At 42.2% G+C, this 72,089-nt stretch overlaps 2 protein-coding genes across 3 annotated transcripts in view; both read right to left on the bottom strand.

Annotated features, from left to right (window-relative positions):
• Nucleotides 1–13,694: 13,694 nt before the first annotated feature.
• On the bottom strand, nucleotides 13,695–47,552 carry LOC111979255 (myosin light chain kinase 2, skeletal/cardiac muscle). Of its 2 annotated transcripts, none has more exons than XM_024009667.3 (15): nucleotides 47,303–47,552; nucleotides 31,620–31,777; nucleotides 31,355–31,436; nucleotides 30,360–30,906; nucleotides 29,808–30,136; nucleotides 29,153–29,258; nucleotides 28,016–28,109; nucleotides 27,611–27,720; nucleotides 23,763–23,904; nucleotides 23,547–23,617; nucleotides 23,282–23,410; nucleotides 22,788–22,940; nucleotides 19,493–19,571; nucleotides 16,127–16,184; nucleotides 13,695–15,818 (listed from the first exon to the last, which is right to left on the bottom strand). In XM_024009667.3, the coding sequence occupies exons 1-14, from the start codon at nucleotides 47,394–47,396 to the stop codon at nucleotides 16,128–16,130; spliced, it is 2,151 nt and encodes a 716-aa protein (XP_023865435.1). In that variant the 5' UTR covers nucleotides 47,397–47,552; the 3' UTR covers nucleotides 13,695–15,818; nucleotide 16,127. The 2 variants fall into 2 exon arrangements, with proteins under 2 accessions (XP_023865435.1, XP_070304941.1); XM_070448840.1 differs by lacking the exon at nucleotides 47,303–47,552 and adding an exon at nucleotides 34,898–35,850.
• Nucleotides 47,553–68,844: 21,292 nt separating this feature from the next.
• The window catches only part of LOC111979605 (proproteinase E-like), a 4,792-nt gene continuing 1,547 nt past the window's right edge, over nucleotides 68,845–72,089 (bottom strand). The window contains 4 exon segments of the mRNA XM_070449026.1: nucleotides 68,845–70,793; nucleotides 70,795–70,820; nucleotides 71,353–71,495; nucleotides 71,695–71,820. Of these exon segments, the coding sequence (XP_070305127.1) occupies nucleotides 70,613–70,793; nucleotides 70,795–70,820; nucleotides 71,353–71,495; nucleotides 71,695–71,820 (476 nt within the window). The 3' untranslated portion in view covers nucleotides 68,845–70,612.

Below are 72,089 nucleotides of genomic sequence, written 5' to 3'. Positions count from 1 at the left end.
ACTGAGAAAGAGTCCCAATGGGGTCCATCTGTCTGTACAAGTGGACTGTATTCCCATTGTTGATACTCTCAGAATATTCAACATTCCATGCATGGCTCCCCCGATATCCTGAGATTCTAGACAGGAAGCTTCGAGTATACTTCTACTTGTTATTGTGGTTGTCCTCTACACAGCCTGGATGCTCTCACCCCGACTCTGACAAACTGGGGCGGGGGCATGACATTTAAAAAATCWGCTAAAAAATAAATCAGACACTTTCAGGGAAAGAAAAGCATTTGAGCCAAAGAGACAAGCCCAGCCAGTAACAAAACCTGGAACAGTGGGAAAAGGGGGGAATTGTGTGTCCTGACTCAGAAGTGTTTGTGCAGGGTATTCCAGGCTGACTGTGAGTGTGACAGCCACAGGATCAGGATGTGTGTGGGCTATTGTTCCTCACTTCTACCTCAGCGCTAAGGCTTCACTTACTTCCTCCTCTCCCACGGGCTGCGTGGTAGACGTCCTGGCCCACACACACACTCAAATTTGATGTGCAAACATAAATAGGATAGTTCGCTCTATTTCTGTTGCATCTGTAGATGTGAGGGGAGGCGATGTAGTGTACAAAATAGATTTTCAATCGCAAAAAAATGTATAATTGTTTTTGTGTTATGCAAAAACAACTTCTAGAACTGGTAAAGTGATGTATCTTATGTAACTCAATCTTGTGTGTGATTTGAGAGGACATACTGAATATTCAACACCCTCACAGCCTACTTTTATAAACTGAAAACAAAGTGATCATACATAGTGAAAGAACAGATTATTCAATCACTTAATCAAATGTAAAATGTAAAAATGTAATGCATTGTTTCATCCCAATCCCAAACCTATTGAGAATTATTTGATGAATGCAATTAACTATTGTCATATGTGTGATGCGACTTCATTGACATACCAATAATGAAGAACTTGTCATTTTGACATGGCGGAATGGCAATAAGTAATACATAATGGAAATAAGTAATACATAATGGAAATAAGTAATACATAATGGATATAAGTAATAGATAATGGAAATAAGTAATACATAATGGATATAAGTAATAGATAATGGAAATAAGTAATACATAATGGATATAAGTAATACATAATGGATATAAGTAATAGATAATGGAAATAAGTAATACATAATGGAAATAAGTAATAGATAATGGAAATAAGTAATACATAATGGAAATAAGTAATAGTTAATGGAAATAAGTAATAATGTCTCAATCTTTACAGTTTACTAATGTTGAACAAGCTGTATTTCATCATTATAATAAGCCGTTTAAGAGGACCCTCAATTCAGATACCACTAAATAGGCCTCGTTATATTATCATCTAATAAAGAAAATAAAGAACAGATATTTATGTTAAGGAACAAAGGTAATGCAGGTAGATAGTTTGATTACAACAGCTGCTCATGTGTAAGAACATGTAGTAATAAAAACAGCATTTCCCAACAATACCAAACCTCTCAACCCGTAAGTACCAATAACAGTAATATCATCTACAACGCCACAGAACCGACACACAGAACAGTACATCTTTATGTCTGTTCTGCCACACACAACACATAAATGTCTCTCTCACACAGGCTAACTTTGTGTGGTCAAGTATATATGGTCAAAAGAATGAACCACAGAACTGTGTTGCTCTTTTCCTGTTTTCCTTGTCTAAAAGGAGGTTGGACCCTGGTCTGACCAGAAATGCCAATCCAAGAAAAGACCAGCTATGAATCGTGAACCCGCTCTGCCTCTGACAGGAGAGCACAGCCAAAGATCAGTGATCCCACCCAAGACCATGAGGCCAGGACCCACACTAACCTATCTACCCACTATTTCTGTTTGTTTGCTTGTGTGTGTGTGTGTGTGTGTGTGTGTGTGTGTGTGTGTGTGTGTGTGTGTGTGTGTGTGTGTGTGTGTGTGTGTTGTGTGTGTGTGTGTGTGTGTGTGTGTGTGTGTGCTCAAAAAATTAGTTATTTGGCTGCCCAATAGAATTGCGGGTACAGTGCTTTAGTAAACAACACGCTGCAGACTGCGGTGCAAAAGTTGCATTCCAGTCAGATTTACGCTGGGCTTTTAATGCCGCGCACACCAACAATGGACAAATTGGACTGAGTGAAAACCAATTAAAACAGTGATCCCTTGACTGTTCACATCTCACTTTACTCAGCGCTTCCTCTCTGACCATGTCTCGACTTGTGTCGTCTGTACGTCTGATGTCCGTCTAGCTATTTGGAGAATCCTTCTCTCCTCTCCTGTCTGACTTTCTTTTGTGGGAAACCTTTTACACACAATAGCAGCGGCCGGCCGGTCGGTCAGCTTGGGCCTGCCATTGGTTCCCTTACAGGACATGGTGTTTGTGTTGGCAGGGGAGCTGTTTTTTGGGAGTCATACACAGAAAACAGGCTGGAGCTGGAGTTTTTTCCCCTGCGTCTTACGGTCCCGGCAGCAGAGGGACCGTCCAGGCTTCAGCTCATCAATCATCGCACTGGGAGGGAGGACAGTTCTGTGGGTGGGATGGGAGACATAGCAGAGATGATGGATGTGCATGTACTGTATGTATGCAGCTATGTACAATGTGGTGTGTGTGTGTGTGTGTGTGTGTGTGTGTGTGTGTTGTGTGGTGTGTGTGTGTGTTGTGTGTGTGTGTGTGTGTGTGTGTGTGTGTGTGTGTGTGTGTGTGTGTGTGGTGTGTGTGTGTGTGTGGTGTGTGTGTGTGGTGTGTGTTGTTGTGTGTGTGTGTGCGTGCGTGCGTGCGTGCGTGCGTTTGTGTGTTTGTGTGTGCTATTAAACATAACAGAGGGGTATGTTTGTGGGCAGGATAATTGGACATGTGCATGGGTAGGAGGTCAGAGAGATGAGAGATGACCACTTTATATGTCTGGTTCAGAAGTTCTGAGCTGACCAAACACACACACATACTCCTCTGCACTGCCTTGAGTGTGAGGACTGGCCTCCAGTAGCATCCTGCAGCCTGGGCAATTTTATTAAGCAACCATAAGAGAGCAGAACAGACCAGACCCATACCTGAACCTCAGCCCACATAACAGGCCCTGATGGATTGAACCAGCTCTCCCTGCAGTGGTGCTGCCCAGAGACCTCTCAGCAGGGCTGGCTGGCTTAACAGAGACCCTGTGCAGGCCCAGGGGTGAGCCAGGTTGATGGATAAACACAAGGCTGATGGAGAGGGCCCTATTGTGGGGAGCCCCGGACCAGCGGTAGGTCCTAGCCTGGAGATGATATGGAGCCACACCGCTGGGTGACCCAGCAGCAGGGACCCTCCCAGATCATTAAAGGGAACCTCYGCCTGGTCATTTGATCAGCGCTCTGAAAACACTGGACACAGCAAGCCGCTGTGTTTCCCCTACGACTGCAAATCAATCTGTGTGTGGGTGGGAGGGAGGAGGCGGGTGTTTTCATTTCATAAGTCATGTTTCAACCGTTCTTGAAAGGCGGCTTGCGCACTCATAAAGGTAACGCACATGTACTCACCACATGATTTAGAAAAAATCCAAATTGCTAATGATGGTTAAACAAATATAACCAAAAGCAATCATTGCAAGTTCGAAGGTTGGCCTAATTTTTTACTTCTGCTCTCATGCAAAATCGCAATTGACTGACTGGTGTAGTAGAATGTCATGACTCAAAAAGTTCTATCTTCATGAGAACACGGTGCTAAGACAGCAGACATTGTCACTGGGAGATATCCAGGTAAAAGGTGATAAATTAGGTTGTGATTGAAAGGGTTAATGAGACAGTTCCGTCTCATTGGTGGCGAACCTCAGCGGTGTTAAAAACAGATCAGTCACCAAGCGCTGGACGTTCCCAGCGCTGGACCTGACGACACATGTACTGCCATTAACTGAGCATAAACGCTGTTCGGTCTGTTCCTGTCCCCCCCTCCCCTCACGCCACGCAAATCAGAACCACCTGCCCTAGGGCCCTGAGAACCACAAGGCTCTCCTTTTCACCGGATCTCCACAGAGCAGAGAGAGAGAGAAAATAAGAGATCGGGAGAGAGAGAGAGACTACCTCCAGGGGGCCTACCTCCAGGGATATTCTTTGAACAGAACAGAGAATCTTCCCCTTGACATCCAACCCCCTCTTGGCCTCCCAGTCTCTACTCCCTTATGAAGAGTGCAAGATAGCCAATATATTTTATTACGTACAGGAAACTCCTGTTACAAAGGACACTTTGTTAGCCGATCCGTGGGGATCCCATGTGGGGTTGAGACTTGTCCTCTCTCTCTTTRGCTCTTATACTCCATCTTTTTCTCTCTCACGCGTTTTTTCTCTCTCTTCACTTTTTCCCTCCCTCTACTCCCTCTCTCTGCTCTCTATGTATGTGGGTGGGTGGTAGGCATATCGGCTGACAGACTGTGGAGTGTACCACGCAAGGGCCTCGGGTGCTTTCTCAGAGCCAAGATGGCACCTGGGTCTCCCAGCGCCTCCACCTCCAACCAGCTCCCATTGCCTGCCCTGCACCCTCACCACAACTATCCCCTGCCCTGACTTAACAAACCCCCTCCAGTCTCTGCAACCAGCAACCAGTCTACACACACACCCGCTACACGGCAGCAGTTCAGTTGAACAGCCACCAGGGGGCCAGAGGCCTGGACAAAATGAGCCACTCATATTATTCTCCATCCCTCACTCTGCTCCAGTGAATTATTTTAGACTAACTTATTCACAGGAATACATTTKTTGTTTAACAAGCAACGAGAAAGAGGCAGACATCATGTCAGTAAAGCTGCTTTTTTCACCTTTTGTGTCTTTGCTCCGGTGGTCTGTAACTGACAGGAACTCAGGCACTATTTGTTATCTTTAGGCCCAATAAGTACATCTGGTTCTGGTTTGGTTCCTCCACATCGCCCCTGGAGATGTGGATGGAGGGGACGCAGGGGTGGGGGAGGGTSGCGGGGAGGAGAGAGGGATTTCTGTGTGGGAGCGTTGGTCTTTCTTCTCCTCTTAAATTGAATTTCTCACCATCCCAAGCTGGGCCTTGGACCAGGGATCTAGGGCTTCTCAAGCCTGTCACACGAAACTCTCTGTTTAGCTAGCTCCCAGCCCTCAGGCTCTCAAATACAACGTGAAGAGAAAAAAAACCTGGAAAGAAATCAGTTTCACCTGTTTAGCCAAATGATTGCATGTTCAAAGGAATAAGACCTGTTAGCCAGATCACATAGGTCTGTGAGGTAAGAATGGCTCAACTCTTTTCGAACCATTTCTGTCTGTTGTTGGTGAAACACAGTGTCCGGTGGTGAAACAATAATGTTCAGCTCTCAGCTAGCCAGGATGCAAAGGAGAGATGTACTGATATTTTGTTGAATTACACTTTTGATCGCGTCTTTTATTTCAATCGGGAGGTAGGCCTACGTGTTTCCAAGCCATTATCACAGTTTGGTCATACTTTGAAAGAGAAAACTATGTAAATGTTCTCGTGTTCTGGAGAGAGAGCAGTCATATACTGGGAAGACCAACTTTACCTGAGGGCCTCACACTGTCTTGGTAGGAAGATTCACATTGGGAAAATGGTGAAGATGGCCTCTACTGGGGTTTAGCTGGCTAGCAGGTAGCTGTAGCAGAAGGTGGCTGGCAAGTCCAGTTAGCCAGGAGGTGATCTTGCGAGAAGTTACCCAGAAGGTCATCTGTCCCTGCTAATGTTTCACCGTTGGTACATGTTTATCATATGTTAAGTAGCTTGTTCTACCATAGAATATTGTTATAAAATGCAATGTTTCTACTTGTTATTACTTGTTTTTTTTAATGTATTCTTTATTCAGCATTTACTAACACTAACTGTTACTGTCTGAAATGTTAGGCTACCTGTTGAAGATGTTAAGAATAAAACCATTAGCTTAATTAGTAGTGAGCGCCATGAGGTCTTGGTGGGGCACTCTTATTTTTCGCTTGTTTCAATAATTGCAAGCTGAGGCTCATGAAAATGCCACTCCCATGCACAGTCACTACAAATGCCTAATTTGTTAAGTTTGACATTGTGTATCAGAACAGTAGGCCTATACATCCTACCAATTTTAGCTCAAGGCGCCCGCCAATAAAATACAAATGATTTATTGGCGCATCGAACCTTCGTTTACCTCCTCAGTGGATAGTGTTACACTTAACAATGGCGTCATCTGAATGCCGACATCGTTATAGAGCCTACCTGTGCCATTGCTTTAACTTGTTATGTTGACAATAAAGGCTCGCTGAGTAGTTTAAATCAGTTGGGGCATCTTGTGCCCATTACTACAATATTAAGGCACTAATATTCAGACACCGAAAAAGACGGCTTAGAATCCAGACTACATCCAGATGATAACAGTAAGTACTATATTACCAATAACAAAATCACTACCTTTTTAATTTCTTCCTTAGCTACCGGAGTATGACTAGTTGCCATTATCAGCATCTTTCCCACTGTCCAGACAGCAGCCAACCAAAGGAAGCCTCATACAGGAAGTAATAAACACAGACCAGACCAGACTAATCAATTCATAACAACCATTGGACACAGCCCCAGTTAACCAGTCACTAATGTTTCTCTCTCCTGGGCCATCCTCCTAATTCAATCATCTTTCTCATGACATCATCAGGACCGACGGGCCAATCAGAGCCTGCCGGGCTAGCAGGCTAAGTGTTGGAGCTGACAGGGTTGATTGTTGTCCTTTGATTAGCTCTCCTTGTGTGGTATGGTCCGGCCGAGACGAAGAGCATAACGCATAACATTGGGCTACATTAAGTGCCAAGTCCAGCCCAACACAGGCATGGTTGTTATAAGCTCAATTGAAATCCTGATGGTGGGAAAATGGAGAGAGAGATAGCAGAAGGGGGATAAGGAGGTGGTTGTGTGGATTAGATTAGATAGCAGCGATCAGGACGGGAGATCTGAGATACCCTAAAGAACCCCTTTGACCCTTTGACCTCTAATGCGCACATGCACACACACACACACACACACACACACACACACACATCTTATACACATCTAGTGTGTATAAGAGACAGGTACAGTGCTTTAGTAACAACAGCTGCAGACTGCGGTGCAAAAGGTTGCATTCCAGTCAGATTTCACGCTGGGCATTTTAATGCCGCAGCACCAACAAGGGACAAATTGGACTGAGTGAAAACCAATTAAAACCAGTGATCCCTGATGTCACATCTCTCCACTTTACCTCAGCCGCTTCTCTCTCTGACCATGTCTCGACTTGTGTCGTCTGTACGTCTGACTGTCCGTCCTAGCTATTTGGAGAATCCTTCTCTCCTCTCCTGTCTGACTTTCTTTGTGGGAAACCTTTTACACCACAATAGCAGCGGCCGGGCCGGTCGGTCAGCTTGGGCCTGCCATTGGTTGCCTTACAGGACATGGTGTTTGTGTTGGCAGGGGGAGCTGTTTTTTGGGAGTCATACAGACAGAAAACAGGCTGGAGCTGGAGTTTTTTCCCCTGCGTACTTACGGTCCCGGCAGCAGAGGGACCGTCCAGGCTTCAGCTCATCAATCACTCAGCACTGGGAGGGAGGACAGTCTCTGTGGGTGGGATGGGAGGACATAGCAGAGAGATGGATGTGCATGTACTGTATGTATGCAGCCTATGTACCAGTGTGTGTGTGTGTGTGTGTGTGTGTGTGTGTGTGTGTGNCACACACACACACACACACACACACACACACACACACTTGGTTTTCCTATTTCTTCTCTTTCTGACAAATTGTGTGTGTGTGTGACAGTAAATGACAGTAAAAACATGACCATACATATTTGAAAGGCTAGAGCTCACTGGAAATAAAACATCATAATAAGTGGAAATTAACAACACAAATTGCTTACCAGGTGCTTTCACACACATACACTCACACAGACACAAACGCGCTTACAGTGCCGTGAAAAAGTATTTGCCCCCTTTCTGATTTTCTCTATTTTTGCATATTTTGATACTGAATGTTATCAGATCTTCAACCAAAACCTAATATTAGATAAAGGGAACCTGAGTTCACAAATGACAAAGTTAACAAAAATATAAAATTGATACGTATTTTATTTATTTAATTAACAAAGTTATGCAACACCAAATTCCACTGTGTGAAAAAGCAATTGCCCCCTTACACTCAGTACCTGGTTGTGCCACCTTCAGCTGCAATGACTGCAACCAAATGCTTCCGGTTGATCAGTCTCTCACGTCACTGTGGAGGAATTTTGGCCCACTCTTGCATGCAGAACTGCTTTATCACAGCGACATTTGGGGGTTTTCATGCATGAACTGCTCATTTTAAGTCRTTCCACAACATCTCAATTGGGAGCTGAAGCGCAGCTGGGTCAAGACAATGATGCATGAAAACGGATAAAAAACAACAAATTTGACATTTTGGAAAGGCCGAGTCAAAGTCCAGACCTAATCCCAATTAAGATGTTGTGGCAGGACTTGAAACGAGAAGTTCTTGCTTGAAAACCCACAAATGTCGCTTAGTTGCAGCAGTTTTGCAAGGAAGAGTTGCCGAAAATTCCTCTACAGCGACATGAGAGACCGATCAACAACTGTAGGAAGCGTTTGGGTTGGAATCATTAAAGGTGGCACAACCAGTTATTGAGTCAAAGGGCGCAATTACTTTTTCACACAGGACCATTGGGTGTTGCATACATTTGTTTATGAAATAAATTAAATAAGTATGTAATTGTTGTGTTATTTGTTCACTAAGTTTCCCTTAGGTTTTGGTTGAAGGTCTGATAACAGTCGGTAAATATGCAAAAGTAGAGAAAATTAGAAAGGGGGCAAACACTTTTCAGGGCACTGTACACATACTGTACACATACTGTACACATACACATACACTCTTTCCCTCTCTTTCTGTTCATTCTGTGTTTCTAAGCCCTTCCTCTGACCCCTGTTAAAAATCCCTGATTCCCACTTTTTCCCAACATAGCTCAGCTAAACCCCATCCACCAGCAGCACCAGCACCCCACCCCACACACTGTAGTCCTCTGTTTATTTTTTCAGGTGAACAAACTGTATCCCACACACTGGCTCCCTCAGTTGCTTTTAATTAGGCTTCTGGAATCTTCTGTGCTTTCATCTATTCCACGGGTGTGTGTGTGGTGTGTGTGTGTGTGTGTATGTGTGGTGTGTGTGTGTGTGTGTGTGTGTGTGTGTGTGTGTGTGTGTGTGTGTGTGGTGTTGTGTGTGGTGTGTGTGTGTGTGTGTGTGTGTGTGTGTGTGTGTGTGTGTGTGTGTGTGTGCGTGCGTTCGTGCGTGCGTGCGTTCGTGCGTGCGCGTGTGCGTGTGCGTGCATGTGTGGTGACTCCTGGCAGAGGTAAATAAAAGTTAGAACAGAAATAGCTTGAGGCAAGATTGCGTCAGAGGCAGCAGGGTTAACAAGAGGTTGAACTGCCAAGCCAAGGAACATTTTGCTCACATCAGTGGATTCTAACAATAGTTATATTTAATTGATCAAATCCATTTACGTAATAGAGATGTGTATGTTGTCTGTCTGTGGGTGCGTTAGTCCTTCTGACACTTTTTCACCCCCTCAAATACAACCTTGTAAAGCCTGAAAACTCAACTCATCACAAACAACAGGGCTGTTTTCATTCCAACCCTAAATCGAAACAGATCTCACTCAAGGATTGCTTTCGCCTAAGCTTCTAATGTGAGAGACCATAGATGGACTTCACTTACTGGGGTCTGCCCTAGGGTATTATGGGGCAAAGGTGTTAGGCTAATCCACACCATCCAATATCATTCATCTATAAAGGGCCATGACCCTTGATTTTCTTGGCCAAAGCATTACTAGGCCTAAGGTTAGGTTGAGAGTTCAGGAGGACATGGTTTGACCATGGTGGCCAACCTGGTCTCAGAGCAATTCGTATTATTCTGTACGTAAATCAGAGTCACTCCATCTAGTATGATATATTGCGTTTCGTATTGTACAGTAGGTATTCATTTGTGGATGTCCATCACCCATTTCATATGATATGTTACGAATTACAATTCATATCATATGTTACAAATTAGCTAGCTGGCTAACGTTAGCTAGGCTAGGAGTTAGAGGTTAAGGTTAGGGTTAAGATTAAGATTAGAAGTTAGGTTAAAGGGTTAAGATTAGGGTCAGGGGAAGGGTTAGCTAACATGCTAWGTAGTAGCAAGTAAAAGAGTGCCTTTGATATTTTAAGTAGAAAACTTGCTAATTAACTCAATTCTAAAGTTGTCCGTGATGAGATTCGAACTCGCATCCTTTGGGTTGCTAGATGTTCTCGTTATACACCCACCAATACACCCACCCATCCTACTTACGGTTTTGCTTGAAGTAACCATCTGCCTAATGTAACCGTAACAAATGTAACATATCATACTAATTAGAGTGTCCCATATTTACATGTATTATGTTAAGTTTAGTCTATAAGACCAGGCTGTGGTTGCATTCTCTGTGTGTAGCTATCACTTCCAAACCTAAGAGAAGTCAACAAAATGGCATCAAAACAACGAGTTATACTTTACAACAACTTTCATTGGGCCATTCATTATTCATTCTTAAACATGTTTTCAAATAATTAAATACCTATTCATATTTAAAAAATAATTTGTGAATGCTTATTCATGAAAGTTATTATTAAGCGTTACCCAATAGCAATCCTAGTCATATAATCAGAACTCAGGAATCCAAACCATCAATTTATTAATTTAAAATTTGTTCAGAGATTTTATCTAACACCCAAGAAACGTTTTATAATGAAATTGGCCCCAACTTCCAAATGCTCATTGTGTCCCCTAAATCAGGTAGGCACATTCCTTCATATGATGTGGGAGTGCCCTGCAGTTAAATGCTTTTGGGACAAAGTTACAAAATTCATTTCAAAGAGAATGAATGTAAATATTCAATGCTCCTCAGCCGTTACATTGCTTAATGATAATAGACCTTTGAATCTCTCGTTTAATCAGAGAAGATTACTGCTGGCAGGCAGTACTGCTGCAAAACATTTTGGGGCTCTAAGACGGCAGCCACCTCACTCTGTCCCATTTAACCAGTGGATACAGTTACTATTAGAAGTAATAACATTAGAATTATCCACAACGAGAATGAATGGTGCTAGTCAAGGAACAATTGAGGCACTGACAAATATACTTAACTCTGTAAAAAAAACTATGTCAACTAAAGCCTCAACATACAAACCAATTATATACTGTATATTTAATGAGACTCAGGTCATTGTGGGGGGGGGGGGGGGTTGATTAGGGGGAATATAAGGGGAAACTCAGGGTATGGATGGGTGGGAGGGGGACTGATAAGCAACCTCGGCTGCCTGGTGGGAAGGGAGGGGGTGGGAGCCATGCTTTCCTCGGGTCGGGATGTGGGGGGTAGGGCAGATGAAGATGAAGGAGGAGGGGAGCTAGGCGTGGTGGGAAGGGGTGGGAAACATGGTTTTCGGGTGGGGAGGGAGGATGCGGGCGGGTGCATGGGGACTGAGGGGGTTGGGGGGAATGGGTTGGGAAGGGGGAGCCTTTTTTAATTTTCCTTGCATACAGAATATTTCTGTTGATGCTGTTCTTTGTCTTTCTATGCATTTCTTTGATTGTTTTTTAAAATGATTCTTTCAGGTGGCAGCCCACAGGTACAGGGAAGTAGGTCATATGAAATACAAATATTATAACTGAATGTATGAATATATCTGAATTAAAATGATTTTGAATGTTCTACCTGTACCTGTAACCACCTTCTGAAAAAATGACAAACTACATTTGAAAACTTGGTAATGAAGAGGTAGATTGACAAATGTTACAGCAACTACAGCCATGCCATGAACACTTGCAGCAAATGGCTATTGACAACCCATTAAACCAAGGAGATAAACTGTACCATCAGACCTGGTCTTAAAAGTACCTGGGTCGTTCCATGAAAAGAGTGCCTTTGATATTTTAAATAGAAATTGTGCACCGATATTGCATTTTTAAAAGCCTGTTATATTAAATGAAGTATCCTTTAATATAGACCACATGGAGAATTCAATAAATCCCTCGGTCAACCCTGTGTCACTTCTAGGAAGATTTTAACCCACTTAATCCCAAAATGTATCCAAGTTTCACAATCAACGCCCTAGTTATGTTGTAGCCATTTCTGAAGATGATTCGTTATGTAATGTGATTAGTGAAACATTTCTGAAGATGATTCGTTATGTAATGTGATTCATGAATCATTTACGCCTGTACATCATTTTAAGTTTAACCCTATATGTGAACTGAACTCTAATTTTAATATGGTGGAACGATTCCTTTTTAAAATTATTCGAAAGAAACATTGAACATTTAATAGTCAAATCATAGAGTAAAACCAGGTAAGCTGGTTCTACTCTTTTTGGCCATTTTCTGATGTTTTGTGGTGGAAAACTGAGTGGGTCGAGCATAAAACATCAACCCTGTTACCCATAGATAGACAGGCTAGCAATGTTTGAATTTAATTTGCATTCAATTGCCACTCGCTGTTGCTTACAACAATCTTCCATTCTCCCTGTAACAAGGGATTTTATGGATGATTTAAGAACAAATCATCAACCCTGTTACTTTTTTTATTAGGTACTTACTATAGTCATTTTTTTATTTCACCAAATGAGATGGGATAACATGTTTTTTATGWTTTTTTTTTGGACTGAATGTTAAAATTAGGTGGACTAAATTACACTGCTCAAAAGACACCAAATTGGTTGAACGACCCGACCCACCTGCTGCAACTTTTGAACATTGCTTTTGTTTAAAGGAGAGCCTGATGAGCATGACTCAGTAGACCTACACTGAGCGTACAAAACATTAGGAACACCATCTTAATATTTCGTTGCACCAACTTTTGCCCTCAGAACAGCCTCAATTTGTCGGGGGGCATGGACCCTACAAGGTGCCGAAAGCYTTCCACAGGGATGCTGGCCCGTGTTGACTCCAATGCTTCCCACAGTTCTGTCAAGTTGGCTAGATGTCCTTTGGTTGGTGGCCCATTCTTGATACCCACGGGAAGCTGTGCAGCGTTGCAGTTCTTGACACATTCAAACCGGTGTGTCTGGCACCTACTACCATACCCCGTATAAAAGGCACCTAAATCTTTTGTCTTTACCCGCTGAAACGGCACATATTCACATTCCAAGTCTCCCTTGTCTCAAGGCTTAAACATCCTCCTTTACCCTGTCTCACCCACTTTATCTACACTGATTGAAGTGTATTTAAAAGGTGACATCAACAAGGGATCATAGCTTTCACCTGGATTCACCTGGGCAGTTTGTCAAGGAAACAGCAGGTGTTCCTGATGTTTTGTGCGTTCAATGTATATCTACATTGAAATCCTGAGTAGGCTACGGATTTCTTTCCTGGTTTTACTGCCCTCTACTGGACACATGTGGTCAATGGAATTTGAAACCCATTGGGATTGGTTTAGCCTCGAAGCTACAGGAGCGACAGTCAGGAACCCAACAAAACACCAACACTGTGATTGACAGAAACTCAGAACTAAAGTTTTGTTCTTACTTAATGTTGGAAATACAACACAATTTGAATACGTTTTAAAGAGAATTGAAAAGACACTTGTGATAATGTAGGCCGTCATTGTAAATAAGAATTTGTCCTTAACTAACTTGCCTAGTTAAATAAAGGTTAAATACAAAATTACAACACTTAAATGATAATAAAGGTGTTTTTTCTTTCGCTGTAATATTTATTTCAGTTTTAATGCTCCACAACTTCAAAAGAAACATTGAATTCAAAATGTGTTTCACTCCATTGCTGAGATCAGATCATTATTGTATTTTTTATTGTACTCTATCCTTCAAAACAATGACAATCAATGTTCAACGGACTTAAAAAGACAGCAGTTTTACTGTTTATACAACTGTAAACCTAAGATACACCATAGAGGAAATTATTTAAAAAATTGAATATATGAAATACTAGCCATATTTAATTCTAATAGCTAGTATACTTTCCAATAGCCAACATTCATGGAAGGTAATAAAGTAGTTTAATTTTTAATTACAAAATGATAACATGTGGACAAGCATTGAGAAACAGTTTGAACAAATATTAATAGTAGCAATGGAAACATTTATGCACAACCCTACACATTGAAATAATTATGTATAATGTGTCATGTATGTACTATAATTGGTTTTACTGAGCACATGAAAGCAAAAAGCATGCTTTCATTAAATAAAAAGTAACAAAGGCAAAATATTTTTTTTCCACTGAAAAAGACTTGAATTATTTGAATATAAAGTAAAACTGTTATATATATATATATATATATATATACACACACACACACACATTAACAAAATATAATGAAATAATGCAGGGTATGACTACAAGCAAAAAAACATAACTTCTAACATGGTATTTTCTCTTAAGTGCTAGGATTAGTTTTGATAAATTCATCTGATTTAAACAAATAACAATATAAAGTGCTAGAGCTTATGAAAACTGACCAGACAATATCCATTCAACCCTTTTCATACTGTAGATTTACAAATATACTAGAACATGGATAAAACGTCCCAAACATTGTCCGATTATTTTAGATTTAAATGTATTAATATCCTTGCTTGAATTTCGGCCTTTTTTGTTCTGTTTGTGTGAAATCAAAATGAGTCATCTCTGAAACTTAACCCTTAGAAGCTGACCCTAAATCTGGGAGGCCAATCATCTTGTAATAAATATTCCTGCGCAAAGTACATATTTTTCCAAAATACAAAATACAATATCAACAGGATTTGATATTCTATAATTCTATAATGGATCGAATGATTTCAACAAAATGAAAACAGTATATCAATGCTTTCCCAGACTCAATACTAAGTACTCCAGGTCTGCATTAAAGGTTTAAGCAAATATCTACATATTTGATCTATTTACACCCAATATCAAGAGAGCACAAAACAAATAACAAACACGTGACATTTGTCTATCTATCAGTCAAGTTCAACGGAAGAATCCTTTGGCTTGATAAATACACACAGTCAGAGGAAAAGTGGGGTACAGTACTCAACATGGAACTGTTTCACATTAGCAGAAGATGAAATGAAATGGAGAGCAGCATCCCAGCAGAAACATTGAGATGCAATGTGGATAACTGATATGGAAGTACAGCAAATCAAGATGGATTCACACATGAGGGAAGAGAACAGTAAAACTGTACGACAGGGAAACAAACAAACTTTGGCTAAAAGTAAACATAGTTTTATCTGGAATCTAGTTTGTCTGACAAAATCAAACCCACAAAGTATTTACAAGATACTAGGTTAGAGTTTGGTGTTATGTCATACTAACCTTGCATTGCAGATGAAATTCACACGCTGTACCTAGTATACTATCTTTCACTACAGCCTCCAGTCTTCTAAGCTTTGGCATCACACTGAAATAGCACTTTTACAGTACATGACAACCCATTCAAAAAAGTACAGTACGACTGTCAGTTAATGTTTCCACTAAAACCAATTCCTTCTTTTTGTCTAATTTGTAACCTATCCTTGGACATACGTGCTAAAAACAACAAAACAGCATATCTAGTGAGCTAACAGTTCAGGTAACATGTATCGTCCATTCATAACACAGCTACGGTAGTTCTATAGGTGTACAGACAGGTAAGCTCCAGTAATTCTACAGGTTGTAGTTTTACAGGTTGTAGTTCTATAGGTGTACAGACAGGTAAGCTCCAGTCATTCTACAGCTGTAGTTCTACAGGTGTTTAGACAGGTAAGCGCTGGTAAATATGCAGGTGTACAGCAGGCTTGGTCCAGGTGGCCACAGCTGGCGCCGTCTAGTCATCATGCTGCTCAAAACATAATGGGATGGGAAACAGTTAAGTTTCAGCAATGTCAACCTTTTTGGGCTATAACACTCTAATCTGAACTTCTTACTGCCTTTATGCCCAAATATTGAGAAAATGCTTCCCCCTGGTGGTTTCTAGGAGGACATGACTTTATTGTTGAGATTGAGAGCTGAATCCTGACTTGAGACGTAACATGTGCATTTTGGGGAAAATATTCCATTAAACTGTGTAGGGTGTTTACACAAATGTAGAAAAATATGCAGTAGGAAGTAGATACAATTTGTGATGAGGAAGGTTTAGAGACTTACCTCAACTATCTGTAATGAGTATGCATGAAGATCGCCGTGAGCGGTTACACATGTTCTTCTATAAAACACAGAGGCAAAACACTAAGTTAAGTCAATCATCGATAACAATAAGAAACAAAAACACTTCCTCAACTCAGCAAACCAATCAGTGCCTGTTTTAAAAATAAGAACTGCACCACTTCATAATATAGCGGTATTCTCTAAGGTAGTAAGCTGTTTCAAGTGTTAATGTCACATGCACAAGTTACGGTGAAATGCCTTTCTTACAAACTCAAAAACCCAACATTGCAATCATCAATAACAATGCAATACTATAAAAAAAATACGCATACTATATACAGCAGGGGCCGGCAACCTAAGGCAAGTGTGCCAGCCTTCGATACATTGATTTCAAAATTGCGTTGGTATTCACTGCAATGTCGTAGTTTCCAAGGTAAYTCAATCCTGATTAGCCAATGGGCTTTCATGATTTTGCAGGAGTTTCATATTATTAGTTCAGTGCAAGACAACCCACCTCACCTCTCCCGCAAAATTCAAAACCAAGGCAACACTGAAGATGAGAGATTCGTTTTCACATGTTATCAGCAAAAGAAAAATAAGGCAGATGTCCACTCATTTATTGCCTCTTGGACAAATTAATAATGATTAGTTTTACTGATGCACCGGTCTATTTGCTCTCTTTGTTGGCAAAACTGTTGTTTGTCGGACATCAAGTGTGCGGCATCATTTTTGGAACGAGACATGAGAAAAACTTTAAGGATGAGGAGGACAAGGCTGAAGGAATCAAAAGACACAGTCATCTCAAAGATAAAATACATGCCTGTGTAACAGTATAACTTTAGACCGTCCCCTCGCCCCACACGGGCGCGAACCAGGGACCTTCTGCACACATCAACAACAGTCACCCACGAAGCATCGTTACCCATCGCTCCACAAAAGCCGCAGCCCTTGCAGAGCAAGGGGAACCACTACTTCAGGGTCTCAAAGCGAGTGACGTCACCAACTGAAACGCTATTAGCGCAGACCACCGCTAACTAGCTAGCCATTTCACATCCGTTACACCTGTGTCTGCCAGAACTGTTGAAAGGCACGTTACCGAGATGGTTGAAAATGTATAGGAGCAGCAAACTGTAGCGTCAAAAGATGCACCTGTGTGGCTCTTGATGAGAGTTTGGATGTGAATGACACTCCACGTCTGGCAGTTGTTGCAAGATACTGTGACTCAGAGCAGGTACGTGAGGAGCTGCTTTGTCTATAACCCATGCATGGTACTACTAAAGGTGGAAGACGTAGCAAAAGCCTTCACAGATCATTTTGAGGAGAGAGGTGTCGATATCAAAAACATATTCACTATTACACCCCACTATGGTGGGGAAACAAAGGATTGGGAAAGCTGACTGAAGATAAGATTGGCCACCCCGTGGTTAAATGTCACTATATAATTCACTAAGAGAATCTGTGTTCCAAGATCAAGCCTGCGGTGCTAATGGAAAGCTCCTCTGTTTAGCGAGCTATGGAATTCTTACTTTGATAGATATTCAATAGACACAATTAGTTGTAATGCACATATGAAAATCCTTACTGGCATGCAGATCGCTAGAAATGGTAAGATAAATAGTAAATTGGCACTCCAAACAAAAAAGGTTGCCGACCCCTGATATACAGGGACAGCTCCAATACCATATTTACAATGTGCAGGGATACTGGAGTGATGGATGTAGATATCTATAGGGGTAAGGACTAGGCAACAGGATAAAAGATAAACAGAGTAGAAGCAGCTTGTACAGTGCCTTCGGAAAGTATTCAGACCCCTTGACTTGGTCCGAGTTCTCCGAGACAGGATTGTGTCGAGGTACAGATCTGGGGAAGGGTACCAAAGAATGTCTGCAGCATTGAAGGTTCCCTAAGACCACAGTGGAATCCATCATTCTTAAATGAAAGAAGTTTGGAACCACCAAGACTCTTCCTAGAGCTGGCTTTCCAGGCCAAACTGAACAATCGGGGGAGAAGGGCCTTGGTCAGGGAGGTGACCTAGAACCCGATGGTCACTGACAGAGCTCTAGAGTTCCTCTGTGGAGATGGGAGAACCTTCCAGATGGACAACCATCTCTGCAGCACTCCACCAATCAGGCCTTTACGGTAGAGTGGCAAGGCAGAAGCCAGTCCTCAGTAAAAGGCACATGACAGTCCCCTTGGAGTTTGCCAAAAGGCACCTGAAGACTCTCAGACCATGAGAAACAGAATTCTCTGGTCAGATGAAATCAAGATTCAACTCTTTGGACTGAATGCCAAACGTCACGTCTGGAGGAAACCAGGAACCATCCCTACGGTGAAGCATCGTGGTGGCAGCATCAATCTGTGGGGGTGTTTTTCAGAAGCAGGGACTGGGAGATTGATCAGGATCGAGGGAAAGATGAATGGAGAGATCCTTGATGAAAATCTGCTCCAGAGCGCTCAGGATCTCAGACTGGGGCGAAGGTTCACCTTCCAACAGGACAACAACCCTAAGCACACAGCCAGGACAACGCAGGAGTGGCTTTGAATGTCCTTGAGTGGCCCAGCCAGAGCCCGTACTTGAACCCGATCGAACATCTCTGGAGAGACCTGAAAATAGCTGTGCAGCAACACTCCCCATCCAACCTGACAGAGCTTGAGAGGATCTACAGAYAAGAATGGGAGAAAATCCCCAAATGTTTATTTTTTTACCTTTATTTAACTAGGCAAGTCAGTTAAGAACAAAGTCTTATTTTCAATGACAGCCTAGGAACAGTGGGTTAACTGCTTTGTTCAGGGGCAGAATGACAGATTTTTTACCTTGTCAGCACTGGGATTCAAACTTGCAACCTTTTGGTTACTAGTCCAACGCTCTAACCACTAGGCTGCCTGCCGCCCCATAAATTCAGGTGTGCCAAGCTTGTAGCGTCATACTCAAGAATACTTGAGGCTGTAATCTCTGCCAAAGGTGCTTCAACAAGGTAAAGGGTCTGAATACTTACGTAAATATCATATTTTCATTTTTTATTTGTAATAAATTAGCAAAAATATCTAAAAACCTGCTTTTGCTTTGTCATTATAGGGTATTGTTTTATAGATTGATGAGGTGGGAAAATAATGTTGAATAATGAATGTATGACTGTAGAATAAGGCTGTAACCTAACAAAATGTGTCAAGGGTTCTGAACACTTTCCAAATGCACTGTAAGTGAGTGGGTGTGTGTAGAGTCAGTATAAATGTATGTGCATATTATGTACAAGTGATCAGATGATGGAGTGAGTGTGTAGGGCCCTGTACGGGTGCATAGAGACAGTGCAGAAATAAAAGGTCAATACAATTGTTCTCTATAAGGAGTGAGTAGGTGTCCTGTACCTTTTCATGAAGTCGGTGATGGAGGACTGGGTCAGAGAGCCATGGATGCCTCAATGCTTCAGAGGCACCTATCCTCCAACTGCACAATAACACACAAACACAAACACAAACAGTGAGATAAATGTATATACAGATGTAAAGCTCTGTCTCTTGGCAGACATTCCACTTATAGATAGATTTTAATATATTGCAAAATATACTTTATATGTTAAGCAATATATTCTGGAATAAGGCGGATGTATGCAGGGGAGAAAGTAAGGTGGCTCGGTACGGCGTCCTGGCAAAATAAATACTGTAAGCCCTTTGAAGTGATTGTTTGACAAGCAGATGAAAACATCATGACTGGTTGGGTTTATGCCACAATACAAGCTAATACGTTTTTCAAAGTTAAATGAAAAATCTTTATAATTGGGACCATAGAGATGCTATAGAATTTATAGGGATTCTACATTTTATTCTATGATTAGGTCCACACAGCCGGCCCGCCCATTAGGTAGGATTAGGCAGCCTCCTAGAGTGGCAGTTTGACGAGGGAGGCCTTTTCCGAGCTAAACTGACCAAGACGCACCTCCAACAACACATAACACCTCACATTATTCTGTCTAAAAACAATGATAACTTCTCTCACCCAGTGGCATGAGGGCTATTTAGGTGAGCGCTGATGCCGCCCCTTGATAATCAGTGTGCACTTTGTCCATGCCCAGCGCGCCTCTCCAGGGTGCTGTTAGAGAGACGCAGCGCTGCGGTGCTCTACCAACGCTCCATCAGATTCATTTAACATAAATTATGTAGCATACGGTGGAAAGAGTAGTAGCCTATGTGGTTTTTCTGTAGCTCATAGACTGGAGACCAAATGTATAGCAATGTCATGAGACAGACACTTTTTAAATCATAAACTCATTAATGAGGAAGTCAAAGAAAAAGGCAAGTCAGCAGACATCAGTGTTGGATTGGCTGCGACATAACCWAACAGAGGTGGACAGCAAACGGAGACGAAAGTAAATACGTTCAACAATTGTCTTAATTTAATTCGACTTCACTAACAACAATAGGGCTTTGCTAGAGTCTATTTTCCTATTTAAAAAAATTGTTTTTAATGGATTTAATGTTGCTCTGTGGGAGGTTCAAAGTTTTGGATACTTTTTTATAACCCAACCCTGATCTGTACTTCTCCACAACTTTGTCCCTGACCTGTTTGGAGAGCTCCTTGGTCTTCATGGTGCCGCTTGCTTGGTGGTGCCCCTTGCTTAGTGGTGTTGCGGACTCTGGGGCCTTTCAGAACATGTGTATATTTACTGAGATCACATAACAGATCATGTGAAAAATAAAGTCCCCCTAAAATAAAGTCCCCCTGTGTGCAATCTAACTAATTATGTGACTTCTGAAGGTAATTGGTTGCACCAGATCTTATTTAGGGGCTTCATAGCAAAGGTGGTGAATACAGATACATGCACCACTTTTCCGTTCGAATTTTTTTTCATTTCACTTCACCAATTTTGACTATTTTGTGTATGTCCATTACATGAAATCCAAATAAAAATCCATTTAAATTACAGGTTTTAATGAAACAAAATAGGAAAAACGCCAAGGGGGGTGAATACTTTTGCAAGGCACTGTATGCCATACCCTTTGTTAAAGAAAAGGTTAAAAAGGATACCTATTGTTAGCTTTAAATTTTGAAATAAATAAATAAAATGATCTAGATAATATAAAGCATTCCATAACAACTCCATGATGCCTTATTCTAGAAACAAGCTTTAAAATGCCCACAAAAGACGTGACTGTGATGACATTCTGAAGCTAGGCTGTGGCATTCAATATTCGAGGAGACAAAACATTTACTCTGCTATTCTGTCCCTATTATTTGAGCCTTTCACTGTCGGAAAAGAGATGTTTAAACCCAGGCAGCTTTAGGGAAGCGCTTCTGTTGTTGGGTTAAAAGGATCCTCCCCTTTTTTTAAATTTTCGCCAAAAAAACATACCCAAATCTAACTGCCTGTAGCTCAGGCCCTGAAGCAAGGATATGCATATTCTTGGTACCATTTGAAAGGAAACACTTTGAAGTTTGTGGAAATGTGAAAGGAATGTAGGAGAATATAACACAATAGATCTGGTAAAAGATAATACAAAGGAAAAACCAACCGTTCGTTTGTATTTTTTTGTACCATCATCTTTGAAATGCAAGAGAAAGGCCAAAATGTATTATTCCAGCCCAGGTGCAATTTAGATTTTGTCCACTAGACGGCAGCAGTGTATGTGCAATGTTTTAGACTGATCCAATGAACCATTGCATTTCGATTAAAAACATTGTTTCAAGACTGCTCAAATGTGCCTAATTTGTTTATTAATATATTTTCATGTTCAAAATTGTACACTCTCCTCAAACAATAGCATGGTATTCTTTCACTGTAATAGTTACTGTAAATTGGACAGTGCAGTTCAATTAACAATAATTTAAGCTTTCTGCCAATATCAGATATGTCTATGTCCTGGGAAATGTTCTTGTTACTTACAACCTCATGCTAATTGCATTAGCCTACGTTAGCTCAACCTTCCCATGGAAGGGACACTGATCCCGAAGAAGTTTGCAACGGATGAGTAGCCAGCAGTTGAAGCTTGAGATTTACTGCCTCGGTTGAGTCTCTGTCTGGGTGGAAAGGTAACTTTTGCAAGTGCATTCTTAGATGCATATGGATGTCTAATATTTAACTATTTGCAAAAATCAACCGTTTTGTTGCCAAAAAGACACTCTGGTTTGACAATGGAGAAATATGGTAAGAATGCCTATTTCGCTGTCCATTCTTACCTGAAACTTCTATTTATTATCCACCTTTCTTGAGACTTTTTCTCTTGATTGCAAGCTGATTTTCCCCAATCAACGCACAAATAAATATAAAACGAATTTAATAGAGACATTGGTGATTTTATAAGTCTAATCAGAGTGAAAATATTAGGATACGTTATTGACATTGAACTGATTATATAGCTACTAACCAGATGTGTTAAATATTTTGTTTAATTTGTTTGCATAGACCTATGAATTGGCCTGCTATTATGTTCTGTTCTACCGACTATTAGCTGAGAAGAAAATTAGCCCAAGGCCAAACCTATTGCCAACCCCTGCTGTACAGTATTCTAGTTAATGTGGGGATAGGAGGGGTTGTGGCAATTTTTTGTCTCAGTGCAGCAGAATGTCCAGAGCCACTCTAGGCCCATAGATGTTTTGGGTGTATGCGCGTGCACATATAGGAGGTACCGTAAATTCAATCTACTTTCACCCCTGGATGTATGATACCTTTTATTGACGATGAGTAGTTTAGAGATGAAGTCTTTGGCTTCCTCTGAGATGTCTGTAAATTCTTCCTCGTCAAAGTTCCACTGGCAGGCAAGGATGTTGTTCAGAGTCTCAGGGTTATTGTCACCCAGGAAAGGACACAGACCGCTGAGACTGTAGAAGGAGAGGAAGAGCCTTCAGTGTGTGTGTGTGTGTGTGTGTGTGTGTGTGTGTGTGTGTGTGTGTGTGTGTGTGTGTGTGTGTGTGTGTGTGTGTGTGTGTGTGTCTGTGTCTGGTCTGTGTCTGTGTCTGTTCTGTGTCTGTGTGTGTGTGTCTGTGTCTGTGTCTGTGTCTGTGTCTGTGTTGCTGTGTTCTGTGTCTGTGTCTGTGTCTGTGTCTGTGTCTGTGTCTGTGTCTGTGTCTGTGTCTGTGTCTGTGTCTGTGTCTGTGTCGTGTTGTCTGTGTCTGTGTCTGTGTCTGTGTCTGTGTCTGTGTCTGTGTCTGTGTGTGCTTACAGCATATATGTAATGACTCCCAGACTCCACATGTCGGTGTTGAATGACACAAAGTCATAGTTGACAACTTCTGGGGCCAGGAACTCTGGGGTGCCGAAATTCACTCGCAACTTCTCTCTGGGCTTGTATCTGGAAGGAATACATGTTCATTTTGAATAGGAATCTATCAATAGAAATACAATATTATAATACTGCATGCAGTGTTACATCATATCATCTAAAATTATATGAATGAAACAAAGATCAATGTAAATTTGAAACCTACTTTCTGGCAAGTCCAAAGTCAATGATCTTGATTTTATTTGTGACTCTGCTCACACATAGAATATTCTCCGGCTGAAAGACAACAAAAAGGGAAACACTTCAAGGTGAAAAAATATCAGACACAGGTAGACAAGTGGTTATCTGTTGTGCACAATCTGTGTATTGCCATGCTCTCAATAACATCACTGCCCCTGTCAAATACAGTGTGGTTGTTTACCTTGAGGTCCAGATGGAGGATGTACATCTTGTGCATGTGCTGCAGGCCCTCACAGATCTGCCTGATGAACATGACCGTGTCCAGCTCCATCAGAGTGTAGTTCTCGTCGATGATCCGGTCAAAGAGCTCCCCACCATCCACACTGCGATCACACACACAAAAACCCATTGTACACTCTCAGAAAAAAGGGTATGGTTAGGGTACAGTATTATTCTCTGGGGTACAAAAATATAAAAATACGCATAATGTACCTCCAGAGGTACACATATGATCTCACATGGTGCTGTTCAGTACCTTTCAGGGTACATGTGCAGATAATCTAGTTTAATGGTACATTATTGTATCCAATATTTTTTATATAAAAAGGTACAATCACTGGAGGCATAGCTTACTGGCTTAGCATGGCTTTCAGTTAGTTATTTTTGCCCACCCGTGAGTGGAAGTGTTGTGTCTATGGTTATATTAGTTCAAGTTTGAGCATGTCTGCTGCATGTTCTAAAGTCTTTATTAAGGCTTACATAAGATCATGTCACCATAAAGAGCTGTAATCAATATTATAGCAACCTGAACACAACACTGTGTGACCTTGTCAAGAGGTAATCCTCTTGGACCTCTTGGAAAAATGGTTAATGTGTTGGCTTGACCCAGTCCCGGTCGGCGCTGCCCTTTGAATTTGATACACTGGTGTCAGAAGTGGGATGGCGGAGAGGCGTGTACACATGAGGGACTTGGTATAGAGAAGAGGTACATTTTTTTCCACTTAAAAGAAACAAACAGCTTTGTCGCTGTGGTGGTACTCTAAAAATAAAAATGTGTATCTTATGTCTCTTTTAAGGTCTGAACTGAAAGGGTTAATGTGATGGGCATTCTGAGTCTTTCCATGAGCTGGTTCATTATGCTCCGTTCACATAAAAGAGAAGCTGATTTGTCTCCCAAACGGCTCTTCGTTCAAAATGCTTAAAAATCTACCTACAACCATGCACTTTTTTTATCTCTTATGTAAAGCACAAAAAGTAGTCTACCATTCCGTTAGATTGTTAAATGCGATTTTATTCATTTTTTACTCACTTCTGGTGTGGACCAGAATGACGGACTCTCCCCACTATTTTTGGTTTCTGCAGTGAAGATTCACCATCTACAGATAATTATCTTGTAAATTATCTGCAGATATTCGTTGTTTGAGCTCAAAAAGCAGTAGTCGCAGTACGCAAATCAGGGAACCAAATAAAGGTCTCTTTCACCGATGCAATTCGGTTCCCGACATTCACCAAAAAGATGCAATCAAAAAGAGCTGTTTATTGGCGAGCGAGCCAACACTGAAGGGTACAATTATGTACCTATAACTAAGGGTACAATGAATGTACATTACAGGGTCACTATCAAACTGGGTAAACTGGGTAAACTAAAAAAATGCTTCTTGGCAAAGAGCAATTTCTCAAGCAAGATTTTTGCTACGACTTTCTCGGAGTGGTGAGGGAAAAAATGAAAACTAACTGTTTAACTTTCACAACACAATAACTGTTAGATCTCTGAAACATTTTAACAAAGATGCATTTATTGATCACTTGAGTAAAGTCAAATGGGACCCGGTACTTATATGTCTAGATATGGATAAAGCACGGGACTGTTTCAACTGTTTCTTAAGCATTGTGGATAAAGTGGCTCCATGGAAAACTGTAAGAATTAAACAAAGAACTGAACCCTGGATGAATCAAGAAATCCTTGAGGCCATTAAATCAAGGAATACCACATTTTGAGAATATGACAGAAGCAAAGAACAGACACCCTAGACACAGAACCCTAAGGAACAAAGATAGTCAGATGATTGAAGATGCCAAAAAATCATATTTTAAATGCAACATTTGTGAGAAAAGGAATAATCCTAGGAAGTTGTGGCATTCCCTAAAACAGTTGGCATATAGTGATAAACAGAAACAAATTGCAAAAGCTTGGGTCTTGAGGTCAAAGGGCAAATTACGTTTGACAAGGAAGTGGCAGCTAAAAATCTCAATAACTTTTTCACAACAGTTGCCTCAGATTTAATTTAGAGGATACCTGGTTGTACTGGAGTGTATGGGGAGGGTCAGGACCCAGGCCGTTACTCCAAGATGATTGTACAAGCTGATGCATTTTCCTTTACAGCAGCGTCTCAGGCTTGAGTTGTCAAGAGACTGTTTGAACTAAACTGCTCTAAAGCTACAGGCCTCGACAATATCCCTGACAGGTTTTTAAGATATGGTGCTGAATTTATTGCCCCCTTTGTCACCCATTTAATCAACATCTCTATTGAGCAGGGAAGAGTTTCCACGCATAGGAGACGTAATAGAGTGATCCTATCCACAAGAAGGGCAGCAAAACACACATACTATAGACCTGTATCTATTTTGAGTGTGGTGTCAAAAGTGCTGGAAAAAGTAATTTATTAACAGATGAATATACTATCAAGAATAATATTTTATACAAATTACAGTCTGGTTTATGAAAGTCCCACTCCACTGACAAGTCTATTGTTTTCAACTGACTTTATCAGGACATTTCTGTGGAACGGTAATGCTGGATCTGCAGATGGCATTTCACAAGGTTGATCATAGTATCATGCTTTTGGTTTTAACAGCAGGGCCATTGACTAGGTTAGATCCTATTTATCAGGTAGAGACAAAATGGTGGAATGTTAACTGAAAACCTTCTAGTGCAGTGGTCACCAACGTTTTGTGATCAGATCACTTTCACAGCCAAAAATGCAAGTCGAGATCTACCGCTCAGATTTTTTTTTTAAACATGACTTAACATTTTTTTAAACATTAACCTAAATAAAAACAGTTCTGTCGGAATGAGATTTGTGCAATAGGCCAAAATATATTGATGTGACACCCTAAAGACTCTGGCAGGTGTGCTCAGTTCAGTGTCACTTTGATTCTGCGTACACATCATGGTTCACCAGCAATCCCTAAACATCTAAAGAATAAAGACAGACCAGCCAAAACAAACTGGMGAGGTTTTTACTTAAAACCTACTCATCTGGAGGTCAAGCATTTTAATCAGCTAGAGAAAAGGGTCATATTAATTCAACTTGGTCTGGTCCATAGAATCATTACTGACTCAGCCTCTAGGTACCTATCAAATCATTCACTTATATTAGAGWTGTCCACCAARACAACACCAGAGCCTGATATTGCCTGTTTTAAATTCAAGAGTCTATTTGGTAAGAACACCTTTTTATATACCGTTGCTGTTGAGTGGAACGAACTACCACAGCAACTCAAATCCATGCCGAACACAATCTCATTTAAAAAGAATGTCAAAAGCTGGCTWATGATCGAGCAATATATATTTTTCTCATGTCTGTATGTAATATSTCTGTATTTATGTAATGTATCTGTATCTATGTAGCCTAATGTTGTAATGCTTTTGCACCATGGAATTTAGGGATTACAATGGAAATAAGTCTGACATTTTTGTGAAATCCCTGTCACTTTTAAAAAATGTATCTATTGTGTGTGTTTACTTAACTGGCAAATAATATCTATCAATCAATCAAATTTACCACCTGGTGATGTCACCAGGCAGTCCAAAACTCCATCCCACAAAAACAGGCTGAAATTTCAGGTGGCCTTTTCAAACAGCTCTTACACTAAAAGGGCATTGTCATTTTCACAATTTCACAGTGTTATTCAAACCTCATAGTGTATAAATGTATATAAAACACAGAAAAAAACACATTTTTGACTGCACTGGTCCTTTAAAGATTGAGAAAACATTATGAGACGGAACATACAGCAAGGTAGAAAACCATAGAGATTCAATATAATGCTGATAATGTTCCATTTCATTCTGTGGAGGGAACGTACTATTCCAGCACCAGGATGATGTCATTCCTGGACTCGTAGGCGGCGTAGAGCTGGATCAGGTTGGCATGGTCCAACTGGTTCATGACCGTGATCTCATTCTTGACCATCTCCTGCATGCCAAACACACACCAACCACACAATGAGAAGTGTCAGATGTTCACTCACAGCTAGCAGGCAATGTACGTCTCTTTTCTGGGTCAAATTAAAAACATCTGAAGAAATATATTCCCCATCCACGTAGACTGAAATGGCCTTAGAGCATTATGTTCTGATGTCTACTTCCACATTTTGAATAGAAAGCAAAGTAGGTCCGCATTCAAAAAGTCYTTTTCAAGGAAGCTACAAGGATGTGTAGAGGTTTTTACATGCATGCAAATCATGTAAAAAAATGTTTTGACTTTGTACCTTTTCTTTCGGACTCCGGGCTTTGATGATTTTGGAAGCTAGGGTGAGACCTGAGGAGTTTTCCATGCATTTGTACACCTGGCCAAAACGACCCCTACGAGAGAGCAAAGATAAGTAAGGTGTCTTCAGTTCAAAGTTTCTGAGTTACACCTGTCTGTGTCATTTTATAATTTATAATGGTAACGTTTCAACGCAACCACACTCCCTCGACAGGGGTCAGAAAGACTTGCCAAAACTATCACCTGTAAGTCACAAATCCTAGAATGTTACACATCAAGATAATACATCCCCTGAATTGATTGGGATCTCACGGTCAGAACTTGAACTATCAGAACTATTTTATCAGTATGTCCTTAAATACAGAATCAGATCGCTTCCAATACAGGAAAGTAATATCATTTTGTGAAGGTATTGTATTTTGTATTGATTTCTCCTTTATTTCAATAGATGAGAGTAAGAGGCCTCTCTTTGAAGATTTGGATTAGCGATTAGCTGCCAGCTGGCAGAGGAGGTATGGTTTCACATACCCTGAAGGCTTCGAGTAAAAATAACTTTGAAGCTATGAACCAGGGGAGACGAGAAGAGAGGAGAGTTGCACAACTCAACCTGTCGAGGACCTCTCTCTTCTTCTCTCTCGGTCTTTGATCTAGGTTAGATACGTTTTTTTCCCGTGGGTACAGTTCCAAAAGACCCATTGGAGAATTGACTAATTTATAATAACTCAGTATGATGCAGAACAGAGTGCGACGGAGAGTAGTCGTTGATAGCCTGTGCTCCCTAAGGAACGATAAGCCTAAGCAGACATTATTTTACATTACTAGTTGAAACATTGCAGGAATAAATAAGAGATAAGATCACTGTTTTTGTCAATCGCACACAAGGAACTAATTAAATGTACTTCTGCTTTTAACCCAACCCGTCCGAAAAAAATACAGTACATACATATAGGTTTTTGGAGAGGTTTGAGCAGCTACCACACTGGGCGCCCGGGGAGCTAAGTACCATGCTCACGGACACAATGGCATCTAGGACTTGATACTAGTAACGCTCCGGCTGCTGGCTCGCCTCTCTAAACCTTAGGCAACCTGCCGCCCTCAAGTCCTCATGTATCGCTAGGAACAGGATTGGAACACTTACCCTCCTAGAATCTCAACTCTGTTGATGGTGTAGAAGTTGTTGATCTGGTTGGGTTTGGCCGACACTATCCGATGGTTGAATGGAGCTGGTGGAGGAGGACTTTTGTCTAAAGGGAGGTATGAAATACATAACAATATATTCTTATTTATTTATCCTTCATTTAACCAGGGAAGTCACATTGAGATTGATATCAAGTGAGCCCTGGCAAACAGTAGCATGGAGGGGAAATATAAGCTGTATTGTTAATCAGTTAACATGTGCTCTTGTAATGGTACCTCAGGATTGTCATAATCAAGTTATCACCCTGTGCTTACTCACACCCTGTGGTAAACATGACAGAAGATACAAGGTTGGTTATGCAAACTTCAGTTCTCTCGTACTTTGCTACTCCTAGAGAGCATGCTTTTCTGTCCAAATCCAATAAGGATATGAATATTTTCTACAGAAAGAGATAATTGCCACCATATCAGCAATCTATTGGATTTCATATTAGGCCCGAATCCTAAGATATGTTTGCGTAATTCCAGTCTTCCACTGAGATCAATGTGTGATTTATGGAATCGTGTGCACATTTCAAATGAATAAGATTCCACCCACTTACCACCTTTCCGCCAGACTTAAAGCCACGGTACCCCATAATGATGCTGGTCCTCACCAATGAAGAACGGTTCCCCAGTAGACTGCTTGACTTCTGTGGCCTGATCTTTCCCCAGCCTCTTCTTCAGCTCCAAACGGATATCCACCCCGTCTGCCTTGAAGACGCCCCTTCCCTCATCCTCTGGTCTCTCTGCTTCTTCCTCCTCCTTCCTCTCCCCCTCCCTCTCCTCCTCCTCTCCTTCCTCTACCCGACTCTTCTTGTGGTCCTCTACTCCCAGGTCTTCCTCCATCACCCGACGCTTACTGCTGGTGCCGCCCTCCTCCATCTGGTCCTGTTTTGCTGCCTCCAGAGACAGAGAGGAAGCACTTTTGTTGTGGTCTTCACAGCTGGAACAGACGGACATGTTTTAGAAATGTTTTAGAAAATGTGGAATGTTGTTTCGCATGTGTGTATACGTGGAAGAGAGGGGTCAGCACATAAAGCACTATTGAAGTAGGGTGAGAGAAAGGTAGAGTAAGATAGTGTGAAAGGGGGACAAAGAGAGAGAAAGATAGAAATACATAGAATGAAAGAAATAGGAAGAGAGTGAGGGTAGAGGAGATACTGTACCTCTCGGGAATGGAGTTGGTGTCTCCTGGAGCTTCAGGGGAGGTTGGGAGAGAAGGGATATCCTTTACTGACATATCAGCAGCTTCTGATGGGCCTTTAGAGAGTGTAGTGTCCCCCTCTTTCTCCTTCTCCCCCTCTTTTTCCTCTAGTCTTCTATCCTCCTCAGGCTTCTCTGTGGTTTTCGACAGCTCCTCCTTTTTCTCCTCTTCCTTAGATTCATTAAGGTGGTCTTCCTTCTCCTCCTTTTTTACAACCTCCTCCTCCTTCCTCTCTTCCACTTTTAGTCCATCTCCTGCAGCCTCCTCCTCAGAGAATGACTCCTCTTCAGTCACAGGGGCCTTGGGGCCCTCGAGGATAAAGTCCAGCAGGTTTGAGCTGAGGGAACCCTCTGAGGCCCCTCCAGATCCAACCTCCAGGTCCAGGAAGCCATCAGGGGTGAGGTGCTGCTGCTGCTTGTGACCTGATGATGATGATCTCTCTGCATTCTCCCTGTTGAGCTTCTGAACCTCCTCTAGTAGCAACACCTGCTTCCTAAGGGAGATGGTATCTGCAGAGGAACAAACAGAACGTCAGAGGGTATACAGTTCAAATTAATTCAACCACCTGCATGAACGTCACTTTGGTAACTTTAATCAGACAATTGCACAATACCTCAGAATGTCAACACACTCCTACTACCCTCCTAAGAGGACGGCAAGTGGTTGTCTGATGTTTCTGTCTGAACTTTTGAGCTCTTTGATGTTGTTTACGTCTGACAGGAAGAGTGTTGTGACTTACCAGTTCCCTTTCCTTTGGCTAAAAAGAAAGTATCGATTTTTCCTCTCCCGCTCTSGAAGCTTTCAGAACAGGTGTTGTTTACATCTCACATGTTACATGTTGTGAGTGCTGCTGTGTGTGATTTAGGTTGTTTTGACTAATAAAGGGCACTGTGTGTGTGAGTGGTGTATGGCTGTGATGTATTGTTGACACATTTGAATGTGCTGTGATGTGAGCACCTGCTGTGTCTGGGGGCTCCTTCTTTTTCTGTGCTTTCAGACCCGACTTCTCCTTCTCATCCTTCTTCTTGTGATCTTTTGGCTAAAGGAAGGGAAGAAGGCGATATAAGATCATCACGCTCTGCATTTGGTCTGCATGCCAACATTCGTTAAAATGAGGTCAGGTATGTATATTTCCCTTAAACCACTACCAGAATACAATGACAATATTTACTGCTCAGAAACGTCATGAAAACATGTTTTCTTTGAGCAATTTAACACATACAAAGTTTCCGGTGGGTTTGCTGTTTGCAAGGAAATTCTTTGGTCCGTGGAGCTTTGTTGTCTTGCAACTGTGAGTGGTCCCCGGAGTGCTGGGTTTGCGTTCACATGCAGGGTTTATCATCCCTTGAGTACCTTTAGTGGCTTTAGTAGAGGTAGTTTCTGTTAAGAAGACAGACAGCATGGCAATGTTAGTTGGACATGGTGAATGGCATGCAACATGAGATGGATAAAGACACAGTTAGGAAGGGTAAGGAGGAAGTGAGCGGTGGTGAGGGGGGTAAGTTACAACTGAACAAGAAAAAATGGAAACAATACATGAAAGAGTAAAGAAGGATTACATTTAAGTGACCGTCAAACATATAACCTAGCCTTATCAGTTGTTTTATTCAGGGTAGCACCCTGATACAGACAAACTTTGTTTCAGTCAAAGCATGCTGTTGATTGCCCACAGCAGATGAATGGATAGGGTGTTACATATGTACGAGGCTGTGAATTTATCGCATATCACCTGTCATAGTGAGTAATAGCATGCAATGCCAACCCTGAGCAGAAACATTTCTCGCAACCAACCAAACACGTCTTCTCAAACAGACTTCAGTAAGGCGGGGCTCACTAGTACCACAGAAAACGCTCCAGTCCTTTTATGAGCAGGTCAACATCTTAAAAAATGGCTCAAGGCATGACCCTTGAGGGCCTCTTAGTTGTTGGTTGTGAGGTAAGCACTGCTCAGTAGTAAGGCAGAGAAAATATTACGAGGATAGGGTTTCCACAGTGACAGCAGTGTTTCTTCCTGAAGGACAAATCTAAGGATAGGGGGGTTGGGTACAGTGTGTGTGGTGTGTGTGCGGGGAGGGGGGGGGGGGGGGGATAAAGTGACAGATGTCTGTGGTGGACAGACATCTCATACCTTGGAGTTGATGGGAGCCGGCCAGAGGCTGGAGGTAGAACCTGACGAAAGCTCTGACGACAATGAGAATTCCTGGCGATCTGAGTCATACAGTAGCCAATAGCCAATCACAGAAGTATGGATGCTGCCATAACGTGTGGACTTATAAACAGTAAACATCTGGTTTTCAGTGATACAGTATATTCAACCTAGCTTCCTTTTCCCCTGAAAACCGGATGTAGGGACCCCGCTCAGATGTTTCTTTTACACCTGCTACGTTAGGTTAGGACTTATATGACCTTAGAGTTGCTGTTTGAGTTCTAACCTCAAATCAAGCTGAAAATGTATCAAATGTATCAAATGTGTCTGTTTTGTGCTGGAACTGTGTTGAAATGGAAGGACCCTTATCTAACCAAATAAGGGTCTGTTCCGATACCAGTACCTATTTACAGTACCCCTTTCCTTATTTCCTAGTTCATCTACTTTACACTACTCTACACCATGAAATGTGGAAACTCTTACGCTACACTGTATCTCATTGACCACCTAAATAAGTTGGTCTATGCTTGATTTGATTTTTTAAATAAAATAGATCCTGCAGGTAATATACCCTGGGCATGAAAACAGAAACCTGCCTGGCATCCACCCTTGTGCCAGTGATGGAGAGTGATGGGGTACCTATAACTCCCGCTTAAGGCTTTAATGCTAAACACTACTACCCATTGACTTTCAGTGTCTGTGCCTAAGACCACCCTCCGCATGTTACTGCTATTCACATTGTATCAACAATTTCAAGTGCTTGTTGAAGTTGGAAGTGACTGCCCTTTAAGCCCAGAGGAATTGGGTGTAAAGTTCATCTTCCACAACACAAACAGTGCCACACATTGTGTAACCCAGTGCAGTAGACAGTATGAATCAAATTCCTCTCTTTCTGTTATCTATTCAGTCCAGTACCAAATCTAGTCAACCAAATGCTTATACTAACTTCCCTAAGATACACAAATATATTTATTGTCACAAACACCAGCTAGGTTCAGCCATGGTAGTACAGCATCAATGAAGCAAATTAGGGTTAAGTTCAAGGGTAAATCAACAGATTTTCACCTTGTCATCTCAGGTATTTGAACCAGTGACCTCTCAGCTACTGGCCCAATGCAATAACCACTAGGCTATCTCTCACCCCTGTCACTACCTGTTGCCAATGAGTCCTTAACCAGTTAGATCCCTATTTAAGCCACATGCCTGCTTCTAGTACAAAGGCAAATACATTCTACAGGTCCAGCACTCCATCTCCAAGAAATACTATGAATCTGAAAACAGCACCTACAGCATATAGCAAATTGTATTAGTCACATGCGCAGAATACAACAGGTGTAGACCTTACAGTGACATGCTTACTTACGAGCCCCTAACCGACAGTGCAGTTTCAAAAAATACAGAATAGAACGATATAGAACCACTCCACTATTAAAAACACTCTCCTTATACAGGTCCATCCTCTTCTTCCTATTTTGAGCCCTTCAAATCTGAAGAAGTGCCAACCTCTGTGAAATGTATCATACAGTGTAAAGTACAGACATTGAGATCAATGGCTGTTTGACACTGTTACTATGGCGGGAGGTAAATAATGTACATGGGGGGTTGCCCTGAATCAGAGCTTGGAGAAGCCTAATTACCATGACTAAACGGTCACGTGGAATTAAACTGCCTTTACAACTCGTGACCGCCGGTGTGGTTGTAATACGGTCACTGTAACAAGCCTAGTGGTGGAAAGTTCCCCACCAATTTTACCACTGTGTATAGGCTTTGGCACCTTCCATACAGTATGGCCTACTATGCATGGCACTATAAAACCAGTGAAGATCGCTATAAACCAGTGGAGATTGTTATATAAGTCATATTGGTTTGACACATCTTCCAGCACTGCATGAGGAAAAGTAGCATGAGCAAAGCCACAATCGTTCCTTAGGAAACAGAACTCCACTTGACTAGTCAGCTTTGCTGCTCTGATAATTTTCCTCTGCAGTGGCAAAGTCATAAAACAAATCAAATCATAAATCAAACATGTCAACATGGAACGCCGTGTCTATCTCCAAACCTATATACAACTGTGCAATTTTTTTAAGGACATGTAACTTGCAGGTCCATGAGGGAACAGTGAACCCAGCAATTCATCTAACCTAAGTTGCCGTCACATCCATATCATCAATCCATTATAAAAATATGAACGCAGTTCACATTAACGTATCCAGGGCTCCGTTGAGTGCATAAAGTGCCTTAATAAAGCAACCTTTATATAGTCTACGTAGACCTGCAAAAACACACCTCCTTGGTTAGCGCAGTTAGAACTCCCAGTCTCACCTTGTCGGTCGTCTTAGTAACTGAGCTCTTGCTCTTTTCTGCGGACGATTGCCTCTTAATAGCCATCTTGAGGTCTTTTGACTTGGAGGCCTTGCGTGCTGCCGGACCCATAAACATCATCTCCATAACCCGGGGGCTCTTCATCGTCTCCCCAATGAATCTGATGACCTGATGGATGCTGAGGACCAGCTTTTCCATCCCGTCCAGCTTCTCAGCCTGCTTCTCCGAGCGCTGGTCCAGCACTGTCATGATGGAGCTCATCTCCTGACACATCTCTCTCACCTCGTCCCCCATGCCCGTGCCCTGGGTTTGAGCCAGGGCCGGTGGTAGAGTTCGGGCTCTGGCAGGGATATGGATCTCTTCCTTATCCACCTTCAGTGTTTCCATGTCCCTCTCTATACTGTCAATGTCCTGGGACATTCCGTCCAGCCGGTTGAGGACCTTCTCCTGGATGTTGATGAGTTTGTCCATCTTACTGTTCAGAGACTCAATGCGATTCTGAATGAGGTCCAAGCCGGCACCATTGCAATCGATTACGTTATCCATCGTGCTTGGCTTTCTTGAGGTTGAGTTATAGTTCACTATCTTGGAACTCATGATAGAATCATGTTAGGACGCCCAATCGAAACAGAAAAAGGGTCACGTGAGACAGACGGGGAAACTTTTTGGGAAAATGTAGCCAGCCTTATCCCTCTGTGCTCATCTTCAAGTGTACAGACAAGCTGATCTAATGACGGAAATGGGAACGAAATGCCAATTTCTCGATGAAAAATAAATAAGTGAACAAAATTCAAATCCATGAAGAGTAAAACAGAAAGATACAGCTAGTAACGGTCACTGTAATCTGTGAGATTGTCCCTATGCCCCTATGTCGCTCACCCACAGTTTGACACCTCTGCACTTCTTCCTACTGGAGGTGGTATTAAGAATGGAATAAGCTGATCTCCCTAAATGTAAACAGAACAGCCAACGTCAGCAGAGGACCAGCAATGGGGGCTGAGGGCAGTGGGTGGCTGTGACGGGCAGGGGTTCGGCTATGGAGGGGCTGTCAGACAAATGCCCACGACCGTCACCAGTCGCTGGCCCGCCTACCAAGTTTCAAAATGGCCAGTGTACACAGTCCCTCTCTCTGAGGCAAAGTGGAAAGTTGTCTGGGATGATGCTAAACGCTTTGGGTTTCTTTTACTTTATTTGCATGTAAATTAGTAGACTTTTCAGTCTGACTTGGTGGTTTCACAATGATTAGGCTGAACAGGTGTCACAGATGGGGAGGGGAAAGGAGGGGGGACACTGACAAGTTTTATTTATAACCGGTAGGGGACATTTTTAGGTCAACTCAAAATATCAAACAATTGTCAAAAGATCCACTCACAAAGAACAGCTGTGTTTGCAAAAAAAAGATCCTTATTAATGACAGGTGGAGCAATTCACATCTTAGAAGTGTTTATGAGAGCCTAAAGAATAATGGTTGCGATAACATCGGGAAAATACTTGCATGTGAGCCTGATTTTCAGTATTTAAGAGAGTAATGTACGTTGCTACGGAAATCTCTTCGCTGGCTGCGAAACAGCTGTAACGAGCACCCACCCAGTGAGGGAGCAAGAGAGAATCAAGGCAGGTTCAGGTTGTAGCCTGTAGTCCCTTGGCTGAGAATGCACTTAAGGTCTTTAGCCTCTGTGCTGAAATTGGAGAGGGGGTGACAGCCATGATTAATACTGTCTCTCTCTCACAAGAACATCCAGTCAGATCTTTCCCCCACCATCACACACGCTTAGCCTACTCATAGACAGTTAAGACAGTTACAATTTGTTTTACTTAGTGCCTGGTAATTGGACCCCTCAACAGTGTACCCTATAAGCCTATGAACATATGCTTGATGCAGTGGTCCATCTGGGACATACAGTACCGGTCAAAACCTTGTACACCGACTCATTCAAAGGTTTTTCTTTATTTTTACTATTTTCTAGAACAGACATCAAAACTATGAAATAATACAAATGGAATCATGTAGTAACCAAAAAAGTGTTAAACAAATCAAAATATATGTTATATTTGAGATTCTTCAAAATAGCCACCCCTTGCCTCGATGACAGCTTTGCACACTCTTGGCATTTTCTCAACCAGCTTCATGAGGTAGTCACCTGGAATGAATTTCAATTAACAGGTGTGCCTTGTTAAAAGTTAATTTGTGAAATTTCTTTCCTTCTTAATGCGTTTCAGCCAATCAGGTGTGTTGTGACAAGATAGGGGTGGTATACAGAAGATAGCCCTATTTGGTAAAATACCTAGTCCATATTATAGCAACAACAGCTCAAATAAGCAAAGAGAAACGACAGTCCATCATTACTTTAAGACATGAAGGTCAGTCAATCTGGAATATTTAAAGAACTTTGAAAGTTTCTTCAAGTGCAGTTGCAATAACCATTAAGCGCTATGATGACTGGCTCTCATGAGGACTGCCACAGGAAAGGAAGACCCAGAGTTACCTCTGCTGCAGAGGACAAATTCATTAGAGTTACCGGCCTCAGAAATTACAGACCAAATAAATGCTTCACAGAGTTCAAGTAACAGACACATCTCAACATCAACTGTTCAGAGGAGACTGCGTGAATCAGGCCTTTATGGTCGAATTGCTGCAAAGAAACCACTACTAAAGGACACCAATAAGAAGAAGAGACTTGGTTGGGCCAAGAAATACAAGCAATGGACATTAGACCGGTGGAAATCTGTCCTTTGGTCTGATGAGTCCAAATTTGAGATCTTTGGTTCCAACTGCCGTGTGTTTGTGAGACACAGAGTAGGTGAACGGATGATCTCAGCATATGTGGTTCCCACCGTGAAGCATGGAGGAGGAGGTGTGATGGTGTGGGGGTGCTTTGCTGGTGACACTGTCAATGATTAATTTAGAATTCAAGGCACACTTAACTATCTGGTTTGCGCTTAGTGGGACTGTCATTTATTTATCAACAGGACAATGACCCAAAACTGTGTAAAGACTATTTGATGAAGAAGGAGAGTGATGGAGTGCTGCATCAGATAACCTGGCCTCCACAATCACTCAACCTCAACCCAATTGAGATGGTTTGGGATGAGTTGCACCGCAAAGTGAAGGAAAAGCAGCCAACAGGTTCTTAGCATATGTGGGAACTCCTTCAAGACTGTTGTAAAAAAAATCCTAATGAAGCTGGTTGAGAGAATGCCAAGAGTGTGCAAAGCTGTCATCAAGGCAAAGGATGGCTTTGAAGAATCTCAAATATAAAATATGTTTGGATTTGTTTAACCTCTTGACGCTAGGGGTCATATATATATATATATTTTAAAGAACGTTCCCAAGGTAAACGGACTATTTCTCAGGTCCAGATCGTAGAATATGCATATAATTTACAGATTAAGATAGAAAACACTCCAAAGTTTCCAAAACGGTCAAAATATTGTCTGTGAGTATAACAAAACTGATTCTGCAGGCGAAAACCTGAGAAAATATAACCCGGAAGTGATATTTATTTATTTTATTCTGTGTTTCCTGGCCAGTCTTTCTTCCATTTAAAGGGGTATCAACCAGATTCCTTTTCCAATGGCTTCCTCAGGCTGTGACCAGGCTTTAGACGTAGTTTCAGGCTTTTATTTTGAAAAATTAACGAGATTTTTCAGAAGTAGTCAGGTGTCCTCTGGATAGTGCCTGCGCGCCAGAGGGGAGCTCTCCATTTTGCTTTTCTCTCTTATTGAATAGGTTATGGTCCGGTTGAAATATTATCGATTATGTTTGTTAAAAACAACCTGAGGATTGATTATAAAAAACATTTGACATGTTTCTACGACCATTACGGATACTTTTTGGAATTTGTCGAACGGAACAAGGCTTTGGTTTTCTGAACATAACGCGCAACCTAAATGCCGTTTTTTTGTGATAAAAGTAATATTTATCGAACAAAAATAACATTTGTTGTGTAACTGGGAGTCTCGTGAGTGCAAACATCCGAAGATTATCTAAGGTAAGCGATTAATTTTATTGCTTTTCTGACTTTCGTGACCATGCTAATTTGGAGCTAGCTGTTGTAGCATTGATTGCTACACTCACAAAAGCTTGGATTTCTTTCGCTGTAAAGTATATTTTCCAAATCTGACACGATAGGTGGATTAACAACAAGCTAAGCTATGTTTTGGTATATTTCACTTGTGATTGCATGATTATAAATATTTTTAGTAGTATTATTGCATTTGTCGCCCTGCAATTCTAGCGGTTGTTTAGGAAAATGATCCTGTAAAAGGGATCCGTAGTGCAGAGAAGTTAACACTTTTTTGGTTACTACATGATTCCATATGTGTTATTTCATAGTTTTGATGTCTTCACTATTATTCTACAATGTCGACAATAGTAAAAATAAAGAAAAACTCTTGAATGAGTAAGTGTGTCCAAATTTTTGACTGGTACTCTATGTGCTTTGCATCAATGGAAAGTGTAATAAGAGACATATGCGTCATCAATACAAACACTGCTCATTGTCCCTGAACAAGGGAATGGGGTAATTCACATTGAGATATAGGGTTTTCCACAGCCACTTTGGAGACAAAAACATATTGGATAAATGTTGTACTCCACTGCATACAGAATATGCATGTTGGCATACACAACTGTCATAAATTATCATCATGCATAGGTATATATWTWTTTTTTTTAATGGAATCTATTGCTATACTTATAATATTGTAATTCACAGATCGARAGATGATAATATAGTTTCACCCATGCAACTTGAACTGAACTAAGAGAACACTTCAAATGATCATGGTGTCATTGATGTGTGTGCCAACTCCCCCGTCCAATCCCGTCATATATTCAGGGATGATACGGCTAAGGAGGCATCCAGGTTAGCCTGCCCTCCCAGGCCTCTGTGAAACATGTAGTTGACAAAGACAGGGGCCCACAGACTACAAACTGGGAGAGGGAAGGGGGGGGGGGGACCTGTCCTTGGGTACCAACAGGTGACAGAATGGCAATTTCGACAACGTAGGCTTAGCTTGTGTCACTTTCAGAGGTGCAGAGGGTTACCTTACGCAGGCAATTATTTTCATGGAATAAAAACGTTCCATCGAGGGGAAAGGGAAGTCAAGGCGGGCTGCCTCAGAGGATTATTGCACACAAACGACGCTCATAAATCAACTTGGAGCTTCAATACTCACACTACTACTCATTCGATTACTACTAATTCAATTGAACATTGGCTGATCAACGGTTGCACTCAATGGTACAGATCCGAAAATATAGTGCTCTAAAGAATACTGCAGCAGATATCTATTTACCTGAATATTTCTGTCCTCCAATACAGGCCTTGGAGCATGCTATAAACTGCAGCTCTAAGTAGCAGACCACAAAACTCTGAGCACAACTGTGAAAGCTTCCCCAGATATGGGGTAAAATGTTCACATCTACCTCGAAAGTCAATGCATATAATAGTGGTTCATATTACGCTACATTGGTGTGGGCCGGCTGGGGGGAACTGTAAGACGATTAAACTGTGGATGAGACCGGGAGGAATAAACATGCTTTAGTAGTGGGGTTGATTACATAAACCAGAGGTCGAGTTTATATCACCAACACTTTAAAGTGAAACTGGAGCAGTGGCTGTCAGAGAGCCCAAACTCAAGTCCCTCCCTATCCACCCTCTCAATATAGTATGTGTGGAGCATTTACAACTTCAGCCACACACACACACACACACACACACACACACACACACACACACACACACACACACACACACACCTTTTTTTTTAAACTATTCTTGTGGCCGAGAGAAGTCCCCACAAGAATAGTAAACAAACAACAATTTTGCCAACTGGGGAAATTTTGTTTGTCCCCACGAGGTCAAATTTCTAGGGGATTTAGAGTTAAGGTTAGAATTAGTGTTAGGGTTAGAATTACGTTAAAGGTTAGGAGCAAGGGTTAGTGTTACGGATAGGAGCTAGGGTTTTGCTAGGGAAAATAGAATTTTAATGGGACTGAATTGTGTCCCCACAAGGTTAGCTGTACAAGACTATGTGTGCACGTGTGCGTAAGTGTGTGTGTGCATGCACGTGTGTGTGTCTTATTCTGAACAGGATAAACAGTCTCTGCCGGGGGAGTATACAGTGTGGTATTAGAGGAGTCAAGGAGACAAACTACGCTGTTATAAATGGACCTCTGCCTCTCTCACCCAGAACACGCTGTTCTGGGATGCTCCAGGGTCGTGTGCTGCCTGCTGGGGGGGGCCTGAGGTTGGACATCTATCCCCCTACTGTCCCCTAGCCCTGTCCCCCCATCACACCGCCTAGCCCGCCAACTCTTTACCGGTCCTGGCGGTCTCTTGGAAAGTAAGGGGCAAAAACTAAAATGTGGCAGCTAAGAAACTTAACACCTGTTAACAGCTTAGAAGCCCCCCCCCCCATCACCCCCATATTCACTAGTTTTCTTTACGGAACTTTGTGMGATGGAACACTAGGCCAGTGTTTGTGAGACAAGATGAGTACTAAGGTTAACTGAATTTACTGTTCAAATAAATGGAATTAAAGAAACATGTGTGCGCGCTGGTATGTTTTTGCATATCAGTTAATGAAAAGGTTTTTTGATTGGGTAATAAGAGTTTGTGTTATTCATTAGATAATTATTATGTAGGTACCATTTCCTCAAGTACATTCCAGAGAAGTAGCAGGCTAAAATGAAGATTAACTTTAATTTATTGATTTATCTTGCTGTCTTGCTTTTTATTTGTGATTTTATATTTTATATTTACAATGACGGACTACACCAGCCAAACCCAGACAACGCTGGGCCAATTGTATGCCACCCTATGGGACTCCTAATCACGGTCGGTTGTGTTAGAGCCTGGATTCGAACCAGGGTGTCTGTAGCGATGCCAATAGCACTGAGATGCATTGCCTTAGACCGCTGCACCACTTGGGAGCCCGAGCTGCCTCCAATGTTTTTMGGGGGGAATTTTTGCAGTAAATCCAACTGGCCACACAACCACAGACCACGTGTAACCACACCAGCCCAGGACCTCCACATCCGGCTTCTTCACCTGCGGGATCGTTGTGAGACCAGCCAGCCACCCAGACAGCCCGATGAAACTGTAGAGTATTTCTGTTTGTAATAAAGCCCTTTTGTGGGGAAAAACAAATTCTGATTGATTTGGCCTGGTTCCCCAGTGGGTGGGCCTATGCCCTCCCAGGCCCACCCATGGCTGCGCCCCTGCCCAGTCATGTGAAATGCATAGATTAGGGCCTAATGTATTTATTTCAATTGACTGATTTCCTTAAATGAACTGTAACTCGGTAAAATCGTTGAAATTGTTGCATATTGCGTTTATATATTTTTTCAGTATAACACATGCAAGATCCTAACTGTGTATTGTACCACTTACCCAATGGCCAATTAGTCTGAAATGTAAGGGCATCTTCCATGGAGGACGCCATACTGTTGCATACTGTACATGTACTGTGTTGCAATCTCGTGTAACCAGCAAGTCGACTGGATGTCCTGAGTTACAAATGGAAAGCTAAGCCACATGTATTAATAGTGCTGCAGATCTGACCAGATACCACGACAGAGAGGGGAACAGGAGAAGGTGATAGATCATCTTGTCTTTGGAGCTTTACTGATGGAACACACTTTACTGCTGGAACACATCATTGCTCAACTACTAAACCAAAGCCAAGATTAACAATGACTCATCCGTAGTCAGCAGTTCTTTGAACCTAATAACCCACTGAGCTATTTGTTCAGTGCGCTGCTCACAGTGTGCCAAAGGCCTGTCTACAGTGTCTACAGTGTATAGTGCCATACCTCTGTTTTATCAAGATATCCCCATCTTTGCAATGAAAACGATCCAACTTGTGAAAAGGGTGTTCTTTTCCACACGTTAATGCTTGCCTCAGACTATGGAAGCCATGAATTCTGTATTAGCCGACATCCTCAATATTATACAGTGAGGCAGCTTCAAAATCATTCACTGCTGGGATCCTCGACTCACATTACTCTTCAACACTACCACACATACTGTAATCCCCATTCCATGTGTTGAGCTCAGTAATTGAATTTAATGTGACATTTAGCTAAAGCACATCATGTTCCAGGAGATAATACAGCCAGTAGAGCTGTGATGGTTACCTGTGGTATCAGAGATGTGATCAGGACAACATCAGGGAAAATTGATCTTGACTTGGATTGATTACAATAAAAGATATTGTCTACCCTGGCCATTTCAGAACAATGAAAACGGTACTGTACGTGAAGAGGAGACTGTGGAACTAAATACAATTACATTCCCTGGGAAGTTATTCTTGGTGGCTGGATGGCAACTGTCTGGCAGTAAAGTACTGTGATTATGATAGGGTGATTCAAAAGGAAACCAGTTCCCTGCTGCCATAAAATTCCTTATCTACTGATGGACAGTGCAGTACCCTTTGTCTGCACTGTATCACAACACCTGATGCTATAATAAGCCACATGCTCTATCCGTAGTTCCCCTCGGAGCACAGCGTCCTTTCTCCCCAACTGAATCAAATTGGGTGATCTCCAAGGCTTCACAGGCTACCCACGCTACCAGTGCCATGTCCAGGGGATGGCCACAACACCCTCTGAAATCTTATTGGCCACCCCAGTGTCCCTACCCCAGAAATTCTGAGATCTGATAGGTCGTCTCTCAATATATTGAGAATTTTGAACAAGACGCGCACCAACAACAAGACTCATCAATCTCACCAGAGAAAGCATCCGAGCGAGCGAAACAGCACCTCTCTGTCTTAGTAGGTGAAGCCCATGTATCTAATGCTGTCTGGCCAAAAAGAGCATGACAAGCGCGTGCATACATAGGAGGTCCCATAAAAAAATTAAGAACCTACCGAATGTTATGGTGTAATTTGCACTCTGGATGGCATTCTTAATTGAATTTACTTCGGTATGCTAATACGCTTATATACAGTCAAATCCTGACTTTGAARGCAAACACTGTAACAACATTGATTTATGATGTACAGTATTTGAACAGGGAACTGTACCAAACCTAAGCTGAAGCATTTAATGCATTAAACTATCATAATTATATTGAGGTTCAAAATGTTATGGCCCCCTTAAACTGGGTCTGTGCCCCACCTTGGCCACCCCAATAAAAGTGTTCTGGACACGCCACTGCATGCAACCCCCATTTGACAGGCGCCACTCTGACTACATGTCCACGTGGTGACCAACATGCCTTTTCCTCCTCAAACTAACATACTCTAAAGGGAGAAGAACTGAAACCACTTATTTTTTGAGGAAACACATTGAGGAAACTTGTAAAGAGCTAATGAGTAATGAACTGCTTATGTCTCCAAGTCCCCCCCTACCTGACCCATCACCCGAGTGGTCCAAACCCACTGCTGATTTGTGACCTTGTGTTTACTATTGTGACAAAATGGAGATGTCTCATTACATCAATCAACAGAAGGGGTGGCTGTACAAATATGGGTACTTGGTGGGTATAAGAGAACAATTTCAGCAGGCATCTCTGTATTATCACACAGTGTCCTGCAATTTCATTTGACGTCAATAATGACGCTACTAGTTCAAAAACATGCCAGCCTCAGTTGCCTTGTCTAGCCACCCCATAGTAAATATCTGTCATATCAAAACATGATGCCAGGTTCTAACAGACGCTATTAAACTGTACTGTTACTCACTGATTTGTAATGCTCTAGATGCCTCTCAGGGAGAGACAGAGAAATAACCGTAGGCTTCTCTCTTTCGCACGGTCTTTTGCTCTTCCAATGGTTACGTCCATAACGTTAAAGACATCACACCATATATTCCCCACCTACAGTGTACAAATGAGGCCAGTTGAGGGGCATATTTAGTTCAGTTGCACTGTTACATAGCGGGGACACCACAGATCCTGTATACTGAACAAAAATGTAGACTTCAACGATTTTACTGAGTTACAGTTCATGTAAGGAAATCAGTCAATTTAAATAAATTCAATAGGCCCTAATCTATGGATTTCACATGATTGGGCAAGGGCATAGCCATGGATGGGCCTGGCTCCCAAGTGCCCTCTCAGGCCCACCCATGGCTGCACCCTTACCCAGTCATGTGAAATACATAGATTAGGGCCTATTGAATTGATTTAAKTTGACTGATTTCCTTATATGAACTGTAACTCAGTAAAATCGTTGAAATTGTTGCATGTTGAGTTTATATTTTTGTTCAGTGTATTCAGAAAGTTGTCAGACCCCTTCACTTTTGCCACATTGTGTTACATTTTGGGGGATTCCACCTGTGATAAATTAAATTGATTGGACATGATTTGGAAAGGCACACCTGTCTATATAAGGTCCCACAGTGCATGTCAGAGCAAAAACCAAGCCATGAGGTCGCAGGAATTGTCTGTAGAGCTCCAAGACATGATTGTGTCGAGACACAGATCTGGGGAAGGGTACCAAAAAAATGTCTGCAGCATTGAAGGTCCCCAAGAACACAGTGGCCTTCATCATTCTTAAATGGAAGAAGTTTGGAACCAGCAAGACTCTTCTTAGAGCTAGCCTCCCGGCCAAACTGAGCAATTGGGGGAGAAGYGCCTTGGTCGGGGAGGTGACCTAGAACCCGATGGTCACTCTGACAGAGCTCCAGAGTTTCTCTGTGGAGAAGGGAGAACCTTCCAGAAGGACAACCATCTCTGCAGTACTCCACCAATCAGACCATTATGGTAGCGTGGCCAAATGGAAGCCAGTCCTCAGTAAAAGGCACATGACAGCCCAGTTGGAGTTTTCCAAAAGGAACCTAAAGGACTCTCAGACCATGAAAAACAAGATTCTATGGTCTGATGAAACCAAGCTTGAACTCTTTGGCCTGAATGCCAAGCGTCATGTCTGGAGGAAACCAGGCACCGCTTATCAACTGGCCAATACCATCCCTACGGTGAAGCATTGCGGTGGCAGCATTATGCTGTGGGCATGTTTTTCAGCGGCAGGGACTGGGAGAGTGGCCTGGATTGAGGGAAAGATGAACAGAGTACAGAGAGATTCTTGATGAAAACCTGTTCCAGAGTGCTCAGGACCTCAGACTGGGGCGAAGGTTCACCTTCCAACAGGACAATGACCCTAAGCACACAGCCAAGACAACGCAGGAGTGGCTTCGGAACAAATCTCTGAATATCTTTGAGTGACCCAGCCAGAGCCCGGACTTGAACCTGATAGAATATCTCTGGAGAGACCTGAAAATAGCTGTGCAAGCYACACTCCCCATCCAACCTGACAGAGTTTGAGAGGATATGCAGAGAAGAATGGAAGAAACTCTCCAAATACAGATGTGCCAAGCTTGTAGCGTCATACCTAAGAATACTCGAGGCTGTAATTGCTGCCAAAGGTGCTTCAACAAAGTACTGAGTAAAGGTCTGAAAACGTATGTAAATTTAATATTTCAGTGTTTTTTTTATAAATTAGCAAATAAAAATGGATTTGTCATTATGGGGCATTGTGTGTAGATTGATGCACTTTTTTTTTTTTTTTGCAATTTTAGAATAAGGCTGTAACGTAACAAAATGTGGAAAAAGTGAAGGGGCCTGAATACTTTCCCGAATGCCCTGTACATGATCTGTATACATGACCCACTGGGGAGCCAGGCCCAGCCAATCAGAATGACTTTTTCCCTACAAAAGGGCTTTATTGCAGACAGAAATACACCTCAGCACCCCTTCAGACAATCTCACAGGTGAAGAAGCCAGATGTGGAGGTCCTGGGCTGGCGGGGTTACGGTTGTGAGGCTGGTTGGATGTACTGCCAAATACTCTAAAACGGCATTGGAGGTGGCTTATGGTAGAGAAGCGAACATTCAATTCTCTGGTGGACATTCCTGTAGTCAGCATGCCAATTGTACGTTCCCTCAAAACTTGAGACATCTATGACATTAAAAAAACATGCTTGTCTTGTCCCCTAAATATGTTTTATACATTTAAGTTCGTGTTGAAAGTGAAAATCTACAACTATCACATAATTGCTGGCAAGTTCTTCAGTGAAAACAAACTGGTGAAACAGCACGTGGTCATTTTAAGTGTAAAGGGTCCAATGCCTAAGGCCTTCTCATATCTTACTATGGTGCTGACAAGTATCGGTGGGTTATGTTCTACTTCAAACTTGTATCCAATGGAACATCACACCTGTGCCAGAACTGTAGAGTTTAATACTGTTTTAAAGCCACAGTAACAGCATGCCGTCCTGAATGAACAAACTGAAACACTAAACAAAAAAAAGCTGTGTTTCAAAGCCATGCCTTTCTAGCTAAAGTCCTAGGACACATGAACCAGGTGCTGCATGCTGTCCCGTGCTTTGGGAGATAGCAATAAGTAGAATTTTCACAACACTCATTGACATAAAGCAGACTCCACACTTCTCTTATTTACAAGACATCAAAAATACTTATTTTCTACCTGCACGATGGAGGGGAATGGATTCTGTGGGCTTCCTCCTGTAGCAGAGTAAATCCCAGAGCCTATGCCAGAGGTACGAAGCCATCAGACACATACTGCTCACTAGCCAATTGTCCCTGCCCTTGAAAAAGTTACCTATGGCTTTATCCACTCTCCGCTCTGTCTTTAATCTCAGTATCCAACAGGGTCCTCTCGGACCTCAGAGAGAGGATTCAGAGGCATCAGAGAGGAAGGTTAAGACAGATAGCAGAATGCTGATTAGCAGAGAGAGTGTGCCCAGTTTCCAGGGTTAGGAACGCCCAAACATTACTGCACAAATACCTCTGCTCCACCGCTCAAACTTTGTCAACTCCGTCAACCCCCACTCCTCAGCCCATCAGCTCCATGGGGTTCAAAGGACAGGTGGGTTTGTCCTGTAGACAAAAGAGTGACAGGTGCCAGCAAAGGGTGTCTAAGAGACAGACCTACTGAGAGGTCAGAATACGTCAGAATACGTACTTAGCACCTTYGTTTGCAAGGGTAAAATCACTGGTTGTCATACTAGAGATGATGATAATAGCACAAGGGAATGATTAATCGTGATGGGATATTATTTTTGAAAATATATTGTATCATTCTGACAATATTGCAATATTATTTTTGCGCTAATTGCCRGTACCTGCACCAAACCTCTAGTATTTTTTCTTCGCCGCTTGTTCTCCATCTTCTTTTTAGATAGGCTCATGGCTCTCTCTTGTCCCTCTGCAGCAGACATTTGGTGAGCAATATGTTTACAACATTAAATTGCAATAAAATCACAGTATTGAATCGCAATACATATCGTACCGGCACCTAAGTATCGTGAGGTCCCTGACAATTACCAGCCCTAAAGATTCATGGATAAAAACAACATGTCAACAAACTTCATTGTAACTCTTAAAACTACCAAGAGCTGAGGGGAAACATGACATACAAGAAAGGGTATTTGTGATAATAGGGGTTCTGTAGACTGCCTGAAGGTTGGAGACTTGGAACGGAGTGTAAATAGCCAGTACTATTGGATTCGTGCTGCAAATGTCCCACTGGCATTCATGTGGTGTCTTACTCCCTACTGTTTTGATTGGCCTTTATACTTCAATTGACGATTACCAAGGGAATCTCTTTAGCTGAACTGTATTCATGTATTTCCACATCATTAGATTAGATTATCTTTCAATACGCATCAATGGCTGAGCATTTGTAATGTACACTAAATTGCATATAGTTACAAAATTCACTGTATTTAAATGCAGAATTAATGCATTAGGCATTATTTCTCTCCTGTGGTGTCTACCGGTATGTCAGCAGTACTTAAAATGTTCCTTAAGGTCCTCTCTATAATGTTATGCTTCAGCAGAGCAGAACTGCTCAACAATGAAACATMTTGGCTGTGAAAGGACATACTGTCCCTGGTGGCTGGCAACACATCATCTGGCTAAATAAATCAAATCAAATCTGGCTAACGATACCAGCTTGACACTCTGAGAGGCAGCATGGTAGCAGAGATACCAAAACAACAGTGGCAAATGTGTGGCATGTCTGAAAAGCACCCTGGATTCCCMTGGCAATGCCACAGGCTCTGCCAAGCAGAGTGATGAGTTCACTGGTCTGGTGAATAGCAGCCTACCCTGCACAACTGCACAAACTTAAGTGTTGGCTGTCTCTGATGAAACAGAGGTATTGCTCTAAAATACTTTGGTACTGTAGACTTGTGAACCATACCACTGGTCTTTGACTACTTATAGAATGCAGAACAGGGTGACGTGGGGTAACAAGCCCCCCCGTAATTATTACAGAAACCACATTAACAAAACGTTTCTATGGTAAACTGTTCTAATATTTTGAAACAGTTATATATATATATATATAATCTAATTAAGTTATATCTATAAACTTTTTATATATAAAATATATACAACATATATACAAAAGTATGTGGACACGCCTTCAAATTAGTGGATTCGGCTATTTCAGCCACACCTGTTGCTGACAGGTGTATAAAACCGAGCACACAGCCATGCAATCTCCATCGACAAACATTGGCAGTAGAATGGCCTTKCTGAAGAGCTCAGTGACTTTCAACGTGGAACCGTCATAGGATGCCACCTTTTCAACAAGTCAGTTTGTCAAAGTTCTGCCCTGCTAGAGCTTCCCCGGTCAACTGTAAGTGGAAACGTCAAGGAGCAACAATGGCTCAGCTGCAAAGTGGTAGGCCTCACAAGCTCACAGAACGGGACTGCCGAGTGCTGAAGCGCATATGTAAAAATCATCTGTCCCTTGGTTGCAACACTACCGTGMCCCAAACTACCTCTGGAAGCAACATCAGCACAATAACTGCTCGTCGGGAGCTTCATAGTGCCAACTGTGTGGAGGAGGAATGATGGTCTGGGGCCGTTTTTTCCATGGTTCGGCCTAGGCCCCTTAGTTCCAGTGATGGGAAATCTTAATGCTACAGCATACAATGACATTCTAGACGATTCTGTGCTTACAACTTTGTGGCAACAGTTTGGAGAAGGCCCTTTCCTATATTAGCATGACATTGGCCCCGTGCACAAAGCGAGGTCCATAACTGGTTTGTTGAGATCGGTGTGGAAGGGCCTTCCCCAAAACATTTGGAATGAATTGGAACGCCGAGCCAGGCTTAATCGCCACTTATTTTCTTTCATAGTTTGTTTGCCTAAGCAACTTTCCCTCCTACAGCCCCACATTTTTCTCAAAGTCGAGAGAGATGCCACCCTGTGGCTGAAGCACTGACTACATCTTGGTTCTGTTCTTTAATTCCATAGATTTATGGTTCTGGGGGTTCGAGTTACAGCCCACTCTTGGGGAACTCAGTAGACTAGAGCTCAGTAGACTCCTTGAGGACCCCCAGCCCATCCATGTATTTAAACTATTCAAGCACTGGCACACCTGATTCAATTTGTCAACCAGTTATCAAGCTGTTGATTAAGTGAAAAAAGTTAGCTAGTTCAGGCAACAACAGAATTGTGAAACGGCCAAGGGTCCGGAGATTGCTGGAGATTGCATCATTGCTGCAGGGAAGGGACTTTAACACTAGATGGTGCCAGTCAACCAGTAACTTCGTGGGAGTGTCAAAGTAAAAGGACACATGAAATCTGCCATATATATTATGCCTACCTCCTCAAAACCTCCCTCCAGCTGGATGTGCTTCAGCTCCCAGAAGCAGCGCATGGTCTCCACTCTCTCCAGGTAGTAGAAGAACGCCAGCTTGGCTATGTTGTTCTGGCTGTCAGTGTGCTGGCGGCCCACCTTCAGCTTGGCCACCTTGGCTGGGGGAGACACCCAACCATGGTGGGTATTCTCTGTCCTCTGCAGGGGGACCTCTGGTGCCTGTCTCTCATGGCTGCTGGGCCTCTTGTCTGAGCTGAAGAGAGATCAAATATAGACAGTCAGAAATGCATGTAGTTGCAACAGAATATGTTGCTCCTGACAAGAAATGTTGATATACATTTGGATAAAGGGAAAAATAAGAGTTGATTTACTTCACCTGTTCCACATTGCATCTAGCCCAGAATCCCACTATCTGCAGAGCTATAAACAACAAATCCCATAATCATGCTAAAAAAATGTGACACACCTAAACTGAAGACACAAGCGGCTCACATGTTGCAAGTGAACTCAAGAAATATGAAGTGAGATTGTAAAAAATGACACCTGCAATAATAAATGTAAAAGAGAACACGTGGTGAGTTCCCTCAGAAACAATACCCAATACCCACCCATACACACTTTGCATCTACCTCAGAAACAATACCCAATACCCACCCATACACACTTTGCATCTACCTCAGAACAATCCCAATACCACCCATACACACTTTGCATCTACCTCAGAAACAAAGACCAATACCAACGCCATACACACTTTGCATCCCCTCAGAAACAATACCCAATACCCACCCATCCCACACACTTTGCATCTACCTCAGAAACAAACCCAATACCCACCCATAACACTTTGCATCTACCTCAGAAACAAGACCCAATACCCACCCATACACACTTTGCATTCACCTCAGAAACAAACCCCAATACCCACGCCATACACACTTTGCATCTACCTCAGAAAACAATACCCAATACCCACCCATACACACTTTGCATCTACCTCAGAAACAATACCCAATACCCACCCATACACACTTTGCATCTACCTCAGAAAACAGACCCAATACCCACCCATACACACTTTGCATCTACCTCAAGAAACAATACCCAATACCCACCCATCCACACTTTGCATCTACCTCAGAAACCAAACCCAATACCCACCCATACACACTTTGCATCTACCTCAGAAACAAACCCAATACCCACCCATACACCTTTGCATCTACCTCAGAAACAATACCCAATACCCACCCATACACACTTTGCATCTACCTCAGAAACAATACCCAATACCCACCATACACACTTTGCATCTACCTCAGAAACAAGACCCAATACCCCACCCATACACACTTTGCATCTACCTCAGAAACAATACCCAATACCCACCCATAACACTTTGCATCTACCTCAGAACAAACCCAATACCACCCATACACACTTTGCATCTACCTCAGAAACCAATACCCAATACCCACCATACATCACTTTGCATCTACCTCAGAAAATACCCAATACCCACCATACAACACTTTGAATCTACCTCAGAAACAAGACCCAATACCACCCAATACACCTTTGCACATTAACCTGAGAAACAATACCTCAATACCCACCCATACACACTTTGCATCTACCTCAGAAACAATACCCAATACCCACCCATACACACTTTGCATCTACCTCAGAAAAGATACATTCATTTTGAGTGTATAATCTCAATCTGATCCAATGATGCCATTTGAGAGATAGATTTTTCTCATAATTCTACTATTAGAATGGGGTATCTGGTATTATACCACCCAACTAACCAAGACAACTCCTTAGATTGATGTTGAACGTTAATGGCCATTATCTCCTTTCACAGCTCAACACCATTGTGTGACAGTGCACACACACCATTGTAATAATAAWACTCGCTCTTTTGGATCACGGTTTGTGTTGTACTAAGTGTTACGTTATCTGGGACAAAGAACAACATCTTTACCACTGACCAGTACATATCGACTAAAACATATTTGATCCAAAATAATTTTTTCTTACAGCATGCCATGATTGTTTTAATATTCATACAAAGTTGAACAAACTACAGTAGTAGTAATATAGTATCACTCTGATAACAACTGATAATTAGGATATTTATTGTTCATATCTACATTTTGTGTAGTATAATATGATAGCTCTTCATTGTGGCACAGAACTACGATTTATTCCTGTCTGTGTAAATCCTGATAACAAGTAACGGGTAGTTAGAGCAGGGTCGACCCTCTACACCCTGCTAGGCTAAAGAGGTGCTAAGATGCGAAACATAGACATCATAGCATGCATGAGATAGCTTTGTCCTTTAACCATGTACCCTATAATGCTTTTACACAGCGACATTACAAACCAATGTACAATGAGGGATAGTGCCAATGGTATTTCATTTGCAGGTAATTTAAAGCACTATGACTTACCCTTCATATTGAGTCACTTTTTGGGTGCTCAGCACTTCTTTTCCTCCCATGTCTCTCTTTTTTTTATCTCTCTGTCTCCGTCTCTTGTTGTCTGTCTGTATTTAGGATACATTCCTCCATCATATGGAGTGTGGGACAGGGACTCTGATGGGGGCGACCACGGAGAACCCTTTGTTCCAGGTGAACGCAGCTCTGCTGAGCAGGTGCAGGGTCCTGGTTCTGGACAAGCTGTCTGTGGAGGCGCTGGGGATCAGCGTACTGGAGAAGATCTCGGCGAACTCATGGATCAAGATGAGTTAGACTCAGCCGAGCTCGGATCAGAGTAAGTAGATAATGCCGTCTCCTCCGGGAATGAGTCCCTTGTTATCACTGAGCTTGCCGGATTTCTCGGGGACATGTCATCTAGAAGTCTCAGATTCCTGAAACCTGATTGGTCGAGTGTGAGGTCCTCTCGCTCCTCTTTGCCCTATAGGCACAGAGTTGTTCTCTCTCTCTCTCTCTCTCTCTCTCTCTCTCTCTCTCTCTCTCTCTCTCTCTCCTCTCTCTCTCTCTCTCGTCTCTCTCTGACAGTGGATGGAGGAGTGTGTGTTGTGTGTGTGTGTGTGTGTGTGTGTGTGTGTGTGTGTGTGTGTGTGTGTTGTGTGTGTGTGTGTGTGTGTGTGTGTGTGTGGTGGTGTGTGTGTGTGTGTGTGTGTGTGTGTGTGGCCTAGCCTGTTTAAGTGAGACATCTATCAACTGCTGTCAGCAGATGAGGGCTCAGTTTTAACAGTGTACCAGATTCATGGCAGAGAGCCTTCATGGTCAACATGGGTGTGATTGAGTGGTGGTGGTGATTGAGCTAACATTAGATGTTATATTTGTGTTTAAAGATCTTGGTACAGGTGCAAGCCATGGAGTGAAATGCTCTTTGGTTGTGTACAGATCTCTACGCTCAGGTGGACCAACCTTCTCTATTGCATCTCATCGTTACATCTTACCCTGTTTAGAAGCCAGACGAGTTCCCTTAGTACATGTTCCTTTGTACAGTACGTGCCCTCCCTTATTACCCTCCTGACCCCTTCTCATTTGATAGGCCCCCCTTTTCTAAAAGTCATTAATATAATTTAAAGGATGGTAGGAAATGTAATGAGCTGTTAGGGTCACAAAGCAATGGAATGCAGTTCAGATGTCAAGTGGATTGAATGTAAACAGTATAGGTTATTTATCTAACCTCATATACAATGAGTGTACAAAACATTACGAATGCCTTCCTAATATTGAGTTGCACCCCCTTTTGCCCTCAGAACATCCTCAATTCATCAGGGCATGGACTCTACAAGGTGTTGAAAGCGTTCCACAGGGATGCTTGCCCATGTTGACTCCAATGCTTCCCACAGTTGTGTCAAGTTGGCTGGATGTTCTTTGGGTGGTGGACCATTCTTGATAGACACGGGAAACTGTTAAGTGTTAAAAACCCACACACACTCAAATCAGTGTACCTGGCACCTACTACCATACCCCATTCAAAGGCACTTGAATCTTTTGTCTTGCCCATTCACCCTCTGAGTGGCACACATACAACATCCATGTCTCAATTGTCTCAAGGCTTAATAATCCTTCTTTAACCTGTCTCCTCCCGTTAATCTACATGGATTGAAGTGGATTTAACAAGTGACATCAATAAGGGATCATAGCTTGGATTTACCTGGTCAGTATACCTGGTCATGGAAAGAGCAGGTGTTCCTAATGTTTGTACACTCGGTGTAGATGGATTGTTTAATTTAGGCACATAAATCAGAATCAGAAAACTCATTCCTCAAATTATTTTTAATTAAATAGAAGAACTGCATACATCAACTTGAAAGATGATTGCACAAGTAGACTCTGATAGATGCCAAAAGAGATGGATAGATGTTGCTATCTGAGCCCTTATTCCTGGAGGTAAGTGAATAAATACTCTGACATTCTCTTCAAAAATGATGCGTTTTTCAAATGGCAAGTCCCTGGCCTGGTGGGTTAAGTGTGAGTTCATGAGGGTCAATATTAAAGGGGTCGGTATTGGTGACGAGAAGTCGACATGTCCGGACTCACTTGGAGCTGATGGAGTGTGTGTGCATCATTCCCGGGACCAGGAGTCGTTTTCAACACTCCCCGCTCATTCTCATGGTGTCACCGTCAACTCAACACTGTCAGCTCAACACTGTCCTGTATGTCTGTCGTCTCACCTGACACACAGGCAAGAAGAACAATCAGTTCAAGGCTAACTTCTCTCCAGCTTTTACAATGACATTATCACCCATGCCTATTAAAGATGCTCCCCTGTACCGGTGTCCAGTGCAAATCTGACTCCTGCTGACTCCATAAAGTTGTTTTTGGTAAGGGGGTTGAAATTGTATTTGTCACCTTAGTGGCCAAGTGAAACACATCTCTGTTGTGTACTTGTGTTAGAGACAGGTATATTTGAGATAACAGAGAATACCTTAAATGGCTTTGAAATTTGCATAGTTGACTAATTTGCCTTTAAAGGGATACTTTGGGATTTTGCCAAATCATTTTCCCGTTATCTACTTCCCCAGAGTCAGATGAACTTGTGGATGACATGTCTATGTCTCTGTGTCCAGTATGAAGGACATTAGAGGTAGTTTCACGAGCCAATAGTAACTACCATTAGAGTAATGACTGGAAGTCTATACAGTAAGTATCTCCTAGCAGTTTCACGAGTTCATCTGACTATGGGGATGTAGATAAAGGGCATCATTGCCAAAATCCTTAAGTGCCCCTTTAAAGGTACTGTATCTAGGTCAATTAGGGGAGAGGCGTTGTGCTATGATGTTGCTTTATCTGTTTTTTTAAACCAGGTCTGCTGTTCATTTGAGCAATATGAGATGGAAGGGAGTTCCATGCAATAATGGCTCTATATAATGCTGTACGCTTTCTTGAATTTGTGGACTATAATTTAATGTGTTACTGTTTCCATGTTTTGTAAACCAAAGGTCTATATTGAGAAGAAGGCTCTGGACACCATAGCCCTCCTGTGTGACGCCCGGGCGGGGCTCAACAGGCTCCAGTTGGCCGTCCAGGCCCGGGTGGGTGCGGCCCGTCCTGGCCAATCAGCACCCGGCAGCGCCCCTCCTCGAGACATCGTGCCTTAGGAGGAGCATGTGAAGGAGGGCCTTCAGAAGTCCCACATCCTCTATGTCTACGCAAAGCAGGTGAGTCCAATGGTTCAATCGAAAAAAAAGTATAACTAGTCGCATAGCTATTGTATTATCCAGGTGCATGGAAAACAACTGTACACTAAATTGAAATTCCAGAACACTGATGAGCTTGATGCTCCGCAATGGTTCAAGCGTAACATTAGAATACAGTATATTCTATTGATTCATCTGCAGTCAGTGGACATGGACTTTTTAGGTTGTACTGTACTGCACTGCTCCTCACTGGAATGACACAGACATTTAGATGACAAATGATGCTGGCATGATGTTGTCAAATGATGTGGCGACATCCTGTCTGGTTGGCTTCACAGCAGCTGCCCAGAAAGAATGACCCAAGCAGTCTGTCTCTCAGCCCATGGGAATGGATAGCAGAATAAACCTGTGAATAGTTTAGTTGTGTTTCAGAGGTCTCTGGTGGTATGGTGAATGTGCTGTTGTGTCCATAGAAGTAACGTTCCCTTCGCTCTGATTCTAAGAGATGCCGTCAGATCCAGCCAAGGAACACAGTGCGTTCTAACACGTACAGTATACTCTTTCAATATGCCCTGCATTAGCTGAATCAGGCCAGGCCAAGCGGCTGGCGCTAATTAGGTTAAAGTCCTCACACAGTGACTGTATCAGTGATGTCAATGTGGTGTCAGCCTGTTAGGCGCTATGGTGCCAACTGCCCTTTATTGGTGCTTTAGAAGCAGGGGCTGATTGATGTCACTGTCATCTTCCTGGAATCAATGAATAACCAGAATATCTTAGTCAGACACTTAGGAAATTAGTAGATTCTTTGGCGTGGTCATTAGGGCTGGGAATTGCCAGGGATCTCACAAGACAAAATTATTATGATACTTAGGTGCCGATGTGATATGTATTGCGATTTGATACTGCGATTTTATTGCGATTTGATGTTCCAAATATATTGCTCACTCTGCTGCAGAGAGACGAGAGCGCAAGAGAAAATCTGTTTTGATCAGTCATGGAATAAAAGTGCTGAAAACATTTTGCAATGTGCAAAGCTGTCATCAAGGCAAAGGGTGGCGACCTTGAAGAATCTCAAATATAACATATATTTTGATTTGTTTAACACTTTTTTGGTTACTACATGATTCCATATGTGTTATTTCATAATTTTGATGTCTTCACTATTATTCTACAATGTAGAAAATAGTGAAAATAAAGAAAAACTCTTGAATGAATAGGTGTGTCCAAACTTTTGACTGGTACTGTATATAAAATATTTTTTTACAAATTGATACTTGGAGACAAAGTATTGATACAATATCAGCCAAAACAATATTGTGATATGTAACTGTATCAATTTTTCCCCCCATCGCTAGTGGTCTTAGACTAAAGTATATGGTACCCGCCATTACTCTTATATTATATGCATTAGTGTCTGCAAAGGGAACGTGAGGGGACTTGATCCTTTAAAGCTCTGGTTCTCAGCTTTACTTTTTCTGTCAACCTCAGTTGAGGATGGATATGGGGTCGGATGACCATTCCCACTGTCTGTTCTCAATATTCCTAGTATTTTATTTCTCAGTGCATAACACCCTGTCATGATTTCACTAGTAAATCAATCCAACACTACAAACAAGCCATACAACAAGAAAGGATCATTGAGTTTTGGAGGGAATCCTGATGACTGCTGCTGCTGCCAACCCACCACCAGAGACAGAGGGATGCCCCTGTCTGCCATGCACCATAACAAGTGTTTTCCAGCTGGCATGGGAGTTTATTATCAGAGCCCCTGACATCCATCATCCTCCATGGCCTGGTGGATATTACAAAATGCCTCCAGGAGGACAAAGCCCTATCCAAAATAGCTGTGTCAACACACTAATGCCTCATGATTTGGCTTGGATATGGAGGGTTGGGGAGGCAGGGGAGGCATCCATCTTGGACAGAGGGGAGAGAGGGACACCCTGAGTGACAAATGAGACAGCGTTGTTCCAGATTAGAGGACGGCCGTCTCATAATGGGATTTTGTCACGGCATGGGGCCGACTGGAAGCAGGGGATAGACCCTCACTTGCTTGCAGGGCTGGGGTCAATTCCATTGAAATTCTAGTGAATTCAGGAAGTACAGGTAACTGACAAAATAAAGGAAACACTTGAGTAAATGAAGGATACAAAGTATATTGAAAGCAGGTGCTTCCACACAGGTGTGGTTCCTGAGTTAATTAAGCAATTAACATCCCATCATGCTTAGGCTCATATACAGTATAACAATGCCCAATTGCACATAATTTTGTCTACCATGGCTATAAGAGATCTCAGTGACTTTGAAAGAGAGGTCTCAAAGGCACATAGGGGGTTTAAAGGGTGTGTGTGCGTGTGTGTGTGTCTGTGTGTGCGTGTGTCTCAGTCACCAGATCTCAACCCAATTGAACACTTATGGGAGATTCTGGAGCGGCAACTGAGAAAACGTTTTCCACCAGAATCAGCAAAACACAAAATTATGGAATTTCTCGTGGAAGAATGGTTTCGCATCCCTGTACATTGAAATTCCAATTATCTTTAATGCTTTGAAATTGGAATTGGAATTTGGCTTACTTTCTGAACTGACTGGAATTGAAATAGACCCCAAACCTGCTAGCCTGGTCCCGGACCTGTTTTGTGTTGTCTTGCCAACTTATATGGTCATTGTCACAGCATAAAATGTTGATAAGGCAGGAAAAACAGATCAGGGACTAGGTTAGAACGTCACCACAATGGTGGGTTCATTAGGCTGGGGGTGCTGGGGTACTGACTGAGGTCTTTAAAAGAATCCAGATCTTAAGTTAGCCTATGGAGTTAAAAGAGCTAGACTTTCCTCGGAAGTCGCCCCAGAAAGTATTTAAATATCTTAGCTTTACAACAGGAACACAAATATAACCTAGACCCAGCTCTGCAGCAGCATGACTTTTATCTCAAAACTTGCAAGACAATGCAGGATGGATGTTTTTACCAGCTATAGCCCTAATGGTAAATGTAGTGTATTTAATATTTTGTCATGACAAAAACATGGCTGAAATTCATTCATGTCATTGTATGTAGACCTACGTAGATCACTATTCTCTTATGTGAACACAATCGGATACTGCTTTATTAAGTGTTGTTAGCGTGAAGGATATTTAAATTAAGCAATTTTAACTATGAAACTTAAAACAAGCGACTTTGGTCAACCAAGCTTTTGTCTGGATTTGTTTCGCAGTTTGGCATTTATTGGGATGACTCATGCACTGAAGGCAGCTCTGCAGGGCAGTCATTAGCTGACATAGCAACAAAGTCATACAATCTGATTTTAAACCTAACCTTGACCGCAATGCTAACCTTATGCCTAACCCTAACCTTAAATTAAGACGAAAAATAAAAATMTTGTTTTCATACGTTTTTCCCGATATTACTCAAATTTTGACTTTGCCGCTGGCAGATCGAGTAGAAATCGCTCTTCCTCCAGGACAAGATTCATCCCAATAAACACCAACCTGCATTTGTTTCTAAGCCATCTACAGTTAGCCAGTAACCTCTGTTTATCGCTCTTTGCCTTGGAAAGCCGCCAGTGAAGCTCTGGACAATTTAGGCCTCATGTCACAATGAGTACAGGCTAACTCTGTATTTCAGATGGATGAAGTATGGGTGTGGATTGAAGGGGGATGGATGGAAAACAGTAGGGACAGCTTGGCAACACACACACCCCTCACATGGGAACAAACCTGGGTTCAAACAGTAATTGTTTTCTTTCAGATACTTTGACTGTCTGGAGAGTTTGTATTTGTAGAACTATTCCATCGGCTCCATTGCGCCAGAAACTCAAATAATGCGCTGCTTTCAAAGAAAATGAATACTATTTGAACCAAGGTCCACTAGGCCAGGGAGAAACATAAGACTAAAAGACATTAACATCCCTTCCACTGGCCCTTTCATGAGATTCAGCTGTTGGTCAGTCAGGGGCAGGGCAGAGATTTACTGTACCCTGCTTCTCTATAGGGCTTTACCAGGGGTGATGAAATTTCCCCACTGCTTGACTAATGAAACGGATATGTGTGTGACGACGTCGGGAATTGGCCGAGGGGGTTTAGTGTCACAAAAAAATGGTGATGACATGCCACCTTGACAATGATCTGTCCAAAGATATAGAATGATCTGTCCATAGAATAATTTTGCTATTTGATTTTGAATTGTAAGACCCCTTGACGTAAGTGTATATACAATGAGCTCCAACAGTATTGGGACAGGGACATTATTTGTTGTTGTTTTGGCTCTGTACTCCAGCACTTTGGATTTGAAATGATACAATGACTATGTTGTTAAAGTGCAGACTGTTAGCTTCAATTTGAGGGTATTTTTATCCATATTGGGTGAACCATGTAGAAATTACTGCACTTTTTGTACATATTCCCGCCATTTTACGAGACCAAAAGTATTGGGACAAATTAACTTACATGTGTATTAAAGTAGTCAAAAGTTAGGTATTTGGTCCCATATTCATTTGTAGCACGCAATGACTACATCAAGCTTGTGACTACAAATTTGTTGGATGCATTTGCTGTTTGTTTTGGTTGTTTCAGATTATTTGGTGCCCAATAGAAATAAATGGTAAATAATGTATTGTGTCATTTTGGAGACACATTTATTAAGAATAGAATATGTTTCTAAACACTCCTACATTAATGTGGATGCAACCATGATTACAGATAGTACTGGATGAATCGTGAATAATGATGAGTGAGAAAGCTACAGAGGCATAAATATAATACTTTGAAAAAATGCTAACCTCCCCTGTTAATGTAATGGTGAGAAGTTAGCATGTCTTGGGGGTATGATATTTGTGCGTCTAACTTTCTCACTCATCATTATTCACGATTCATTAAGGATTATCCGTAATCATGGTAGCAACCACATTAATGTAAAAGTATAAGATGAGGATGTGCTTTTAAAAAGGCAAGGGGAAATGGAGAACGTCTCACTTTTGCCGACACAAGGCAAGTTGGTCAAGAACTACTGCAGTTATCCTTTACCATCATCCCAGGGATCATCCCAGGGAACACTTACTTTGGCCTGTGGCAGCTGTATGCTGTGCTCTGTGTCAGAGTAACCTACTTTCTTATTTTCCTTTGATCTGCACCTCGTCTAAGTTTTTYTGTGTGTGTCTCCAGCTCATACAGACAGTTGTTCTGTGCCTGTCAGGAGTCAACTCTGACTACTCAAACAGGTATAGACCAGGTTATGGGATGTTCTGACTGGACGGTATGGCAGATTGCTCTGCCCTTCCTCAAGCTGTATCTCTCCCAGGCCTGCCACTTCATCAGGATGCCAGTGTGAGGTGCGAGAGCAGTCAGAACATGTGACCAAGGGAAACCAAGAGTTGTCCTTACATCTGCCTCTGTTAGATATCAACTCTTAATTATGTTGTGGATACAATAAAGAGAGAGGTTAGATTTTACCTGAGGAACTCCTTATTTTCCTACCCTGGTAACCGGTATACCTTTTAATATTGTGCCATATCACAACACTAATAAAGTTAATTCTCTCTCTACTCCCTTATTTTCTTCCCTCGCTCCTTCTCTCGCTCCCTCAGGTTATCCTGGCTTAGTGTGTAGTGTACCTGGCCAGGGCTCCCAAGTTAGTAGAGCTTTACAAGGCGTATGGTAACGTGAAGCCCAGTCTGAGGAACTGCCATCTGTTCCCCTGCACCTCTGGAACACCCCATGCTGATGAGGACCTGGTTTACTCCAAGGGCTCCAAGTACAACCCTGCCTTCGGCTCCAGGACATTAACTACTTCATCTGGAACCCCTCTGGCCCATAACCTCTGACCTTTGAGGTTGACCCATGACTAGGGCTGTGGTGGTCACGAAATTTTGTCAGCCGGTGATTGTCAGGAAAATAACAGTCGGTCTCACAGTAATTGACCGGTAATTAACATAAACACATTTAGCATCTCCTGGCATCCACACAGTGGCTTGTAGGCTATCCATGTAATATAGCCTACACCATCACAATACATCCATTATTTATATTAGACAGGTCTAAAGAAGCATGATATGAAGAAAATGTAGTCTATTTCAGAAGAAAAGAACAGCATACTCTGAGTTGTCCTTATGTTAGGTCCTGATGTGGCTATGCCAAATGGCGGTGGGCTACACTAGTTAATTTAGCAGACAAGATTTGCTTAGAATTCTGTGAAATGATTTTATAGTATGAAGAATACAATTGAACAAAGCTGAATAAAATATAAATATTTTCTCCAAACGATTTGAGGGAGTGTACACATGCAGCTATTCTGTGTTGAGCAGTTAACAAAGAAACATGTACTCCTATGCACTTAATATAGAGTTACTTTAGTTGTTCTACAAACATTGGGCTATATGTTTTATTTGTAGTACATTCTAAGGCCTGCATGATGCAACTAATGATGATTTGAAAAAAGTCGCTTGAAGGCATGAACTCTGCTTTGTTTTTTTGCGCAGGCTGTACACACTTCATTAGTCTCTCATTCAAAATGTAATGCCTTGAATTTCACGGCGGCATCCCCTTTGTGGCCGTAATGCACCCTAAAAAAATCCATGCCTTTTGCGGCCAGGGGTCGTTGTGCCCTTCTCTCTGAGTGCTGTGCAATCTTAACCGCATCTCACTCACATGGCTCTACATCAGGTGATTGGGTCTTTCACACAGGCTACAAGTGAAGACAGACACATCAGGGACGCAATTGCAATCATCCTTATCCAATGCTGAGGTGCATATTGAAGATATTGGAAGAACTGTCCACATTTACTTTTCGTCAGCCAACAAGATGAGTGGGCCTAACGAACAGCAAAAGCACTAGCCTATGTCAATCTACTATCCCCCATAGTACAAAAGTCGACCGATTCTATTCTGTGCAAGAAATAAATATTCCAAACATAGTCTGGGACAGTTAACCCTCGCAGGGCTGCTGGCCCATACGGCATCCCTGCCGCGTCCTTAAAGCATGCGCAGACCAGATGGCTGGTGTGTTTACGGACATATTCAATCGCTCCCTATCCCAGTCTGTTGTCCCCACATGCTTCAAGATGGCTACCATTGTTCCTGTACCCAAGAAGGCAAAGATAACTGAACTAAATGACTACAGCCCCGTAGCACTCAGGATCATATCACCTTCACCTTACCGGCCACCCTAGACCCACTTCAGTTTGCATACCTCCCCAACAGGTCCACAGACGACGCAATCACCATCACACTGCAGACTGTCCTATCCCATCTGGACAGGTATCTTCGACAAGCGGACCGTCGCCGGACCCCAGCTCCCCGCTACCGCATTGGGCAGAGGGTACGGCTTTCCACTCGGGATCTGCCCCTTCGGGTAGAGTCCCGCAAGCTGTCTCCCCGGTTCATTGGTCCTTTTCCCATCTCCAGAGTCCTGAGTTCCACTGCTGTCTGTCTTGTGTTACCCCGTACCCTCCATATTCACCCTATCTTCCACGTGTCTAGGATAAAGCCTGTGTCTCACTGTCTTGTCTTCTGTCTCCAGGCCCATCCCCCGCCCCGGGTTGTCAGTGGCCAGCCAGTGTATACGGTGAGACCCCTCCTGAAGGTTTGATGACGGGGCAGGGGTTTTCAGTACCTGGTTGACTAGGAGGGTTATGGCCCGGAGGAGAGGTGCTGGGTTCCTGCTAAAGACATCTTGGATCCGGCCCTCATCGCCGATTTCCACCGCCGACACCCCGGTCAGCCTGGGATGTGTCCAGGTAGAACGCCAGGTGGCATCCCTGGGGAGGGGGATACTGTCACGCTCTGATCTGTTTCATCTGTCCTTCTGATTGTCTCCACCCCCCCCAGGTGTCTCTTATTTACCCCAGTGTATTTATCCCTGTGTTTCCTGTCTGTCTGTGCCAGTTCATCTTGTATGTTTCCAAGTCAACCAGAGTTTTTCCCGTTCTCCTGCTTTTTTCATTCTCCTTTTTCTAGTCCTCCCGGTTTTGACCCTTGCCTGTTTCTGGACTTTGTATCCGCCTGCCTGACCATTCTGCCTGCCTTGACTACGAGCCTGTCTGCCACTCTGTACCTCCTGGACTCTGATCTGGTTTTGACCTTTTTGCCTGTCCACGACCATTCTCTTGCCTACCCCTTTGGATTATAAACATTGTAAGACTCCAACCATCTGCCTCCTGTGTCTGCATTTGGGTCTCGCCTTGTGCCTTGATAGTACGAACTGGCCATGACAGACCCAGCAGACTTGGACCAGCTCTACCAAGCTGTCTCCCTGCAGGGAGCCACCATTGGGAGACATCGGGAGTTGCTACATGGCCTTTTGGAAGGGCTCAGTTCCTTGACGGAACGCCACGACCATGGGTTGAAGGCTATTATGGAGCAAATCAGGGAGTTAGCTCAGAGACTGTCTGCCACCTCTGAAAAACCTCAATCAACCAGTATTTTTTTCCCTATCTGTGGTGAGATGGTACAGCCTATCCCGGCTCCACGTGAACCCCGCTTACCTCCTCCAGAGAGATATTCGGGGAATCCTGGTACCTGCCGGGGTTTTCTTTCTCAGTGCTCGCTTATTTTTGAGCTACAGCCCTCTTCATTTTCTACAGACCGATCGAAGATAGCGTATATAATTACGCTAATGTCGGGAACGGTGCTCTCCTGGGCTACGGCAGTTTGGGAACAACAATCTACCATTTGCGGTCATTTGGAGGAATTCATGGCAGAGGTGAGAAAAGTTTTTGAGTCTCCGGCATCTGGGAGAAAGGCGGCCAGCAAACTGCTTGACTTACGTCAAAACTCCGTAGTGTGGCAGACTACGCGGTGGACTTTCGCGCGGTGGACTTTCGCGCGGTGGACTTTCGCGCGGTGGACTTTCGCGCGGTGGACTTTCGCGCGGTGGACTTTCGCGCGGTGGACTTTCGCACGTTGGCCGCCGAGAGTGCCTGGAATCCGGAGTCTCTTTTCGATACTTTCTGCACGGATTATCTGAGGAGGTAAAAGATGAGCTAGCTGCTCGGGAACTGCCAGTGGACCTCAACTCTTATCGCCTTAACCATTAAAATTGATGGACCCTAAAGGAACACAAGAGTGAGAGGCGGTTTGGTCTTGGGCACACTCGTGCACCCGATATGCCACGTTCACCTCCTATGGAATCCGGAAGTTTATGAAGGCAGCTTTTACGAGAGGAGTCGAAGTCACCCGAGCTCTCTTGTGAATCTACGACGGGTGAGTTGGATACTCCTGCGCCTATGCAGTTGGGAAGAACTAGACTATCAGTTTGGGAGTGCTCACGGAGAATGAATAATAACTGTTGACTGTACTGTGGAGGGGCAGGGCATTTTATAGCTACCTGCCCTTGAAACCCTTGTCTCTAGTGGGTACCAGTACTATGGTGAGTCAGACAGGGAGTTCCCTGATTCCCATCATCCGCACACCCCTTTTTGCTCTTGTGCTGTGGGGAGACCAATCTAAGTCTATCCGAGTGCTCATTGACTCTGGGGCTGATGAAAGTTTAATGGATGCCTCTATAGCTTCGGAGCTTGGTATTCCCACTCAGCCTCTCTCTGTGCCCATGGATGCTAGGGCACTGGACGGCCGCTCTATAGGGGAAGTCACCCATAGTACTGTGCCCGTTCAATTACGGGTTTCTGGTAACCACAGTGAGACCATACTGTTCCTCCTCATTGCATCTCCCCATGTTCCAGTCGTTTTGGGATTTTCCTGGCTACAAAACACAATCCTGTGATTGACTGGACCACAAGCTCCATCCTGGGTTGGAGTACTTTTTGCCATTCCATTGCCTTCAAGCAGCACAGCCTTCCCCATGTCGTGCTCCTCAGGATGTTAGCTAGACTGTGGATGTCTCTGCTTTCACCACAGAATACCATGACCTCCTGGAATTGTTCAGTAAGGCACGTGCTACTTCCCTTCCCCCGCACCGTCCTTATGATTGTGCCATTGATCTTCTCCCAGGCACCACATCACCTCGAGGTTGCCACTTTAATAATGTTTACATATCTTACATTACTCATATCACAAGTATATACTGTATTTTATATAATCTATTGCACCTTCGCCATCGCTCATCCATACTTACATGTACATATTCTCATTCACCCCTTTAGATTTGTGTGTGTTAGGTAGTTGTTGGGGAATTGTTAGATMACTTGTTTAGATATTACTGTTAGATATTATTGTTAGATATTGCTGCACTGTCGGAACCAGAAGCACAAGCATTTCGCTACACTCACATTAACATCTGCTAACAATGTGTATGTGACAAATACAATTTMATTTGATTTGATTTGTGGGGTGCAATAGATCCCATATTAATAGAACCACTAGCAGCAATGTGGCTGACGCAACAGATTAGAACGTTTAGCTTAAAATGTTGATAAACTATTAGGCTATTTCTTCCCATTACAAGAGCAGCAGTGTGCACYTGGTAGTAGGCTATAAGAGAATGTTCCATTAGCGGAAAACACCATTATCAAAAGTGACCGCAAATGGAATTATGAATGTAATYTTTTTATTATAAAGGTGCATTTTTATGGTGAAAATGATTTTCCCCAAACTTGAAACTCATGCGTTGCTTATGTATGATATTAACACTCTAAACCCTTTGTAAAGCGGATTAATGTGCTTCATTTTAAGAAGTTATTTGGCCACTTTGGTTGTGATTACAAACATTATATACACACATAGGCCTATGGGAGAGACTACATGAGGTGTGTGACAATTTATTTATTTTTACGCAAAAAAAGGGAGTTTCCTATGCTGGGCATAATTTACAAGTGATAATATATAGTTCACAAGTGATAGGCTATTCTTGATTTAATCTTGTCTTTACATATACTAAATAATGTATGTGTGAAATTTGTTTTTATTTAGAATGGACCATTATCACGCACCTGTCTCGAAACAGGGACAGCGTGAAAAAATGTATGTCATCTATGCACTTAAATAGCGAATTGAGGACGCTTTTCCTGTGGTTGATTTTCATGCCAGCCAGGTAGGTTATACTCCTATTGTTAAGATAAACAATGTGCTTAATATTAGGAAAGTTGAGAAATAAATATAGTAGGCCTAGTCTATAGAAAGCTGATGGGATCCTCCTCTTTTTAGTAAAGGCTATCACTCTGTTTTCTCGCGCAATTTAATAGCCTATAGAAATGTTGTGCAACATGAGCTCATGGGCTCTCATGAAGTGATTAGATTTTTGATTACGTTTACATTGATGTCAGAGTGATTAGAGGGACAATCGAGTTCTGAGTACAAGGCAGTTAGCAAGTTTGGTAGGCTACTAATGCCTTTCAGCTGCATCAGAGCTTGGAGAAGCCTAATTACCGTGACTAAACAGTCACGTGACATTTGACTGCCTTCATGACTCATGAAAGCCGGTGTGGGTGTAACACAGTCACCGCAACAGCCCTATCCATAACCTCTGGCATCTGTCAAGGTTACTGTGAGGGTTATTAGGCTGAAGCTTTAAAAAATTCTGACTAACCCTAACCCTAACCCTAACCCTGACTACCCTAACACGAATCAAACACTAATGACTAAGACCAATTTTGAGTTCAGTTTTATTTTAATTTTATTTATTTAACCTTTATTTAACCAGGAAGGGCTCACTGAGATTTAAAATATATTTTTCAAGAGCGTCCTGGCCAAGATAGGCAGCACCAAGTCATTACAAAAATTACAGACACACAACATGAAAAACTACAAGTAATCTAGTAAAAACCATTGAATTCACAACAGTATAACAAAATCAAAAACAGCAAATTAAAAACATTGACAGGTCAGGGAATCAGCCTCAAAATCCTTCATCAGTGATTTTAAAAAACCAATCGGGACAAGTTCTTCCAGTTTAAAATGATTTTGTAAGGTGTTCCAAGACGATGGCGCAGAGTACATAAAAGCCCTTTTACCAAATTCAGTTCGMACATTTGGAACAGTTAGCAGGATAAAGTGCAGCGAACGAATAGAGTACCCACCACATTTCTGAACAACAAAAATGCCCAAATAAAAAGGTAGTAAACCCAAAATGGCTTTGTAAATAAAAGTATATCAGTGACTGAGCCTACGAGTGACTAGAGAAGGCCAGCCAACCCTGGTATACAAAGTGCAGTGGTGCGTAAGGGTTTTGCAGTTTAAAATAAATCTCAAAGTGCCATGGTAAAGAGTGTCAATTGATCTCAAACACTGAGCGGAAGCATTCATATATAAAATATCCCCATAGTCTAGTAAAGGCATAAATGTAGCTGATACTAGCCTCCTTCTGGCTTCAAAAGAAAAACATTATTCCTAAAATAAAATCCCAATTTCAGCRTCAATTTTTTTGTAAGTTGTTGAATATGCAATTTAAAAGAGAGGCCGTCATCAATTAGAATTCCAAGATATTTATATGAGGTTACAACCTCAATCTCCTTGCCCTGACAYGTAGTAATAGGTGAAAGGTTCAGAGGTCTATTTCTTGCATTAGAAAACACCATTAGTTTAGTTTTGTCAGTATTGAGGATAAGCTTCAATTGACACAAGGTATGTTGAACAGTATAAAAAGCAGTTTGCAAGTTCTGGAAAGCTTTTGTAAGAGARGAGGCACAACAGTAAATAACAGTATCATCKYCATAAAAATGAAMTTGTGCATTTTGGACATTTTTGTCTAAATAKTTTATATAAATAGTGAATAAGAGAGGACCAAGTACAGAGCCTTGGGGCACACCATTKAGGACAGACAATTTAACAGACATAAGCCCATCAAATTGAGTGCACTGAGTTCTATCAGASAGATAGTTAGCAAACCATGCAACTGCATGCTCCGAAAGACCTACACTCAACAATCTCTGCCTTAGTATAGCATGATCAACTGTATCAAAAGCCTTAGAGAGATCAATAAAAAGTGAGACACAGTGCTGTTTTTTGTCAAGGGCTTCAGTGATATCATTTAAAACCTTCATGGCTGCTGTAATTGTGCTATGCTTCTTCCTGAAGCCCGATTGGTACATTGATAAAATAGAGTTAGTAAATAAAAACTCTTTTAGCTGTTCACTTACAAGGGTTTCAAGTATTTTCACCAGGGGTGACAGCTTTGAGATTGGCCTATAATTATTTTAAAAAGTTGGATCTCCCCCTTTTAAAAGTGGTAGGACAAATGCTGATTTCCAGATCTTTGGAATTTCATTACATTCCAGGGTTAGATTGAACAGATATGTAAGTGGTTCAGTGATGTTATCACTTTGTTAAATAAATAAATATAATATTGTATTGTATATTGTTACCATTAAAAAATATATATTCTCTCACATAACAGTATGAGGATATATTTTGTCCAATATATAGAAACAGAGGAACAGTAATTACCACATTTTATTATAATGCATTTAATCATCTAGTACTCTAGGTCATTATATGTAAGGTATAGGGTTTTTCTTCAGTTTTGAGCCATTGTCTGCAAGCAAAAGACAAATGACCTTAAAGTTAAAACCTCTTAGGGATCGGATCCCGTTAGCGGGATCAAAATCGACAACATCTGGTGAAGATTACAAAATTGTAATATTAAACATTTATGAACATACAAGTGTCTTACATCATTTAAAAGCATAACTTCTTGTTAATCCAACCGCGTTGTCAGATTTCAAAAAGGCTTTACGGCAAAAGCATACAATGTAATTATCTGAGGACAGCGCACCCACATCAAAATAAAAACAATCACTACCTTTGAAGATCTTCCTCTGTTTGCAATCCCAAGGGTCCCAGCTACCCAACAAATGTTTGTTTTGTTCGATAAAGTCCTTCTTTATATCCAAAAAGTCAGTTTAGTTTGTGCCATTGATTTCAGTAATCCACTCCTTCAACATGCATACAAAGGAATCCAAAAAGCTACCGGTAAACTTCGTCCAACCAAGTCAATCAATGTTTCTAATCAATCCTCAGGTACCCTAATATGTAAATAAACGATAATATTTTAGACGAAAAGAACGGTGTTCAATAGAAAAGGAAAATAACAAAGAGCACACCAAAAGTCTCCCTGTCATGATGAGAACACCTTGGATAAACTACAACTACTTGTTTGTTTTTCAAGAAACAAGCCTGAAACCCTTTCTAAAGACTGTTGACATCTAGTGGAAGCCATAGGAACTGCAATCTGGGTCCTATTTGTTTGTATATCCCATAGGCTAGCATTGAAAAGGTCTGTGACCTAAAGAAAAAAAATTCTGAATGGATTTTCCTCAGGTTTTTGCCTGCCATATCAGTTCTTTTGTACTCACAGACATTATTTTAACAGTTTTTTTTAGAAACTTCAGAGTGTTTTCTATCCAATTATATCAATTATATGCATATCCTAGCTTCTGGGCCTGAGTAACAGGCAGTTTACTTTGGGCATGTCAGTCATCCGGAAATTCAGGATACTGCCCCCTAGCCTCCTATGCACTGCCACTTGGCTTTTTTTTTTTTACACCAACTCTCTTGCAATCCATGTGCTGTTGCAACAGTTCTGCTGCACCACAGTTCAGTCAGTTAATCCCTACTAGGTCTCGGGTGCCATTATTTTAACTATGTGATATTACTCAGCAGCTAGACAGCCTCGGCCTGGGGCCTCATAAATTACGTCATAACTCACCTGACTGATCCAGAGGATGAAGGAGGCAACACGGGTGAAGACAGTGGGTTTCTGGGGGATGTTGCAGCCTTTACCATTCGCAAAGCTGGTGACACCCTAGACATACCACCTACCATCTGCCCTGACAGTTCAGTGGCCCACCTGAATCACCCTGGGGAGACACAAGGGTGGAGGAGATGGGGAAAAAAGCAACTAGACACATTGGAAATAATAAAAAAATGTCTGACGGTAGTACATACACAAAACACGACAAACATGCACTGTACACACCTGCGTTCACTCACTCACGCACACACCCACACAGACATGCACTCATCCACACACACATATACTGTACATACATACTACAGCACACATCACAACTGCTGCTACCAGAATAGTATTATTATTGCTAAAAACTGTACAATTTGAACACTTGCCCCCCATTCTCCCCTTCCCCAAAACACATGTAAATATTGGATTATAAATTGGACCTTCCTGCTTAATAAATGCTTATTCTGCTGAGCCATTTACTTTATGTTCATATTCTTATATTTTATTATGTCTTCTTGTTGTTGCATTGTCGAGAAGGGACATGCAAGTAAGCATTRCGTTGGATGGTGTATACCATGGGTATCCTGTGCATACGACTAATAAAACTTTCAACTAGAATGCATTCATCCAATTTGGTGAACTCTACTCACATGACTGGCGGACTTGCTCTCTCCGCCAGCGCAGATCATGGTGGTCTTTGCAGAGCTGCCCCACCAGTCACTATGGCTACAGACACTGTGCTCCACCACAGGAAGCAGGGCCTGCTGCAGGTGGTTGGTTGCTGCACCACCAGCTGAGAGAGGGAGAGTGAGAGAGAGAGAACGAACAAGTAAAACAAACAACACTGTATAATCATGTAGCCCTATATGTTTGCCATCATAATGTGTTATGGCTACATTTTGGCATTAGATGCCTACATAATGCCTAATAAAGTGAGACAGCAGTAAAAGTAAACAAACAGTATTTGACATGGGCTGCATTGAGTGTCTTACAGTAGATGCGCCCCCAGCCGGTGACATAGCAGGGCTGGTTGTGGGTAAGGATGGCACCGCTCTCTGGAAGGCAGGCCAGCTGGACCTTGTCATTGATCACAGCACTCCTCACCAGCTTCAGGAGGGCTGGTGTAATAGGAGAAAGCAAACACCAAAGGAAAAGGGCAACACTGTCAGGGCAAGAGGATCTTATGACTGACTTTGACAATATGAGTTCTGTCTGTTTTGTTACAGCCCATGTTTAAACAGCAAAGGTCGATGATAACAGTATCATGTTCTGTTCTGTCGCTGGCCCAGTGCGTTTCAACACCGTCTGCCATTATTTATTCAGCTGTTTGACTCTGAAAGTGACTCATTATTAGAACCTGTTGTGTACTATATTTCTGGGCAGATCA

The sequence above is a fragment of the Salvelinus sp. IW2-2015 genome, linkage group LG19, assembly GCF_002910315.2.
Source record: "Salvelinus sp. IW2-2015 linkage group LG19, ASM291031v2, whole genome shotgun sequence".
In the NCBI taxonomy this organism is placed as follows: Eukaryota; Metazoa; Chordata; class Actinopteri; order Salmoniformes; family Salmonidae; genus Salvelinus; species Salvelinus sp. IW2-2015.
The sequence above is the reverse complement of the archived record's forward strand: the minus strand, read 5'-3'. Positions and strand labels throughout refer to the sequence as shown.

What these genes read in the sequence shown, in the direction of transcription:
- LOC111979255 (XM_070448840.1), bottom strand. Translation starts at nt 35,462, where the DNA reads ATGAGTTCCAAGATAGTGAACTATAACTCAACCTCAAGAAAGCCAAGC. An exon ending in CCCGGAGTCCGAAAGAAAAG is followed by an intron (nt 27,721 to 28,015) that starts GTACAAAGTCAA and finishes TTTGGCATGCAG; the next exon opens with GAGATGGTCAAGAATGAGAT. An exon ending in TCCTCCATCTGGACCTCAAG is followed by an intron (nt 23,618 to 23,762) that starts GTAAACAACCAC and finishes GTTGTCTTTCAG; the next exon opens with CCGGAGAATATTCTATGTGT.